Source organism: Propithecus coquereli, unplaced genomic scaffold (assembly GCF_000956105.1).
Source record: "Propithecus coquereli isolate 6110/MARCELLA unplaced genomic scaffold, Pcoq_1.0 Scaffold285, whole genome shotgun sequence".
Lineage (NCBI taxonomy): Eukaryota > Metazoa > Chordata > Mammalia > Primates > Indriidae > Propithecus > Propithecus coquereli.
In genome coordinates this window covers 2822588-2889121 of record NW_012148452.1, presented here as the reverse complement: position 1 = coordinate 2889121, position 66534 = coordinate 2822588, and the positions used below count along the sequence as shown (strand labels likewise).

The 66534-nt window shown below is 46.6% G+C and overlaps 2 protein-coding genes across 3 annotated transcripts; both read right to left on the bottom strand.

Annotated features, from left to right (window-relative positions):
• Positions 1-11138: 11138 nt before the first annotated feature.
• Positions 11139-16816, bottom strand: SUPT4H1 (suppressor of Ty 4 homolog 1 (S. cerevisiae)). Of its 2 annotated transcripts, none has more exons than XM_012648459.1 (5): positions 16647-16816; positions 15991-16097; positions 12444-12499; positions 12117-12170; positions 11139-11515 (listed from the first exon to the last, which is right to left on the bottom strand). In XM_012648459.1, exons 1-5 carry the CDS (start codon positions 16713-16715, stop codon positions 11448-11450), a joined length of 354 nt encoding a protein of 117 aa, XP_012503913.1. In that variant the 5' UTR covers positions 16716-16816; the 3' UTR covers positions 11139-11447. The 2 variants fall into 2 exon arrangements, with proteins under 2 accessions (XP_012503913.1, XP_012503914.1); XM_012648460.1 differs by having other exon boundaries at positions 11419-11515; positions 16701-16738.
• A 1980-nt stretch (positions 16817-18796) lies between these two features.
• On the bottom strand, positions 18797-34509 carry RNF43 (ring finger protein 43). The gene is made up of 8 exons (XM_012648462.1): positions 34389-34509; positions 28028-28102; positions 27788-27919; positions 27056-27160; positions 25186-25347; positions 24566-24668; positions 21863-23218; positions 18797-19674 (listed from the first exon to the last, which is right to left on the bottom strand). The coding sequence occupies exons 2-8, from the start codon at positions 28094-28096 to the stop codon at positions 19631-19633; spliced, it is 1971 nt and encodes a 656-aa protein (XP_012503916.1). The 5' UTR covers positions 28097-28102; positions 34389-34509; the 3' UTR covers positions 18797-19630.
• Positions 34510-66534: the final 32025 nt, after the last annotated feature.

Sequence of the window (66534 nt, the reverse complement as noted above, 5' to 3'; positions counted from 1 at the left end):
CTTGGGGGAGGAAAGAGGTAGGAGAGAGTGAGAACCACCAGTGGTTCTTTCCCAGAAGGCCATGGGCCTGTCCTCTGGGTGCCCCATTTAGTAAGGACAGGGCCACGCAGACTTCAGGGAACTCTCAGGAGAGCACTGGCAGGGGGGCTGCAGGGAGGGAGATTGCCCCACATCCTTCCCTTCAGGAAGGGGCCCCTTGACCTGGAAGGTTGTCCCATTCCTGGGCCCTTAAAATGGGACAGAGAAAGGGGAACAGGGCCCCTCACCCCCTCTGAAGAGAAAGTGGTGAGGAGGGCAGCTGTGTAGGGCCAGCTGGCCAGAAATGGGACAGTGCTGCTTTAAGAGACCACCGCTGCCTCAGACCCTGGGTGGAGGGGAAGTGGCTGCCCCAGGCGATAAGAGGATAAGAATATCAAAGTCCCGCAGTAACCTGGGTTCCTGGACCCCAGGGCCCCTCCTCCTCAAGCGTCTTACCCCCACCCTTGTTCATAGTGTCCCCATAGCCATCACTTCAGCGGTGTCCTGTCCCCACAGGGGGAGAGTCATAGAATGGGATCCAGGGGGCCTGGCTTCTGAGCCCAGCTGTGCCATAGACCCCCTCAGCATGTGACCTGCGGCAAGTCAGACCTGAGGTTCCCAGGGACACACATCACTCCAGCAGTCTCCAAACCAGCCCCTCTTCTGTCCTGAGCAGGGTGGGGTGTCCCTGATGCCTGCTCCCCTGTGACAACAGAGGCTGCTTTTCCCCTGTACTATCCTCAATGCCTCAAGACCATCGGGTTTTTTGTTTGTTTGTTTGTTTTGAGGAGAGGGCCTGGGGCCCATCCTCTCTACCAACAGAGCTCCTGGGGTCAGGAGGTTTCTAGAGGGACTGGGCCTTTCGCTGGTTCCCATCCTGAGGCTGGGGCTGAAGAAGGATGGAATGGAGGAGGGGTTCGGGGTCCCTGTACCCTGGACTTCTCCCCAGCCCAACGATGACTCCCAGCTCTCCTGGGCGTCAAACCAGAAGAAATGGGACAGGGCCAGAGACGAAATCCAGGACATGGAAAGGGCAGAGTCCGAGCTGAGGACACAGAGGCAGTAAGAATGGGCGTGTGGTGTGTGGGGTGGGGTGTACACCCGTGAGTGGAACAGGGGTGCTGGACTGGAAGCCCTGCCATTGGCTGTGGTCTCTGCGACTGACCGGCAGGTGCCTGAGGGGAGAGCACCTGCACAGACACACCCACGGGCTGCCCAAAGAGCCCAGAGGGTTCAGTCTCCTTTTCGGAGAGAACCAGCCCAGAGGCTGCACACACACCTAGAGGAAAGCCTGCTGTCCGCTCCTGGACACCTGCCTCCTCCCCGGAAGACACAGGAAGGATGCCTCACTTGGGAATCTGGGGCCAGTGCTTGGGAGGCGCCTGGCCGGAGCTGGAGGTGGGTTTAGAGCACGGGCACCTCTGTGCGAGGCCTGACTCCCACTCCTGCCCCCAGAGCCGCCTGTTGCCAGCATCCCCCAGGATGAGAGAGACTAAACTAAACTAAACTAAACTAAACCCTTGGTGATGGCCTGTGGCTGGGGCAGGGGGTCTTATGTCTCTCCTTGTGGAGGAGAGAGGAGTTCAAGTTGATACTTCAAACTCTGCCCCCTCGGCGGTAGGTCCGGGCTCATCCAGGCATTCACTGGGCAACCTCGGCTCACACGGACTCTGCTATAAAATGTCCTCCAAGGTCCCTTCCGGTTCTGACATTCAGATTTCTGCTCAGGGGAAGTAGGGGTGGGGGCAGCAGAAACAAGGTGGGAACAGTCCTTAGCCAGGGGAGGGGGTGAGGGGGTCTGGGCTTGGGATGGCTCCAGGCTCACCTTCCCTGCCTCCTACCCCCGCCTCACTGACCTTGGGGACAGGCATCTTTGTGTGCCAAGCTGAGGCTGTGGGCAGGTAAAGGTGAGCCCGAGGAGAAAAGGACACAACCGCCGTCCTCAGCACTCCCAGTCTCACAGGCAATGTGCGAGACCTTTGCAGTCAGTGTGAGAGAGCAGTTCGTATCTGAAGCAGGGGCACAGCCCCAGGTCTGAGGGGACATTTTACTCCTACCTCGAGTGAGCACTGAATCTGAGGGGGTGAAGTAGAAGACACATATATACCCCTCCCCCACCCCGCACACACCCCTACATCTTACAAAGTTATAGCAACACGTGCAAAGTAGTCTGGGTGGGGGCTGACAGGGCCACGGGGCGGGGTGGTTGGATGCTGTAGGGGCAACCTCAAAGTCACAGGGGGCATCAGAAAAGGCTTCCTGGAGGAAGTGAAGATGGGTACAAGAGGGTTTGGAAGAAGAGACTGGGCAAGGGGGAGAAAGGGGGAGAAAATGGTCTTTTGAAGGCCTAATGCCTGCAAGGAGAACAGGCCCAGAGGGTGGGAGAAATGGCTTGAGCTCATTGTCTGCACAGGAAGGCAGGAAAGAAAACCAAGCCTTCCCCTCCAGCTGCAAGGGCCTGGGGAGCCCTCACTCGGCAGGCAGCTGGAGATGGCAGCCCAGATAACCTGCCTGTGAAGAGACAACAAGAGAGAAGCCACAGGACCCAACCACTCACAAACAGGAAGCTGAGAAGGCGGAGCAGGCCCGCCCTCCAGGGAGCTAGGGCTGGGGGCAGTCCTGGCCACAAAGGAGGGAAACTGAGCCCTGGCATTGCAAAATGGGGCTCAAGCCAATTGGAGTCAATAGTCCCAAATGTTGGGCCCCTTCCCCATCTCCCTGGAGAGGCAGCCAAGGGAAGCAGGTGCCAAGAGAGAGAGGTGCCTCAAGAACCCAAGACAGCCTGTGTCCCCGCAGAGGTCATCTCAGCTCCGGGGAAACTCTCCTGTCTCATCTCAGAGCCTTGAGGAGTGTTGAGGGGCCTCCAGGCAACAAGAGTAGGCAAGCTGTCATCCCTTACCCCTTGGCCTGTTCACCCAGAGTCCTCTAGGTTTAATGTCATGCTCTCCTACTCTTCTCTGTCTGGCAAGGGGCAGCTCCAGGGCACAATGGCCCACCCTGGGAGGTCACGCTTCTGTGGGGCAGGATTCTGGCTCAGCTCTCCTGGGATCATAGGATCCAAGGACTTTCAAGGAGCAAGATCAGGCAGCAACTGGCCCTGAGTCAGGAAACTGAACTGCAAGCCCAGAGAGGGGCAGAAGGCAGCCTGAGGTCACAAAGCAAGTTGGGGCCAAGTTCAGGGTTCTTTCCACAACATTTGGGAAGAGGCAGGATGGGCTGGGTAGGAAGGGGGTTGTGAGTGTGAGGAAGAAGGCTACCCGGACCCTCGTTGTGGATATGGTTGTGAAACCAGAAGCATTCTCCTCTGGGATCCCCTAGGGACTCAGGCAGGGAAATAGGAGAAAGCTCTCTCCACACACGGGGCCTTGCATAGCTGCACCTGCTCCAGTTTTAACTGCTACTGTGTGTGTGTGTGTGTGTGTGTGTGTGTGTGTGTGTGTGTGTGTGTCTGAAGGCTGGTTCTCTGCCTGGAACCCTCTATCATCCCTTATCAGCCCAACTCCCTACTCCCAACATCAGAACCACTAAGCAGAGGATAAAACTCGGAGACAAGGGACTAGGGGTCTAGTCCCCGCCCTGTGACTATTTACAGTGTAACTTTGGGCCAGTCTCTGGCTCTCCCCCCACCTTTCCCAGCCTGTTTCTTCACCTATAAAATTGGAGAGGGAGTTGACCAAAGGACATGTTGTGCTCTAGGAAGTCCCCAAGAGCAAAGGGGCCCAGGGACCTTGGAGAAGGAAGCAGCAGTTCCTGTGTTCCCAAAACTGCCCAGCCACTGGGCAGCCCTGGGATCTTCCCAGCTGGCTCAAGGGTATGTATGTCTCCCACACCTCCCAGAGCAGAGAATTCTCCCCCACCTTGGCTGGGAACGAGGGCAAAGGGCTATCTAGCTATCTATTCCCTCCTGCCAGCCTCCTGCCCCCCCTCCACACCCCCTCACGTCGCAGGCATAGCCGGAAGAGCGGGTGAGGACTGCCCTCAACCACTCTGGGCATCCCATTCTCCTCCTCCTTCTACATATGGAGCTGGGGGCAAGGGCGGCAGCCCAGGCACCTAGAGGACTTGACAAGACACATTCAGTCTGAATCTCATTTAATCGTCATGCCGACCCTGTGGGGTAAATGGTGGGATCCCCATCTCAGAGATGAGGAACCGGAAACTCAGCAAGGTTGTTTCACCTTCCTGAAAATCGGCCAATCTGCATTTCGTTTCTGTTCCCCCACGGGAGCTCAATTCAAAGTCCCCCAAAGGGCCGGCGGGCGCAGTGGCTCACGCCTGTAATCCTAGCACTCTGGGAGGCCGAGGCGGGCGGATTGTTTGAGCTCAGGAGGTCGAGACCAGCCTGAGCAAGAGCGAGACCCCGTCTCTACTAAAATAGAAAGAAATTAATTGGACAACTAAAAATACATAGAAAAAATTAGCCGGGCATGGTGGCGCATGCCTGTAGTGCCAGCTACTCGGGAGGCTGAGGCGGGAGGATCGCTTGAGCCCAGGAGTTTGAGGCTGCTGTGAGCTAGGCTGACGCCACGGCACTCTAGCCCGGGCAACACAGTGAGACTCTGTCTCAAAAAAAAAAAAAAAAAAATCCCCCAAAAGGACCAGGTGTTTTTGTGAGGACCTGTCTCTCCTCACAACCCCGTCAGAGAAGGGAATTGGAAAAAGCAGTGGGAGGGATGGGGGGCAGGCCCCCTGCCCTCACGCTTGGGGGTGGGGGAGCAGAGGGATCTAAAGGGGAGCCAAGCTGTCTGTAGAGTGTCTTCTGCAGCAGCAAATGACCACTGCGGCCCCTTCCTTCGGAGCCTATTAAGCAGTCAGATGGGGGAGGGTTGGCCACCAAGGCGGGGGTGGGGGGTGACGGTCAGCAGCAGCAGCAGTAGCAGTTCACAGCACTGGAGCCGTTAAAAAGTGACTCAACCAGAAAGTGCGTTTGAAGCGACGCCCGCCGGGGCCCCAGAGCCCCAGAGCCAAACCTCAAAAAGACGAAGTGAGAAAGACAGGCCTTCGGGGGCAGGGCTGGAGGTGGAGCCCCAGCCTGGAGCCGGCCTGGCCAAATAAGGGCAAATGCTCTGGGGCGGACCAATGGGACACCAGCGGCCATGTCATGGGGCTGTGGCTGGGGTGGCGGGTGAGAAGCCTGAGCAAATGGGGGTGGGGGACAGGGGGCCCAGGCCCTTCAGGAGGGCTCCAAGGGTGGTGAGCACGGAGAGGCACTGAGGCCCTCACCCCAAAAGAGACCTTTGTACTGAGGTTAGCGGGCCCCACCTGCAGGCAAAAGGAAAACAAGGAAGACCCCCTGCCCCTGCCCTAGTTATGGGCCCTTGATCTCCATCTGCCATGGCAGAGCTGAGGGCAGGCCAAAGGACATGGTTGTGCAGGGGAAAGGCTTGGGCTGAAACACCAGTGCAGCCTCGCCTGGCCACTGCCCTCGGGCAAGTGGTGGACTGGGAACTCAGTTTTCCCGTCTGTGGAGGGGAATACTGATGCCTCCCAGGATGGCACTGAGGATCAAATGCAATAACGGAGGGGCCAGTTTTTAGCCTGGAAGTTGCCATATTGATGGCAGTCATCTGTTGATTATTATTGTAGAAATACAAGCCCAAAAGCTGCTTCTCACTCAAATTCTTGCCTCCGGTTGCTGTGAAAATCCCTTTGCAAGGCCACCATGTGGTTCTCAATTCTGGTCCCTGGCGTCTAAAACAGGATAGTGGAGGTGCAGAGGCCAGAGGGATTCTCCAAATCTAAGCTTGGTCCCTCGTGCTGCAAAGGCAGAAGAGACTGAGACCTGCCTCCTCAAGCTCATTCCCCAGGGACTCATCCTTCTCCACCTCTCCTCCACCTCTTCACCTTCCTGACTCCAAACCATGCTCCACCCCTCCTCCTGAGACTCCGCCCTCAACTCCCTGCTTCTCGGGTGCAGGGCTAAGGAAGTGAGTCTACTCAGCTGCCCAAAGAAAGTGCTGCAGCTGCCAGCACTGGGTGGGGTGGCTGCTGGCTTGTCCCAGGGCCTGTGATCCCTCCCTTGCCAGGGGCCTCCCCAGCCCCGGCTGGGACCACAGGCCCCGGGATTAAGGCTGGGCACTGGCTGCTGCCCCCTTCCTCTCAGAAGTTCCTCTCCCTCCCAAGAGTGGATTTGCATTTCCCCTTTGGCCTTCTGCTACTCAAGCCCCCAGGGATGAGGTGACAGTTAAACCCCCACTTCCGACTAGTGGCCCCAGAGCGCTCACTTCCTTCCAGGTATTTTCCGGGATGGGGGAAGGAGTTAAAAGGGTGGCAGTTGCTAGGTTTGGGGAGAAAGGATGAGGAATCCATTTTGGAGAGAAGCTAGTGTCCCCTCACCCTGGTGTCTGAGGGTGCTCCCTACCTTCCCTCAAGCTCTCTCTCTAGCACAAGAGCTAAGTTTGCAGGAAGGAGAGTACACAGGCAGGAAGCTGCACATAGGAGCTCTTGAAATGGGCCTGCCAGCTCCCTGACTTCTTACAGGCCTAGGCCTCCATCTGCCACGGATGGATCCCCAAAGAAAGCTCCTTGGGCTTCAAGTTCTCTGTCACTACCACCATAACGCCTGCCCTCTACCCTGAAGGGGATGTCAAGAATGCGGGAGTGCCAAGGCCTAGAGGAGAGATGTTTCCGTCATATTTCTCAGAGGATCTAGCATCTCGGTGCCAGCAGCCCAGGGCAGTTTCCTCTGTACTCAGTTCCTGCTTCCTGGGATTTTAGGTCAAAGAGAAACACATCTTTAGGCAAAAGGCAGAGCCAGGCAGTATAGGACATATAAAGTAGTGGTGACCCCCCTCTTGAGGTGAAGCTGACCACTGTCTCTGCGGCTCAGTCCTCTCACCCATAAAGTGAGGGGCCATCCGTTCCCAGGGCTAATGTTCTGTATCTACCTTCCCCAGGGCTTCAACACTCTGGACCTTACACACCCACTGGTGAAGGCCTCCAACCCACCAAGGCCGAGGCAGGCAGCCACGTGCCCTCCTCAATCTAAGCCTTACTGGCTCACCCTATAGCAATTTTTACCAAGCATGGCTGTCTGTTCAGGCTCAAACAAGACTGGAAGGGGGACAGTCATACATAAGCAACAGAAATGACAGCTGACACACTGATATGAATCCAAGAGGTAGAAAAATAATCAGTCCTGAATGATTTCACCAATGATAAAAAAAAAGGAGGTTTAAAACAATGACTCTGAGCCAAGTATAGGTTAAATCACATTCAGAATCTTGTATCCAAACAGCAAGGAAATATATAATACATTTAAAATATATATATATATAGTGGCACATGCCTATAGTCCCAGCTTCTCAGGAGGCTGAGGTGGGAGGATCTCTTGAGCCCAGGAGTTAAAGTCCTGCCTGGGCAACACAATGAGATCCTATCTAAAAGCAAACAAATTTATCTCGCAAAAAATGAGAACAGAAAGATTAAAAAGACTTGGTGCTTTTTAGATTTTAGCACCAATGCTTTTGTGCTAACAAGGAAAATGTTTCAGTTTTGATATATTTGTGTATGATTGATGTATTGGAACACCTATTACCCAACAACGCTAGAGGGATGAAATTCTTGCCACATTTATCCAGAACTTACCTAGAAGTAGACAACTTTGGATAATGATAATCCCTTACACACACTTAATTGTTCGTATCTCTCAAATTGCTTTTACCTAAGTTAATATATTTGATTCTCACAACTACCCTAAGACAAAGACCACCAACTGCATCTTTAAGCAAATTATTTATTTGAAGTATAACAGCAAAGTGAAAAAATCACAAGTATATGTAACAATTTTCAGAAAGTAAACTGACCCACATAACCAGCATCGAGACCAAGAAACAGAATAGAACCATCGCCGTAGGTGCATCTCATGCCTTCTTTCACCCCCACCTGTCACAGGTAACCACTATCCTGCCAACCTAACACCTAGTTTTGTCAGTTGCGTTTCAGAGAGAAGAAACTTTTTAGAGAAGTAAGGTGACTTATAAAAGTCATGGCTAGCAGCTGGGGAAGCAGCGACTCTGCTCTCAGTTAGATACATGTGTTTTTAGCACACACGAGTCTGTGTTCCAGTGGGCTGTGATGGTGCCATCATCAAGCTGCAGATGGAGGGAGGTGTGGGGCACAGGTCAGCAGGTGCCTAAGAGCTGCTAGAGTGGAACAGAAGATGCAGCCAGGGGAACTGGAGAAGGGCTGGACTGGTTTCCCAAAGCTCTGCACAGGGATCCTTGAGTAAATCCCACGATCTCTTCCCTGGGCCATTGCCCTCACTGCCTCCATCTCTTTGGCTAATTTTAGGCTTGAGGACTGGAATGGGAGGAGTAGGGTGGTTGGTAGAGCTCAAGGTGTAGGGAAAATGTGTTGTAACCTCACTCAACAGAAAGCTAATGCCTTACACTGGTTCTGTGGAACACTCAGGAAGGGAGCAAAGCTTGCTGTTTGGGGATAACTATGTCAGAGACAGCAGCCCTTAACTGGGCGTGGGCATTTTATTTCTCGAGCTAAGGCTTCACTACTTGGTCATGGCCAAGTCACTCTAACTCTCTAAGCCTGTCTCCTCATCGCTAAATACGGAAGTTAACATGTCCCAGGGGTTTTGTAAGGATCAAATGAGACAAGGGAAAGCCCTTTGTCGACTGTAAAATATTTACATGAAAGGCTTTACTGATACTAAATAAACATGAACCACATTTTGAGACAAAGTTATGATTAATCTGTTGTTAAACATTACCTATCTGCCTCTTTTATACATACAGAGATCAGATGGTGGGGTGGCTGAGGATTGAGGAGCAGGTTGTAGCCAAGCTGAGAATAACAGGGTAGTCGTAACAACAAGAGCAAGACCTCAGTCCCCAAACCTGGTGAGCCCAGCCTGCATTTAGGCCCTCACCAGCCCATGGTCATTCTTGGGGAAACTGTTCCCCTTCAAGACCAGATGTCCTGATCCTTGCTCGATCAGCTTCCAGTCCCTTCTTGGGCTGGAGGCTGCATTCATCAGTGCACTGCCACTTAGCCCTTCACTTTTTGGGAAACCCTAGCCCCACAGCACGTGGTGGGTAAGGAGAGGACAATGGGGAATAGACAGGCAAGGCGAGGACAGCCTGGCTATTACTGTTCCTAGTCTGTCTGACTTGAATCTGTCTTTGTTGAACAAGGGAGTGGCCTTGCCCTTCTGAAGAAAGCCAAACTACTGAGCAAGAGACCAAGCAAGGACAGATATTAAGACACTGGGCAGACCCAGAACATTAGCAGCCAGAAAGGGGGTGAAACTTTGACCAGACACAATGGGCAGGACAAAGCCCTCATGGCAGTGGAAAGCGGGGCAGCAGTACCAGCACCTGAGACCCCTCTTCTGCACAGCACTTCTCACTCCCGGGGCACCTTGAACCAACTCCTTATCTTAGCTTCTTTGGGCTCCCAGTGGAGGATGGGACTCTGGCACCTTCCTGCCTGTCTGGACTGCTATGTGGCACCACATGCGGGTTCAAGGCCAGAGAAGGCAAAAGAGCTAACACAGAAGCAGCTCCCAGGCAGAACTCACTTGGTCGTCGGTGGAATCCAGGCACAGCAACAGGCCACCCCGCCCCCACAACCATCATCTTTCGCTTCCTGTAAGACTGACAGTTAGAGCACAGCTCAGTGTGGGGCTAAGGCAGACTGAGTGTGGTTATTTGTGCACACCTCATCTTGCCTCCCCTCCCCACAAATGTTTCCATTCTCACAAAGCAGCCACGTCCGGGTCAGACACCCAGGACAGCAGCTGGGGCTTTCCAAGGGACTTTTTCAGAAAGCCAGTGAAAGTTGGGTGTTGGCTGCACAGCCTGGGCACTCTTGCTGAAATCTACTTCTCCTGCCCCCCCCCCCACCACCAGGATGCAAGCTCTAGCCTGGCAGAGGTGCTTTCAGATTGAAATTGAACAGAAATCACCACCCAGGGAGCTCTTTCAGTTTGCAGGGATGGGGAAATTCTTGTAAAACTCAGTTTGGAATTGGGGTTATCAGACTATTCCCTCAGAACTTTCAAGGTATCAGAGAAAAAGGTTCTGGTTTGCAGACCTGTGGGGGATATGAGCAGCGTGGCCAGTCCCAGGCTCCTTTCCATGGGCCTGCAAGAGGAAAGGAAGAGGGGACAGACACTGGAGTCAAGTCGGCATCTCTCTTCCTTCCCACACACTCCAGGCCACAGGTAACAACAGAAATTGACTCAATAGCAACACCAGGTGGCTGAGAGACACAAAGCCCTAGTACAGGCACCTCTGCTAATGAGTCAGAGCTCACCCTGCAGTGTGGTTCTGGGCATTTCCCTCCACTATTTTGGCTGACTGTACAATTATTATATATGTTGAAAAATTACCAATAAAAGGAGAGCATATGAATTTTACCTTCTATAAGACTTATGTTATAAAATTTTCATATTGCTTCATTTCTATAATCACAACAATCCTGAGGTAAACAGGCAGGGTGTAATCATTGCCATTTTACAGGTGAACAAGAAACTCAGGGAAATCAAAATGGGCACACTAACAGGATTTCTGTAGAAATTTAAGTAAATGAGAATTTACGGTGAATTGTTTTATTCTAAAACACATAACTCATCTTGGCCAATAATGTGACATTACCTAAGGCCCCCTACTAGGCTAGAGCAGAAAAGGAAGGGCCCACCTGCTATGAAGGCCCAAAGAGAGGCAGAACAAGGCTACTTCGCAGCCACCTAAGCCCTGAGGGGCTCCAGTTAGAAGAATGTGAAATGTAAGTGGCCCAAGGTATAAGAACAATAAAAAGAAAATAGAAAAAGAAGGAAAAAAAGAAACAGTAAACATGGTTAAGAGGCAAAGGGCAACAAGAAGCCTTAGGATTTCTTCAAGAGACACAGCTGTGCCAAGTCTAGAGGGCAGGAGAACACAACCACTAGACACCGGGATTTCCAGGCTGATGGGGTTACCTAGCCTGAGGACAGCAAACCTTCCAATGAACCAAGAAAGCACATTAGAAAGGGTGTACCCCTGCAGGCTCAGAGACAGATAGCAGGGAGCAAAAGGGCCACTGCTGCTCTGAGAAGGTGCCTACAAGGCAAGTAAGCTCTTATTGTGCCCAGCTAAGAGAAAGGGAAGGAGGCAAGGCATATGTCATGGCCTTAAGAATTTTCTAGAGGTTCATATTTATTGGCATTTGATGTATAGTCCTACCCACGGGCAAGGGTGTAGCCCTGGACTATGGGTAGGAAAACCAGCATCCTACTCTTCCCTCAATTCAGTCTCTGTGAATCCACCAACCCAAATCCCTCCCACCTCTACCAGTAGTCCAAAGATAAAAATGGCTCAGGGACATGATGTGCTGCTCTCTTAACAGTCTGCTAAGTCTCAGAGTTGGAGGGTGGGGAGTATCTGAAGTTCTGCCCATTTATTCAGCAAAGATGCTGGCAGCCCTGCATCTTGCTAGGTCTTTATAGCTGTGTCTCTGGATTTGTAGGCCACTCCTCGACTTTTCAGCTCCCGCACGATTCCTGTGGTAGGAAAAGAAACAGCTCCATGAGGGAAGATTCAGAAGGATAAGATAGGTCCCTCAGCTGCCACCTTGAAGGGGGCTATAAGCAAACTGGAGTTCCTAGACTGCTCATCAATAGTCCCACTTGGTTCGCTTGTTAACCACAAAGGATCCAGGCAAGTGTTTAGCAAACAATGACATGGTAAGAATGAGAAGAAAAAGAGGGACATGTGTAGTCATCAAAAGCAAAGGTTCCAGGCTGGGTGCCGTGGTGTGCCTATAGTCCCAGCTATTCAGGAGCTGAGAGGATCAGTTGAGCCCAGGAGTTCGAGTCCAGCTTGGGTAACATAGCAGACCCTGTCTCTAAAATAATAAAAAATAAAATAAAAACAAAAAGAGCAAAGATTCTGAAGCCAGAATGCCTGGGTTCTAATCCTGACTCCTCACTTACTAGCTGGGTGACCTCGGGCAAATTTTTTAACCTCTCTGTGCCTCAGTTCCCTCATCTGTAAAACGCAGAACCTCACAGAGTTGTGAGGACTGGCGTTAATTCAGATAAAGGACTTCCACAGAGATTGGTACAGTAAATGAACGCTGGCTGTTATTATGATTATTATTACCTTGGGGCAGGCGACCAGTGACTGACACCGCATACACACCTGGCTTAAAGTTACCTGAGAGAGAAGAGAGGAGATTGCAGTGGGAGTGAGTTAAGAGTAACAACCACATGGAGGCTTAAGCTAAAAATGGAAGAAGTGCTGCAACTCCAGAAGTGCCATCACTTCTTTAGGCCACAAGTGTTAAATGACAAGACACAGGACACTGCTTCTTTGCCTTTCCTACAACCCCATCTTTATCACCCTACTGATTTAAGCTCCCCCACTGGATCTGAGGGACAGTAACAACACTACAGCCAGGCCAAGGTAAGGAGAAAGGGAGACACTTACTGACTCGCTGCCACTTGGAAACCCAGCTGTCCTCTGGACTCATCATGGCAATGATTCTAGGGAGGGAAAAGAAATGGAGAGTCAGCCTGAGCATCCCCTGCTGGAGAGGAGGGAGACCAAGGGAGGTGCTCAGCCAGCACAACGGTTCTGAGAAGAAACCTAGGAAAAAGCCAAGTATTGAGTCTCCACTGGAAGGCAGGGAAAACCGAGTTCTAATGCTAGGAAGGGGTTGACTCAAAGCTACTACTGACAAAAGTCCTTCATCCTTTACTGCCAGTCATCATCTCCCCAAAATTATTTCACTAGTCTCAAAAACCTCCTTAGCTACAGACTCCCTAGGAAACGGGACAGCTTGAACACTAGAAGGCCAATACTACTGATTACAACTAACACAACCACTAGGGGGATGGGGCCTAGTGCAAAGGGGACGGTGTGTCAAAACAATGGCACCTACCAGAAGTCACTTAGACTTGGCTGAGCTGTGCAGCCCAAAGTACATATGGGGACTCCTCTCAGAATTTCATCAGTAAGATGAAACTCAAAGGTTGAGATATACATGAAAAACACTTAATACAGAGTAGGCACTAAATAAGCATTAGCTTTCCTTATTACCCTAATAGTCCTTCCCAGGTAGCTGATTCCAGAGGACCAGTAACAAGGATATTCAAGGGTTAAGCATCAGGGTCATTTCTGTCACTTACACATTCAATCAAATGCTTATTGATTGCCTATGGTGTCAAGTCTATTCTGAGCACTGATATTTATGGATTGCCTCTTTCATACCCATCTCCTCTTCTCTTGGCAACAACCTTGGATTGTTATTTGAAGAGACTCCCATCCCATCCGAACCCTACATTCTCAGCCGTGTGCTTTAAGTGGAACTGATTCTACCTCCAGAGGTGACAAGTAGGATAACAATAGCCCCTTGGCCCTGCAGACTGATGTGGAATAGGCAAGTTAGCAGGCCAATCTTCTACCCACAAGTAGATTCTTCTCTGTCTGTCACAATCTATCTTTCTAGCCTTAGAGTCCTTGTTACCCAATCTTATGATTTATCCTAAACAGAATTCCCACTGTTCTCCAAGCATACCCTATTTTTTCCCACCCCTTGCCTTGCTCCAATCACTTTCTTTATTTGGAATGTTCTTTCTACCTATCTCTCACCTCAACTTCCTTAAAAATCCCATACTCCTCTCTTAAGAAGAAAGTGCCATCTCCTCCACTTCTGGTTGAGGTCATCCAGCCCTCCTCTAACCTTTGGCTTTTTATTTGCCAACTCATTAAGACCAAATATGCACTAGAATATACAAATAATTCCTACAACTCAACAAAAAAACCAAACAACCAGATTCAAAAATGGGCAAGGAATTTGAATAAACATTTCTCCAAAGATACAAATGGCCCATAAGCCTGAGTTGTTCAACATCACTAGTAATTAGGAAAATGCAAATCAAAAACTACAAATTGTCACCCATTAGGATGGCTGTTGTGTTGGCGAGGATGGGGAAAAACCAAAACCCTTGAGCACTGTTGGTGGGAATGTAAAATAGTACAGCCACTATGGAAGACTTGACAGTTCCTCAAAAAATTAAACATTGATACTCCAGCTTGCTTTTGATAAAAAATATTAAACATCAAATTACCATATGATCTAGCAATTCCACTTTTGGATGTACAGATGATCTTCCCTTTATGATTTTTCAATTTTATAATAGTACAAAAGCAACATACATTCAGTAGAAACCGTTTTCGAATTTTGATCTTTTCCTAGGCTAACGATACGCACAGGAGTGATGCCAGGCAATGGCAGTGAACCACAGTTACCAGTCAACCACACTAACGTAAGGGTTCTGAGCACATTTAAGGTAGGCCAGGCTAAGCTATGATGTGTGGTAGGTTAGGTGTATTAAATGCATTTTATACTTACAATGTTTTCAACTTACAATGGGTTTACTGGGTCATAACTCCATTGGGGGTTGAGGAGCATCTGTATCCCCAAAAGAACTGAAGGCAAGAATTTGAACAGATACTTGTCCGTTCACATTCATAGCAGTATTATTCACAATAGCCAAAATGTGGAAGCAAGCCAAGTACCCATTGATGGATAAATGGATAAACAAAATGGGGTATATAAACATACAACGGAATATTATTCAGCTCAAAAAAGGAAGGAAATTCTGACACATGCTGCAACATGCACTCTGAAGATATCATGCTAAGTGAAAGAAGCCAAACACAAAATGCTACATTTACATGAGGTACCTGATCAAATTCAGAGACAGAAAGAATGGTGGTTGCCAGGGGATAGGGGGAGGAGGGAATGGGGAGTTAATGTTTAATGGATACAGATGAAAAAAGTTCTAGAGATGGATGGTGGTGATGGCTGTACAACAGTGTGAATGCCACTAAACTATACACTTAAAAATAGTTAAAATGTCCACTGTTATACATATTTTACCACAGTTTAAAAAAAACCCTAATATACAAAAACTTAACACTGTATCTCTCTTACTAGAAAGTATTTCATTGTGTAACTCTTGACATCTCTACGCTATTTTACCCACAGAAGGGAGCGGGAGTCCCTTCATTCATTTGCTGGCATTGAATGGTACTGTGCTAACAAATAAACAAAGGCACTAGAGTATCTGAGTGTGCACATGCATGTGTAGAAAGTAAAGGTTCCATACCAACATCTTTTTTGCCCAATCCTTTATTCTTCCCTAAAGGAAATCAAAAAAGGAATGGTGTTGGCCCACTCTGAAAGAACATAAGCAAGTACTCAGTTTGAGCCCAGTGTATATATAAACCCTTAATCGGCCTACGGGCCAAAAGAAACTTAATAGCACCTGTTTAACCTCTAAACAATACCTTCCTCTGGCACCTACCTTGGGGAAAGAGAAGTGAGACCTGACCACTTGAGTTCCTCCGGTTTCCCCTTCTCCCCACTGGACAATCTTACCAAGGAAAATTTTTCTTGTTATACCTCTTTGAGATACCTAAAAGCATTGGCTTTGGGGAAATAATCTACCACTACTGTACCTTCCCTTCCCTTCATTTTCAAAAAAGATCTTCGTGCATTCAACAAACATTTATTAAGCATCTACCACCTTCTAGGCACTGTGCCAGGTAGTGATACATAAGATAAACAGTCTCTGCCATCAATGACCTGACAGTCTAGTGAAGCAGTGTTCAATGGAAATACAATAAAAACACACATCATTTTAAATTTTCTAGCAGCCACGTTTAAAAAGAGTAAAGGCAAAAAGACGAAATTAATTTTGCTATTTCACATCAAAATTAAGATATTTTACATTGTTTCTCATGCCAAGTCTTTGAAATCTGTTGTATGTTGTACACTTAAAGTACATTCTAATTTGGACTAGCCACATTCAAGTGCTCAACAGCTACTGTACTAGATGCATAGGACTAACATGTCTCAAAATAACTGTTGAGACCAACTAGGTTATGATCTTAAAAGCCTGCCCCACATTTACTTTTTGAGGTGGGGTGATGCAGAAGTGAATGATGGACTCTGAAAGGGGCTTACCCATCAAAGGAAGAGCTGGTGCAGTCGTATACCATCTCTCGGTTACCCTTCATCTGTAAGTATGCATCGCAATTGTCACAACCGTCGTATTCAAACTGGTCTATGGTCTGGTAGGGGGGGAAATATGAAAAGGAGAAGTAAGCATGAACAAGTCCAAAAGAAAAAGTATCTCTGCAATTCTCTGACCTGGTCAACCTCTTGGTTCCCTATGTAGGCTTTGTCTCATCAGGTCCCCCACCTGCTACTCCTAAAGGTCCATTCTTAAGTTCCACGCTCATACTCCCTCCTCTCTCGTTCCCAATTCCGTTTTATCTATTCCTTTCTCTAGTCTCCTCAGGGTCAGGCACCCTCTCGGCTCCGGATCTCCCCCCTCCTCTGACTCCCCAGTGTCTTTCGGCTCCAACATCTGTTAAAGGGCCAGACATGTGCTAAAAGGTGACGATTCAAAGGCATGTTAGACCGCCCGTGCCCTCTGCTGCAAGACCTGTCCGCGTTCCTACGACACAAACAATGGCCTCCTTCGGTTTCCCACTCCCCCCACCACCTCCTGGAGTCGGGGACCTTACTTTCCCCTTCGCTGTGCCCCAGCCCCGTTCCACCCTCTTTCCCCCACCTTGGTCCCCCAGCGCCCCTACAACCAGGTCCCCGACGGACACCTTGACCAGCGAACACAATAAACAAGCCCGCAGATGCCGCAGGTCCTTCGGTACCGTCTCTAAGGCCATCTTCTCCGACAGTAAGAACAACAGCCAGGAATACTGCCACGGCTTCCTCTCTCGCCGGAAGTAAACAGCTCACTACCCAGAATGCCCGCCACTTCTGGCGCCTCAGATTTCCTCTTCCGGTGTGGGAGGGCACCGGCACCTCCCCCCGCCCGAGGAGATGGTTTCTCCCGCCGGGGAGGCGGGGCGGCCGGCAGCCACCTGGGCAGGCGGTAGGGTGCAGGGGGCGGCCGTTGGGCCCGTCAGCGGTCCCCGTGGGGGCGGGGCGGGCTGGCTGGCGCATGCGCGGGAGCGCGCCGGGCCGGAGCCGGAGCCGGAGCCGGAGCGCCGCGGCGCGGGCTGTTTGATCTAGGCTGACGCCGTCCGTTGCCAGATAGCCGAGATTCTTTTGTCTCCCCGTTTTACAAGCACTGGGGCAGTCGCTGGACTATCTCCACAGAGACATAAAGCAAACCCAGGGACACCCCTCCTTCCTAACTGCGAGACCACTGTAGGGTTTCCATTTGCCGTCCACAGGAATGCTGGCCTGTGGGCCGACAGCGGAAAAAAATGCATATTTAATTATTTTTTAAAACTCTTTAAGTATGTGTGCCCGTTCCAGCTGATAATTTATACTTTGTGCAGCTCTGAGTATTTAGACAGTTCCTTTACTAAACATCTGTAGGAGATTAGGTGTCCTTTAATTTTTTTTCTTTCATTTCACCCTGTAGAAAGCTAAATGCTTTGCTCAGTGGGTCACAGCTGGGGCCAGACAACCACTACCCCTACCAGACCTTTCCTGGAGAAGCAGAAGGGGAAATTGTGTGGTGCGAGGAGGAGAGCAAAGGCCCTTCGGGCCCTGGGGAATTCTTCGTACCGAAAAAGCACCAGCTCTCTCTGTCCTCACTCGCAATAGCCAGGTGTGTAGGCAGAACCTAGTCATTTGTGTTTGTCTGAATGGGAGCTCTAGGATATAAATAGTTTCAGGCCCTGCTGTTCTATCTTTGCATCACAGCCTCCTAATTGAAACTGAGTTTCTTCAAGGCAGGCCTACTTCTTGTTGCCGGTCCCATGCTGTGTTTAGATAGGTTCTGTGACTGGGGTTCGGATGTTTTCCACTTTAGAACATGTTTTTTATTTTCTGCTATCTCATGTAAACCCTGCAACAACTGTGGAGTAGGCCCATTTTATGGATGCAAAAAGTGAGGCACAGAGTATTTTGCCCAAAATCACAAAGTTAAGTCACTGAAGCATCGCAAAGTGAAGTGTGACGTGAATGGTACAATAACATGACTGAACCACACTGAGAATCCAGTCATACTTTCTCCTTCCCTGATCTCACTAAGCCATATTTTTAGGTACTTACAAACCAGTTCTTCTTGCCAAGCCCACTACTGTACCCTGTCCTTTCATAAATCAGAGCCTAGCCTCTGATATCAGAAATGAAGTTGTTACCATGAATGTCAGTCATGACAGAACAAAACCACGAGACCAGACCGCATTTGTGGATAAATATATTAGCAAATAAATACATTTTTCAACATAGTGCCTGATTCAAGCGTCTTTCTGTCTGCTTCAGATATAAATACCCATGTGGGTGCTTAGGTGCTATTCTCCCCCCCACCTGAGGGAAGAAGATTCCCAAGTGGGGTGCTGTGCCCACTTTGCCCCCACATTCACATTCCAAATGGGATAATGCCTGAGGGGCCAGCAGTGGTCAGCCTGCCCTGGGGTGAATGTCATCCTTTGGAGGCCCCTCAGCCCTTGCCCACTCAGTATTAGCTGCTCAGCCCAGACTTCCTGCTCCAGCTACACTCTCGCATGCACACGCTCCTGTGGGTCCCCGGCCTGTATGGCTTACACTGGGCAGCTGGGCTTCTGGGCCCTCCGGACCTAAGAGTCACACTTTATTTTTCCTTTGTTCTCTATCTCTGCTCTGAGACAAAACTTCTCCTAGAGAAGAACTCTTTGTTGTCCCCATTCAGCTGTAATCCTGCCTTTTTTACCTTCATTCCATCCTCTCTCTTCCCCGATCGAGTCCAGAAGAAATTCTCTCCTTTGGGACTTTGAGAAAGGAGACCTTCAAGGAGGAGTTTCTCCCTACCCGCTATCCCCACTCCCAAGCTCCCGAGGAACTGGGGCTGCTGGATCGCAAGGGAGTTTGAAGATCAGCAGCTTCATCCCAGGTTCTTCAAGGTGCTGGCCCCACCTCAGTGATAGAACTCCACACCTTGGCTTCCCAGAGCCTGCACTGTGACTTAATATAGTGGCTCTGACAATTTAAGAACCATTTAAGGATAAGAAGGGGGAAACATCCTCCATTATGCACCAAGGCAGATACTACCCGAAGAAGCTTCAGAGATCCCTCTGTTTAGGGCTCAGGGCTCACCTATGCTCCTGGTCCTTTTGGCAAAGAAGGAAAATGTTAGAGCTGGGGCTGCCCCTGATGTAGCAGCTTTACCATGGAGGGGCCAAAGCTGGTGTGCAAAGCTCAGCTGAGGAAGGAGGTGATAAGGGATCATGCATTCCACTGAACCCATTGGCTGGTATGAACATGAGGCCTGGAGACCTAGTAGAGCTGGGGGAAGGAGCAGCACCTCTGTAATACCTAGTTCCCATACCAAGCTTTCTGCCCTCAAAAAACTCAGCCTTCAAGGGATCCAGCCCACACATGCACACAGGCAGTAGCTGGTTGCCTGGCTGGACACAGACTTGTTGCACTGCAGATGTGTTCTGCAGACAAGGTCTAGAGCTGGGAGCAGGAAACAGCACCTCCCGCCCCCCCACCATCACCAGTCCTCTTCCAGTGCTTCCAGAAAGTGTGGCAAAAAGACAGGTGTTTGCCAAGGTCCTTTCTTTTCCCAGGAGCAGGACTCTGTGCCAGGTAGAGCCCAAAGTCATCTGGAGCACACTCTTGGTTGGAGCTAGGCCTGAGCATCTCACACAGCCTGTTCACACAGCTCCTCGAGCTCCTCCTCTGAGCCTGTATTTAGAGAGAGGAGAGGAAAGAGATCACTGAGGGTCAGGCCAAGCTCCTGCTTCTCTCACCTGTGGGAGAGTGTGGCTGGGATGGGAACACAGACAGGGAGGAGCAGGGAATATATCTGGAAAAGGTGATTAGACTGAAAGCTGAGAAGGCTTGTGTCCCAGTTGGACACAAGGGAAAGAAAAACAAACCTAGAGAAAGAGAAACGTATAGAGCAACCAGTGTGTTACTAATACTTACTATTCATTCATTCACCCAATAAATATTTATTAAGCATTCATTGTGAATTTGGCCTGTTACCATGTGCCAAATAGAAAAACTAAAAGAACAAGCCGGGACCTGATAAGCTCATAGGAGAGAAGGTGTGTATGCAGATGGCTGTGATGCCAGCAGGACAGCGGTCATAAGAGATGCAGCAAGGAAGGGGAGGGACCATGTCCAAGTGCAGCAATCAGGAAAGGCTTCCCAGAAGTCGGAAATAAATGAGCTGGCCCTGCAGGAATAGGCAATAACTGGATTTATGGGAATAGGGAAAGCAGGAGGACATTCTGGGCTTCAGGCACTACAAGAAGTATTTACCCAATGTGGCTAAAGCATGGGGCAGGGGAAGGGAAGGGAAAGAGTGGAAAATAAGGCTGGGGAGGAAAATGAGTGGAAAATGGAGGCTGGCTGGTGTTGGAGCCTTGAAGGCCAAAGCAGGTTGGAGTTTTCCTTATTGTGGACAAAACAGAACATTTGAAGATTTCTGGACAGTTTACTGTAAAGCAGACAGTTTACCTGGCAGCAGTGTGGAAGGTAGGAGGGCAAGGGAGCCGTGCCGTACAACTCCCTGGGACACAACACTGGCTGTGCGGCACCCAGCCTCCATGGCCTGTAAGAGGGAAGGGAGAGCGGGGGGCTCCAGCGGGGCCATCAGTTCTGCATTTGAGGGGGATGTGATAAAGCTAGCAGAGATACAGTTAACATAACATGACCCTGACTGGAGGTAAGCAGCAAGGAAAACAGAGGCTCTGACACTAGTTCTGAGTTTGGGAGAAAAGGGCGGTGGTGTCTGTTGCAGGCAGCACTGAAAATACACACATGACAGGTCCAAACAGAATCGTCAAACACATGGACAAGGCTCACATCACATGGCTGTATGAAAGCAACTGTCTGCCATACTGTAACTGTTTGCATGCCTGTCTCTCCACGGACAGGGGTCTCCTGGTTGGCAAGTTCCACATCCCCAGAGCCTAGCCTGGAACCTAGCACAAAGCAAGCATACAGTCAGAAAGAAAAAAGGAGGGAGGGAGGAGGGGGGAAATGAATGAAGAAATGAATGAATGAATACTAGCAGCTCTCAAGTCCTGCCTGTAGCATTCCTGGACTGTGAGGTCTTATATTTAGAACCTTTGGGTCCGCTCCTGGGATGGAAGGGGTCCTCCCAGCTATGGCTGCAGACAACGAGCTATGCTGTCCACACAATGGAAGAAGATGGGGCAGGGTGGGAGGCAGAAGGCCCTGGGAGGGGAAGAGGAGTATTTGGGCAAATAAATACCAAGTTAAAGCTAAGAATTTACATTATCGCCATGGGTTATAATACAGGGATACACTGAGTCCCCAGGAAAATGAGGTCGGTCTTATTAATAAAGGCGCTTGGAAGGGATGTCCTACTTGTTCTTTGACCACAAGGGAAGAGCAGAAAAGCTAAGGACCCACAGAGCTGCTGGAAACCACCTGTGGTTTCTGAATATTTCTCATTATTCACGTAGCTCTTCTCATATGTCCTAGTAACATGGTTATCTGTAATTATTTCTCTTATAAGAGCATGCTCTCCCCGAGCAACACTTCTTGGCCTTCTTTGTATCGGGAGCTAACACTGAGCTGTGAGCATTGGTAGAGCTGTGCATGTGGGAGCTGCAGCCCCAAACGACCCCAAGTGCCTTTCTGATGCCTCAGCCACACTAGTATGTCCCCTGGGACCTCCCTGTGATCTGCCAACTAAAGGGGTAGCACCTGGCAAAGCCAGGGTGTTCCAGTGCTCCAGCCAACATGCTATGCTGTGCTGCTGGTTCAATATTTTGAATGTCTCCTCTGCTGTATCCTTCTCAGCTTCCATCAACCCCTTGTTGGCTGACTTCACTTTCTTGCAAGGTCCAGCTCCAGTCTCCCCTCCCTACCACATCTGCTTCCCCTGAATACTTACCAGGCTGGGCTGGCAGCACCTGGCAGTGTGGGTAAGGGCATGGCCTGCCTGCTGGGTTGTCAGAACTCCATTCAGAAAGCCCCTCCCCAGGCGGGTGTGGTCCCAGGGACCCGCGTGGAGTCAGACACAGCCACACTGGCTGTGAATTTGAGTAACAGGGGCCTGGAGCTTCTGGTAACAGCCTCCTGTCCAGGCCTGGAGGTCCGAAGATCAACGGGTGGGCCTCTGGGGACCAGGAATATGCCAGGCTGGGGCTATAATGGGGAAAAATCTGGCAAGCTGGGTGCACAGTCAAGTCCTGGGGCCGAGAGGCTGGGGTGGGCTCCGAGAGACCACCCCGCCGTTTCCTCTGCGGGTGTCGGGCAGAGAGGCTGGATTTCTGTAAGTTGAAGAGACGGCTGGGACTGGGGCAGGGGCTGGAGGCTTCAGCTGGGCCAGGGGCAGGCTCAGGGAGGGCCCTGGGCCATTGTGGGTTGGGGAGCTGCCCTGAAGGGGCTGCTGGGCTGGATCTGATGACTTGTTGATCAGGAGAAGGTGGTTCTGGCTGGGGCTGTGTCCGAGGAACAGCAGGCCTGGACTGCAGGACCCCAGTTTCTGGGCCAGGCTTCCTGCCATGCCACTGGAACCGCTTTTTATAGTGGTGGTGCCGGTGGCGGTGATAGTGGACATGGCTGGAAACCTCGGTTTCCCCTGTGGGCACCACTGAGTCCAAGGAACGGGGCCGAGAGGCTATGCTAGGCTGCATCTCCTCCCTGTGCGGATCCCCTTCAGGGCTGCAGTACACCAGGGGGTCAAAGTCACTGCTCAGGGAGCTGCGGAAAGTAGAACTGCTGCCGTGGATGCCTTGCAGGCTGATGTCTGTGCAGTTGACCACTGAGTCACTGGAAGAGCCATGACAGGGCCCTGAGCTGGAGTCACTGGCTGGCCCATCTGCCAGGTATCCACTGCGTTCTGTGCAATAGCTTTCTCCAGATCCACTGCTGTCGTGAGGTCTGGCCCGGCGTGGGGGCCCTGGGCAAGGCGTGGGGTGCTGGGAGGTGCATCGGAGGCGACTCGGCCCCCAGCCCTGTGCATAGGGGTGCTGGGCCATTGCCAGGCGCTGCTGCTCGCCTGAAGCCCGGGGATGTACAGCTCTGGGGAGGCGGTGGTGCCGAGCGCCCATGCCTGGCTCCTGGGACGGTAGGTAGGGACCAGGTCTTGGGGGCCGAGCCACTGCACTCTGGGAAGGGCCCATCAGGTAGGCAGCAGGAAGGTGGTAGTGGGCATGGCCAGGATGCTGGCGAATGAGGTGCAGTCTCCGGCCTGGTTCTTGGTAAGATCGGGAGGGTCCCAGGGACTGAGGAAATGAATCTCCCTCTGGAAAAAAGAACCGAGAGCACAGGTGTTTGACTCCACAAACCTATGGAGAATGCATTCAGAAGTGTGTGGCTGTAGCTAACCTGTTTGGCTCTGTATAGCTGTGAGCCCAGAGTTTGGGGGACCAAGGACATCCTCATCTGCCTGTGCCCTGGGACTCCCTTAGTCGGGCTGTCTGCCCCGAGAGTCCCACTGTACGTGTCAATCCGCGCTCCTCCCACCAGCCATTTGGGGCTCTTTCACCCAGGGCCACTCCTCACCCACATGGCACCTCTGGGTGAATTAGAAAAAGGTTCTCTTTCCTCGAGATATTTATTTCACTTTCACCTTTTAGAAAACTGTCATAATATACTGATTTTGTTAGAATAGGATACTTTATTGCCAGAAAATTGGAATAATAAATATACGAGTCACCCAGAGTTAGAATCAACAAAGCTGTCACAAATTTTTTTTTTTTTTTTTTGCTGTTGTTGTTTGAGACAAAGTCTCACTCTGTCACCCTGGCTAGAGTGCAGTGGCGTCATCACCACTCACAGCAACTGCAAACTCCTGCAATCCTTCTTCCTCAGCCTCCCAAGTAGCTGGGACTACACAAGACAGCACCACCACGCCGGCTGATTTTTTTTTTTTTCACCTTTAATAAATTTAAGGTATCCATAAACTGGCCATCCCGACTCACCCAAACTGTACATTTGAGAGCTCAATTAACCCTCTCTTTTTGCGAACTGGAGATGTGAAGCCCAGAGAGGGTTAGCACTTTGCCCAAGGTTACACAGCACTTCAGGGACAGATCTTGACTCCAAACGCCCCGGCATGCCTACAGCCTCCCGCCACTGGCAGTCCGGGCCCCAAATCCGGACACGCGACCCTCACCTTCCCGGGGCTGATTACAAGGAGAGGAGACCAATGGCTGGGGGGAGCGGCAAGATGCCCTCAAGAAAGGCCCTCCCGCTGCGGGCGGCGAAGGGCGCTAGGGGATCCCGCGGCCGCTGCCAACACGCGAACGACCAGGCCGCCGGCTGATTTTTATATTTTTTGTAGAGACATGGTCTTGCTCTTGCTCAGGCTGGTCTTGAACTCCTGACCTCAAACAATCCTCCCACCTCGGCCTCCCAGAGTGCTAGGATTACAGGTGTGAACCAGTGCACCCGGGCACAAAATGATTTTTAAAATAATAAAGGAGTCTACACTGTGAGCAGCCCTCTCCCCCAGGAGAGGTACTCTTAAGCAGTGCACAGCTTAAATGACTATCATGGCAGTTCTGCTTTCTCTTTTCCTTTCCCAGAGGGAAGCCACGTTCTAGGCCAGCCTGCCTGCACACAGGGGAGTCCTTGGCCCACCTCCTACCTACGATGTTGAACATGCAGAGGGGGCAAGTCCGGTGCTGATGTAGCCAGGGGTCCACGCAGGTGCGATGGAACTCATGGAGGCAGGAAATGACCCGTAGCTCCTGGAGAAAAAAGGGGGTTTCTGTAGCCACAGAGTGGCCAGGAACCAGGAGACTCCCCTGATTTCTTCTGGCCTCTCCTGCTTGCTATCACCTACTTGCAGATGACCTCACAGTAGAATAGAAAAGGTATAACCTTTGGTAACAAGCTGGATTTTGCACTTAGCTGCATGACCTTGGACAAGTTTCTTAATAGATAGTTTCCTGCTGTAAAATGAGGATAAAAAACTAATCTACCCTCATCCTTCACTGCCATGGGGCTAAAATGAGATAGCGCCTCTAAAGCACCACTGCAGCCTGGCACATGGTACACTCTCAACAAACAATAGTGCTCTTTCACTGACAGGCCAGGAAAGTGACCAAACCTCAGGGCGATCCCCTGCTTTGGCCCCACGCAGGACACACAGGACACAGATGTAGCCAGGGCTCCCATACCAGCCCTAAGCCTGCCCACGCCCACCCCAGCTTCAATCTCCTTCCCTTGTGTGGTCAACGAGGTGGACCACAAGGCCAGCCTTACCTGCCCCTCAGAGAACTCCTCCAGGCAGATGGCACACACGGGGGCTGAGCTGCAGCTGCTACCTGAGTCTGGCCACTCCACCTGGGCCCTCCTGCAGCTGGCCTGGTACCTCCTGGTGGCCAGCTGGCTGATGGCCCAGGCTGTTCGCTGCTGCAGGGGATCCTGGGTGGAGGAGCGGTGCTCAGAATGGGAGAAGGGCCCCTCTTCCCTGACCCCTGGACCCCAGACTGGACTCAGTTCCCCATCACTCAGTTAGATCACACAGCCAATTGACCACCCCTGGGAGTTTGTCTTCTTGGAGCTCACACATGGTTCTGCCAAGCAGGCCAAGCCCTCCCAGCCCACCCACCTGCTCATACCGTTAGCTTTCTTCCCTGATAACCCATGAGAGGAACTTTTTATCCAACTTCTGCTTGACATCTCAACTTGGACATCTAATAGGCACATCAAACTTAACATGCCCCAAATCAAACTCATAATCCTATTATCCTGCCCCCAACTACACCCCTGTACTCTCCCAGTCTTCCCCATTTCAGCAAATGGCAATTCTCCTCTTTTAACTTCTCAGGCCAGAAATCTTGGTGCCATCCTTGACTCTTCTGTCTTCACACCCCACAATCAATCGATTAGTAAACCTGTTGGTTTACTAATCAAAATATACCCAGAAACTATTTCTCACCATTTTCACTGCTACCTCCCTGATCCAAGCTACCATTACTGTCACCCAGATACCTGTAATAGCCTCTTATCTGGTTTCTGTTTCCAGCTTCGCTTCCCTGTAGTCTATTCTTATTATAGCAGCACACGAGATCATGTCAAAATGTAAGTCAGATCATGGTGCCCCTTCTCTCAAAACACTCCAATGGCTCCCATTTCACCCAGAGTAAAAAATAAATTGCTTGAACAGTCCAACACAAGTGGGGCCCCACCTCTTACTCCACCCTCTCTCTCACTCTATTTCAGCCACATAGCCTTCCTGCTGTTCCTTGGATGTGCCAGGTATACTTCTGCCTCAGGGCCTTTGCACCTACTGTTCTGTTTTGATCACTTTCTCCCCAGACACCTGTGCATATCACCCCCCTCACCCATTTAAGGTCTTTGCTGTAATGTCATCTTTTCCATGCAGCATTCCCTGGACTTGCTGTTAAAAATTAACCCTGTCCCCTTGCATTCCCTCTCCCCTTTGCAATTTTTTTTTTTTAGAGACAGGATCTCACTCTGTTGCTCAGGCTGGAGTGCAGCAGCACAATCAGAGCTTACTATAGCCTCAAATTTCTGGGCTCAAATGATCCTTCTGCATCAGCCTACTGAGTAGCTAGGACTACAGGTGCATGCCTCCATACCCGGCTAATTTTTAAATTTTTTGTAGAGGTGGGGTCTTGTTATGTTGCCAAGGCTGGTCTCAAACTCCTGGGCTCAAGTGATCCTCCTGCCTCCGCCTCCCAAAGTGCTGGGATTACAGGCATGAGCCACCATGCCCAGACCCTTTTGAAATTTTATTTTTCTCTGTAGTACATACCACCATCTAAAATACTATACATTTTACTTATTTGTTTATTGTCTGTCTCTTCTCACTAGAATGCAATCTCCTTGAGGGTAGAGGTTGTTGTCTTTGTTCACTGTGCTTACTCCTGCAACAGTGCCTGACTCATAGTGGGAGCTCGGTATATTTACTGAATGAATGAATGACTGAATGAGCAATATGGGGAGAGGCGGCTGGAAATCAACACAAACAAATGCGGGGGTATTTAGATGTAAACTGTTTCACGGGCACAAGGGAACGCCTGCCTTCCTCATTTTCTTCTTCCTGCTCTCCACCCTCCCACTTACATACACACATCCACCCCTCCCAGAGAGCCCACACGCTCACCGGCCTGCTGTGGCAGGGGCGGCACCGGATGCGCAGCACCGAAGCCAGGATGACCACGAAGATGGTGCCCACCACCGTCAGGAGGATCCACACGTCATAATCTGGCTGGGGGAGTAGAGGGAAAGAGTCATACTTCTGGAAGGAGTGGGGCCTACTTGGGAGGAAACACAGGAGCCCAGGAGACACACACAGACAGCTGGAGGTTCCCTTGGAAACATCTACTGAGGGGATGAGGTGGGGAAGAACATGGGAGTGGGATTAGGGGGCCCTCTCTGCCCAAGGTCACTGGCAGGAGAGGATCCTCCAGGTGTCAGCTGTGAGAAGTACTATCTGAAAACCTGTGTGCTGGGGAAAAAGAGACAGGGACCCCTCTGCCAGGTGTGAGCTACCTGCCAGTGAGCAACTGGGTGAGGTTCCTCGCCAGTAGAGAAGCACCAAGCAGGGGTCAGGGGTCAAGGTGAGGGGCCAGGGTTTCATTCTGGCTCTGCCATCCCATGCCATGAAACCACAGTGCAGAAAACAGCTTTAGAACTCATCTGGCTCCATCTGTTCATTCTGCAGAGGAGGCTCAGAGAGGAGGAGAAACTTGCCCAGAGGCACACAGCTGGTGGGTGAAGTTGGACTAGAGGGTTTCGCTCCAGGAGTCTAAGGGCTTTTGATGGGAGTTGCCATGGGACAAAGTCAGGGTGAACTCAGGTGCTGGGGCAGGGTCCAGAGGTCTGATGCGCTTACCCAGGCTGGGGGCTCCTTCAGCTCAATCCTCACGTGCGCCTTTCGGTTCTTGTACACAAACTCCATCAGCTTCTCGGCGTCATTACCCCAGATCAACACCACCGGCCAAGTCAGCCCCAGGGGCTGCTGCAGCTGCAGGAGGGAATGTGTCCACAGGGCTTCTGTGACTTCCCCCTGCCCTGAAAACTTTATCTTCCTCTGTCTAGCCCCCTCCTCCAACACGCAGATGGCCCTGGGTACCTGCTCAGCAGCAGCTCGATCCTCAGTGATGTCGAAGAGGACAGCACTGGCTCCTCGCTCGCCCGCCATCCGTGCCTGCAGACACACGGCAGAGTTTCAGCCGGAGTCAGAGAAGGACACGGCCCACCCAGGGCCCACCCAGTCTTAGCTCCTCACACATCCATCCCCTTCTAGGATTTTGTACACACTGCACCTCTGTATACTCAAATATATATATGTAGTAAGGCGTCAGTGGGTCTAGGATCCCCTGTCCTGCCCCCTGAGCGCACCAAGGCCCCACTGTCTCCAAAGGGTAACATTCAGTCTTTCCTTTTGCAATGAAACAAACCCTTAGCAAGGGTTTACTGGGTGCCAGGTGGTGGACCTGGCTCTAGGGCTAAGGACAAATAAGCCACGGCCCCTGCTGCCAGGGTTCAGTCGGTCTGCCTTCACTAAGAGGCATGAGAACAAAGAGGAGGGAGTGACCAGCACCCCTGGGAGGACAAAAGAGAGGAAGAGGGGAGAGCAGAGAAGTAGAGAGCTCCTTCACAATGGACCTGGGATTTCTAGGCCCAGCCCTGCCTCACAAGAGGAGCCTGCAGGACGTCTCCCCAGCTCAGGCAAGGTTCCAAGAGCCTGGGACCCTGCTCTCACCTAAGGCCCCCATGGCAAAGCCCCAGCCTCAGCCCATCTTGTGGACTCTCTCTCTGCCACACTCCAGTTTGCCAACTCTTTCTCTGGCTCCGGTTCAAGGACTTAGAGAAGTCTCTCTCCAGTGCTTTACCCCTTCGTCCTCTCCCCTAGGGTGGCATTAGAGACTTGAGTGGGGAGGATCTTGAGGGGCTGTTCCCATAAAGACACAACCGTGTATCTGTGCCCATGCGTGTTCACCCTGTGCCCATGCGATTCTGCTTCCCCACCAGCAGACCTGGGGAAGCAGAATCGAGCCAACCAAGCAGAGGAGATAGCAGAGCCAGAAAGAGATCAGAAGGCAGGAATCTAGGGGGTATGTGTGTGGGGGCAGGAGAGGGAGATAAGAGCTGAGGGTGGGGTGGAGGCACAACGGCTAACAACCAACAGACACTGAGGGGCTGCTCCTGGCCTTGGTGGCGGGTCTCCTCGCCCAGCACAGCCACTCTCCAGCCTTCCTGCCCAGAGCACAGCTCATCTTGTAATGGCAGCAGGCTGCAACCTCACACCCCTAGGGCCCCTGCTGAGACTCTGGGGTCTTCTTGCAGGCAGTGAAGGAGTTAACTCTTCTGCAAGTGGTGGTGGCAGCGAGAAGAGTCAGTGCTGGGACTTACTCACACTCTCAGCACTTTGATCTCTGCTTGTCTTCCCAGGGAGAGCCTGTCGGGGCACGTCTCCTGCCAGGCAGGCTGGGAGCAGCTCCTTGCTCCCGGCTCCCTGCTCCCACTCCCCAGGCAGTGGCAGGGCCCAGGGGGCCCCTCAGAACCCACCGCCTGCAGGCAGGGGAGCTGGAGGAGGGCCTCACTTTGGTCAGGAGGGTAGCTTTCCTCTTCCTTTCCTTCCTCCTCCAGAAGCTGGGCTGGGCCCTCTACCTGCACCTAAGCCGGGCCTAGGACCAGGTTTATCTAACTGACCGGAAACTCACAGGACTCCAGAATGGAATTGCTGAAGAAACGGAGAGGTCATATCTTCCATCTTCCCCCACCCACTTCTGCCCAGGAAGTCCACCCCACCTAGGCTATTCCAGGCAGGTAGAAGCTCTCCAATCTTCAGAGCCCTCCATGTGAGGGTATGGGAAAAGTACCAGGGGAAAAGGAATTCGTGGTAGGGAAATCCTACTGGTAATCTCACATTCCAGGGACTTGGCCAAGGGGTAGCAGAGGTCACCCAGTAGTCACAGAATTCGGATTCCCAGGCCACAGGCTTCCCATTCCCAGAAGAAGAGCCTGGGCCCACCTGGGAGAGCATAAAGGAGGACAAAGGCTTCCTTCTTAGGAGATTTTCTTACTTCCCCACCCCTCTTGCTTTGAAGGATTGGGGTAGGAACAGTGGAAAGCAATTACCATGACATTCAAACACCCCGGCCCATTACAGCCCATAATTACAAAGTAGTAAAAGTGATCAAAGAGCCCAGAGAGTTGGCCAACGGGAAAACAAACAGGACTTTCAGGCAGTGGGTTCCTGCATCCAGAGTTCTAGGAATAAGAAGCAAGATCTGGGGACAGATGGAAGCCCAATCTGGGGCTACTCATGCCTCCTGTCCACCTGCACCCAAGAAAGTAGGAGGCAGAGAGAACAAAAAAGTGTTTCCAGACTGGAATGTGAAGGGCAGAGAGAGTGTGGGCAGGCCGTCAGGACAGGAAGACCGGGCTTTAGAAAGACAAGCCAGAGATCCTTCTGGAAGCTTCAGAGTCAGCCAGCCCTAGGGGCAGCAAGCTCTGTGGCCCCTAGCAGCAGGAGCCATTACAGAGAGTGGTGAGAGTGAGCTGAGATTCTGTCTCTTACTCGCTGGGCTCACTGGTCAGCTGCGGCACTTCTCTGGGCCTTAGATTTTCCTCTCCTGACCACAGTCTCTGTATATTTCCTGGTCATCAAAAACTGAGCACCTACTGTGCCCAGGGCACCAAGCCAGGGAAGGCCAGGCCCTCCAAAACAGCTCATAATCTAGTTGTGGAGACAAGGCACATACGTAACATTATAGTGCTGGTAACAACAGCCTGGAGCACAAATGAATGGAACAGACAGTAGTTTCCAAAGCTTTTTTCACTTCAGAATGCCCTTCCCTTCACTGTTCCCTCCACCAACACACACAGGTCTGACACAAATCTTCAATGGGCAGAGGTATCCCCTGGTGGGAGGGAGGAAGGAGGGAGAAGAGATATAACCTGTACTGAAATACACTCTGCCTAGACGGCCTAAGTTTGAATCCTGGCTCTGCTCTCAATTATTAGCTGTGAGACTTTGGGCAAGTTACTTAACTACTCTGTGCCTCAGTTTTCCTTTCTGTACAATAAAACAATAATAGGACCCACTGCATAGGGTAGTTGTGAGGACTACATAAATTAATCCATGTAAAGTACTTATAGTAGTGCCGGGCATATAGTAAGTGTTCCTTAATTATTAGTTACTATTATATCAACCATTACTATGTGCTTTGCATATATGATTTCATTTACTCCTCACAACTCTACAAGACAGTCATCAGCCCCACTCTTGAGGGGAGGAAACCGTGGCTCAGAGAGACTGCCCAGGGTCACCGGCTGGTAAGCAGTAGAGGCAGGATTCCCACCCAGGACTTTAGCCTCTGGGGTGCCTGCTCTTACCCACCAGGTAGTGGTCTCCACAGTGAGAGACTTGCACCCATCTGCTTGTCTCCAGATCTAGCTCCTTCCACCAGGCAAAAGGCCACTGTGCTAGTCCAGGCATGAGGTGATAAGGGCCTGGCTTATCACAGGGCGGCTGTGGAGCTGCTAATAAAGAAACAGAAACCAATCTGGGTGACTGCATGGGGGAGGGGCGGAGGAGGTAGTGGGACTGGTGACAAGAATGGAAGAATCCAGAATTATGATGAGGGTTTCAGAAAAGAACAAGAGATATAACAAGTGAAAGAAAAAATACCCCAACCTTGTTGGCCATAAAAGCATGGAATGAGGATTCCAGTGATGATGGCAGTTATGGTCACTGCAATCATTTATTGAGTGATTACCACGTGCTTGGCATAGAACTAAGGGCTTCCATCTGTACTGCCTCATTAAATCCCCATAACTACTTATAAGTCCCATTACTATTCTCCTTTTACAGATGAGGACACAGGCCTGGAGAGGTGGGCCAAAATGCCCACGTCACACTGAGGGGTGGTGGAGAAGCCAGGCTTCAAACCTGGGGCCATCTGGCTTGAGAGCCCCAGCACCCTCAATGGTAACAGTACCACTGACACCCATGGGAAAAGCCACAGCAGAGCTGCACGGAGTCAGTTGTCTCCAAACTTTTCCCCACCTGAGACCCCATCTTTTCCTTACACCTCCCATGAGCCTTCCATGAGCCATATTTTTTAAAAAAATATGTTCTACCAAACTAATTACATTTATTACATACGATTCATTTCCCTATGAGGTAACTTATATTAACACATTGAACTGACAGAATGACAACCAAAAGCAAAACCAAGAATTTTAGTTAAGCCTGTGAGATTTCTGGAATATTGGAGGTGGCTCAAAGACCCACATTACCATCCTCACAGCTGTCCTTTGAGCCAGGGGATTCCATACAGGAGCTGCGTGGCTGGTCAAAGGATGGGACCTGAGGGAAGACTGGGACCTGACCAAGTGGAAGCCCCCAGGGAACCAACCTAGGGCTCAGCAATTCCCACAGAGGGACGGGGAGAAGCCAGGCCAGGGGAAGCCAAGCAGTGCAGGGGAGGAAGCGAGGGCTGCGATCACAGGGCAAGCGCCAAGGCATTTCTTCCAAACCCTTAGCGGTTTTTGTTCTTGTGTTTGTTTTAGCTCAGGCACTGTTTGGCACTTGGCATACGTTATTTTCATCCTCACAGTAATCATGGGGGTAGGACGTAAAAGTCCCATTTTATGGTGATAGAAACAAAGTCCCAACCGGATTAAGTACCTCAAAGGGCACTGGCCACATGGTCCTCACCGCACAGTGTCTGTGTGTACCCATCTCCTCTCTCCTGCGGGAGTGTGGGCCTCCCGCGGGCAAGGAGAAGAGCTCTTGGGGATGCAGCCTCACAGTTTGCCACATGTTCACGGGTGTGGGAAATCATACATTGTTTTAAAAGAACAGCAGAAACTCTGGGAGGCAGAATTTTAGATATTTCTGTGAGCTTATTTATACTTTTCTGGAAAATGTCCAGAGTAATAGGTATATTTTTTAGGTATGCTTTTATAAGAGGTAAAGAGAACAGCAGAGATTCTCTGAACCCTTCTTCCTCCATCTCTCTCCCTCTCTCTCTCTCTCTCCCCCTACTCACACACTACCTAATGCAGAACAGGCACTGAGAGCTTGTTTACCAAATGAATAAATGAATGACATTTGCCCATATTTTGTTAAGGAGGGGAAATGAAATATCCAGAAGCAAGGCAGCTTCAGCCTAACAGAATTCTGCTGTCATTTGGGCCCCTCACAGCCTTGTGGAGACACCACTCTCTCCAGCTCCTCCAAGCATGTCCTGCCCCCACCCCCCATCTGCTTCCCACCACCCCTGGGGCCCCCTTCTGCACTGGCAGGGCCAGGCTAGGCGCCCGCTGGATGAGGTAAGAATCCTGCTGTTTCCTCGAGGCCCTCAGGAGGATCAGGGGATCCACTGAGATCAGGGCCTGAGTACAATGAGCCGGCAGAGGCTGGGGCTGTCGCTGTCCTCCCTTGCCACCTCCGGGAGCACACCCATCTGAGCCACACACACTCTAGCCACACGCTACACATGCGTTCAGTTTTCACAACTAGAATGGGAGGCAACAGGGAGATGAAAAGCCTAGGTTTGAGAAACAGACAGGGCTGGGTTCAAATCTCAGCTCTACCCCTTCCTAATCATGTCATCCTGGCAAGTTACCTAAGTTTTCTGATCCTCATTTGCCTCATATGTTAAATAGGGAACAATGTCTACCTTTCCTGATTATGGAAAGTAAATGCGATAATTATGCAGAGAATCTGTCCCATGTGTACCTGGCACAGCAAGCACACAGGAAACAGTCACTGTTACTAATAGTGAAAGCAGAGGTCACCCACGCAAAGGCTCACAGGGCCTGGGAGGCAGCAGGCCCAGGGGGAATGCAGCAGAGGAGGGGGGCAACCCCAGCCCAGCTCCCCTCGGTGGGCCACAGAAACGCGGGGCAAGTGCTGCCAGAGCTGCTGGGCTTTCTTTCATTCAGAGGAGTTGAAATCTGGATTTTTATCTGGATTTTTAAACATTTGAATTTTTTTAATGTGGCAACCACCACATTCAAATTTACATTTTGAAAAGTCATTGTGAGGGCTGAACACAGCCCGTCCGCAAGGCAAACCCAGTCTGCAACCTCAGAGGAAAAGCGTGAACTTCTTCAACGTGGGGACAATGGCTTCTCTTTCTGCTGTTCTTGCACGGTACTCGGGAAATGTTTCTGAAGATGGGAAGAACGCTTCAGTGGACCCCTCTTTGCTCTAGTGCTGGGCAGGGGAAGGGGCTCAGGAACTCCCAAGTTCCCCCCCCGCCAGGAGGGGGACCCATGCAGGATGAAGGTTAGGGAGTTCTGCTGGTACTGGTTGGGAGAAGGACAGAGGATGCGCTTCCACCTCCCTCAGACCGCCACGGTTAAAAACCCTGAGGGAATCAGACGCGTCACTCTCAGGAGGGCCCAGGGGCCTCTCACAGCCCAGAGCTGGGTGAAGCTCAGGGCATGTGTAGGGTCAGGTGTGAATCTACCTTGCTGGCCAGTGACAGGCAGGGGCGGGGGGCCCGTCGGGGACTCTCCAGCTTGACGATGCTGATGAATCCAGGCTCCAGATTGTCGTCATCGCTGGCATTGCACAGGTACAGAGGGTGGGACTGCAGACAGAGACAGACAGACTTGGGTTAGGGAGGCTCCGGGGAGCAGACGGAGCAAGCTGGGAGAGCCAAGCTCTTCTACATTGTTCCGGGCAGGTCTCCCGGTGCTATGAAAGAGTGAGCCTTATTACTGGATTGCCTCACAGTAAGCTAGTAAGCATTAGTTGTCATTCCAGGCATGCCGGGGCCAAGGATAAAGGTAGGTGGGGGCAGGTGTGAGGGAGGGTGTCCCAGATGGGCCTGAATGCAGAGCCTGCTGCAGGGCAGCTTTAACAACCCTAAGCCCTACTTTTCTAAACGGGCCAGGTACAGAGGGCTCCTCTCCTGGACCCAGCCTCTCTCACTTCCTGATCCTTCTACCTGTTCCCCAAACCCCACGCGTGTCTGCATCAGTGCTCTCAGGACATTGTCTTCCTCCTTGCTCCCCAGCGGGAGTGCTGGGTGCAGCTGGTGCTCCTGCCCCCTTGGGATGCGCCAGGCAGCAGCTGCCCTGCAAATTCCGCCCCTCAAGAGGCACAGCTCCTCTCGCTGGCGCTGCCTGGCTGCTCTGCCCTGTGCCCATCCTGGGATCAAGCAGGGTGCTGACGGGGAGAAGAGACTGTCTTGGGGTTGGGCTTGGCTGAGACTTAAGCTTTGAACAGCACAATTCCTAGGAGCTCATCCTGTCCCTAGAATGAAGCTGCTCAGCCGTCTGCTCTGAGGGTGTGGCAGGGCCAGTCCAAGGCCCTGTGCCTCTAAGCTCGGCTGCTGCCGAACAATGACTAAAGGGGAGGGGGCCAACGTGCGCTGGCAGAAATCCGAGGATCCCCCTCATCAAAGGGACGAGGCACTGCCTGACTGTAACTCTCTTCTCATTCAGGATGGGAACGGCCCCGTGAATCTGATTTTCCCTGCGTATACTGTCAGAGTGCTATGAGAACAGAGTCCGACTGACTTGGTTCCGGACAATCCTGTGGGGCAGGGACTCCTGTATGGTGGAAACTCAACACATGCCGGCAAGAAAGGGATTTCCTACTAGAGGGCTGCCCATGCTTCCCTCTCCCCACCGCTGTTGAAGCCGGGGGGACTTCCAGGGAGAACCAGCAAAGGAACCTGTGAGAATCTTGAATTTATAAAGATGTTTATGAGGATAATAAGGTCAATGATGGATTTAAAAGCACAACCATTTTCTGAAAGCAATTTCAGGCTATTTCTTTTCAATGTATCGCTGCAGTCCCTTGAACATAGTAGGTTCTCAATAAATACATACCACCTAGCTTTGAACTGTATCCTGTGAATAAAAATCTCTAGGCAGAGGGTGTTGAGATGGGGGGGAGTGCCACTCTTGCTCCCAGAATTTAAGGACTCCTAGTCTGGTGGTGATTAAGGTTTAGCGTGGGAGAAAGGTTATGCAGAACCTTTGTATCCAGAAAAAGGCTGGGGCATGAGGTTGGAACTGTTCTCACTTCAGTGAAGCTGTAGCCCCTATCTCAACAAGCTCCATTGGTCTGACCGTGCATCCAACCACGTATCCATTCATTTCTTTGTTCTGCCAACAATGAAGGCCCCCTGGGTACCAGACACTGTACAATGCACTGAGGAATGAATGACAGATAGGAGAGGCTCCTTGCCTTAAAGTGGCTCAGAAGACAGAAGACAAGCATGCAAACACATTGTACTGTGATGCCAGGATGCCAGTTTGTTCTCGGGCCTGTGAGAGGGCACAAGGAGAGGGGACCAACAATCCCACATGGGAGGGCAGAGATGTTTTCACAAGACGTGACTTGAGAGCTTCCTTAGAGGCCAAGTAGACACGCGTTCACCGAGTGGACCAATAAAAGGGGTGGGAGAGGGGAGGTACATTCCTGGCAGAGGAAGCAGCTGTGCCGAGGTGCGGAGGCGCAGAGGCACGGCACGAGGTGGAGACGGACCGCAGGCGGCCAGGCCTGGCGTGAAAAGGAAGACAGCAGACAAGGCTGGAAAGACCAGCGAGAGTCAGGCCATGGAGCGTTTGAGAAGGACTCCTCTGCTTACTGCAGAGGAGAGTCTGCTGTTGTGAGGAGCCAGAAGTCAGCTGCTCCGACAGAACAAAAACCGTGAGACCTTCTCTCAGGAAGAGCAAATGACAGCCACAGAAGTCTGCGGCTTTGCTTGTTCTCCCACCCTTGCCACCGTCTGGCTTTCTCATGATGACTCCAAGACACCTCTCGCTGACCACAGGGCCAACTGGGAGAGGGGAAAGTCACTCTGGAGAAGACTAGGCCACACAGAAGGGTTTGCAAATATTTAGCCAGCACTCTGCCCACAGGCCTTCACAGGGAGCCCACTCCTGTGGAGCGGTGCTGTGCTGTACTGTAGGATACCTCGGACAAGTGGAAGGAAAAAACACCTGGTGTCAGGTCACCAGACTGGCCTGGTTCTGAATGAACAACCATGGAAGAAGGAATGGGAGGAAATTAACCATAAGTGAAAGCCTCTTGTGTGCCAGGGCTTCAGATGTCATCTCCATATGACGCGGGTGTCATCACACCCATTTAGAGAAGAGAAGCTGGAGGCTTGGAGAAGTAAAGGTGACACGTTTAGAATTCAGCTCTGACTCCATCCTCTGGAGCCATGGAACTCCAAACAGACACAGAGTCAACCGTCCACTGTCCATGCTAATGAGGATGGTAATAGTTTATATTTATTGAGTAAATACTGTGGGCCAGTGGTTGTTCCAAACACTTTTGTGTATTAACTCTTTTCATCTTCATAACAGCACTAGGAGGTAGAAACTATTATTGTCCCCATTTTAAAGATGATGAAACTAAGGCACAAAAAGGTTAAGTAACATGCCCAAGATTACACAGCCAGTAAGTGGCAGAGATCAGAAGACATGAGAAGAAGTAGGATAAGTAAAAAAAAAAAAAAAAAAAAAAAAAAAAAAAAAAAAAAAAATTTAAAGAACAAGTTACATTTGATTTTGAAAACATGATACCTTACCCCAACTCATGATCAAGAAAATTCACCTTACTAATTATATGTTCCTAAAACATAAGGGCCCAAATACAAGTCCCTGAAATGTTGTGGTGACCCCCAGGATTCTTAGACCCTCTTCTCTTTTCACTCTTCATGCTCTCTGCGTGACCCCAGCCAATCCCAGGGCCTCCGTGTCCACACAGAGATTGTTGATTACATACGTGCAGCTCAGTCTTCTCTTGAGCTCCAGACTTTACACGTCCAACAGCCCCCGGGACATTGCTACCTGAAGAACCGTAACTGAGACTCCTCAAACTCAGCATGTTCAAGACTGAACTAACCCTTCTGCTCCCCAAAACTACTTCTCTAGTGTTCCCTGTCTTAGGGATTGGAACCACTATCCATCTATTCCCCAAGCCAGGTGTCCTAATCTCCTCCATCTCCCCCCCACCACCCATATTTAATCAGCCACCGAATTCTAATAATTCTACCTCCTATGTATTTCTCTTCTTTGTCCTCTTTCTTCCACTCTCACTATGGCTACTCTGATACAGGCCACCATCACTGCTATCCTGATTTACTAAAATAACTTCCTACCTAGGTCACTTCACCCCACTCAGTGCACTATATTGCAGCCAATGTGGCCTAAAATGCTAACTTGAGCATGTTACTCTTCCACTTAAAGCTCTTGCAAGACTCCACAGACCTCTTGGAATAAAGTCTTAAATAGCTTAAAAGGCCCTGCCTGGTCTGGGGCCTGCCTTCATGCTTTGCCTCCTGGCTTAACATTCCCTTCCCATATCTCTGCCCCCTTCACAAGCCATGCTCAAGAAATAATGACTTGTTTCATCTCCCTAGACACTTTTGGCACCCGCGGCTCTGGCCTGCCTTTCCTTAACCATAGACTTATCCCACTGTATTGTAACTGTCTGCCCACTTCCCACTGTCCCCCAGACTATGACAGAGTCTAGCCTGCCTCACACTGCCCCTCCAGCGCCTGCTACATAGTAGGTACTCAGTATTTGTTGATTAAATATTGGAGGCCTACAACCAGGTAACTGATAGTTAACTACAAAGACCACACAGTGCACACCCAAATCCTGATAATGGTTGCTTTGGGAGAGGAATTAGGGAGGAGGTGGTAAAGAGGGACTTTGAATACTTTGATCATAGGATAATATATTGAGATATTAATTTGAGTTTTTTGCTGTAGAAGAATAAAAAAGAATGAGACATATTTATATCTTGTTCCATGTCTTTTCCCTCCTTCTGTTCCGAGCAGGTAGCCTCACCATCTAGTTCCTTGCCTCAGGGGCATTTGCCAAAAGCAAATGTTTCTTAAAGACCTTCCTTCCTGGCCCTGGGGAGAAACGGAACTCAATGAGGAAGTGAGTGTCCCAAGGCAGAAAGGAGTGTGTGTGGTAGGGACAGGGGTCAGATCTCTAGAACGCTGAGGGATCCGAGGGAGGGGTGTGGGCATGTGCCCAGTAGTGGGAATCTGCAGAAGGGCTGGCCCCGGGAGGCTGACCCTGGCAGAGATGATGTACCCACGTGGATTTCAAGGGAACACTTGCGTTTGCCCAATGGACATATCTGTGGTGACTAGTATGGACAAGTATCAGAGGGGTCCCTCGGATGTTTTAGTTTTTATAAAACCCTGGGACTTTTGTGCTACTCTGTGAGGGGAAGCTCCCTAGAAAACAAATTTTTAGCCACCTAGTGGGATAGGGCCTTGGAGTTAAATGTGATTTTAAAAAAATAATGTGATATTTCTTGTACAGTCACATTTGTGGCATGACAACCATACTCACTACACTTTTGTATGGTTTGACTCTTTTATTAATACAACGGGGGTTTTTCAAGTATTCTCAAATTAAAAACAAAAAACAACCATTCGAACTGGGACTCTCTTGATTACCCTGGCACGGCAGTGTTGGTACGCCTTGGGTGTGACACCCAGGCTGTCTTTGCCCCCTACTCCAGGGCATTTTCAGCCAGGAAGAGGGCTCCCGAGGAGAAAACAGATCCAAATGCATCTGCCTCCTTGGGGTGCAAGATCCCCTCATAACAGATGCAAACGTGATTTCCACACTGGGCCACCTGTCTGCTCAGTGACACCAAGATAGGGCCAAAAGAAACTAGCTGGTGGGATTCAGGGAGGGTCTGGTTGGGGAGGGCTCATGGAAACTTGGTGAGTTCGGGGACTGGCAGTCTGTGTCTTCCTGAAAGGCCAGGAGTTGGGATGTCCCTGTCCCAGAGGCTGCCATGACAGGCAGATTAAGAGGAGGTTGCTTTCATGGTCCAGTCACCCTGACTCAGAATTCAGCTTTGCATGACATTTTATACCCCTACGTAAAGATGTGTGAGTTGTCCTTTGGTGGTATGTGTTGTAGTTCATGGTCTTGAGTCTGTTCTTCTTCTGTCCTCCTTCCTTTAACTTATTTGTTCTGATTTTCCCTCTCCCCACCCAAGACAGACCGAAAGTTCAAATTCTGACTCATCATTTTCCTGTGTAACCTTAGGCAAGTTACTTAGCCTGTCTGAGCCTCATATTGCTCATCTGCAGGATGGGAACAAAAATGCCTCCTGATTATGGTGAAGACTGGAGATAATGGATACCTGTGCCTAGCACAGAGCCTGACACTCAGTAAGTGCTCTTTGAATGGTAGAGGTTCTTATTATTGCATATGTAATAATAAAATCCCTTCTTATTCCTGGAAGGGACAAGGCCTTTTTTGACTCCTTCCTCCCTTGGCGATCAACAGTACCTCTAAATGCCAGCATTCTGCAAGGCGCAGTCTGGGACAGCTCATTATCCACGGTCACTTCCCTCCTGTACTCAGCTCTCCAAACCCCACTGAACAAGCTCTTCCAGTTCTCAACCTGCCTCCTTCCCATGAAGGAAGCCATGTGATCTCATTACCTCCTCACAAAGGGCATTCCAGGGCTCAACTGAGCCCCAAACTCAATGCCGCTCTTACTTTATCCTTGGCATCTCCTCCTCTTGGGGTGTGTGCTTTTGCGAGCAATTCTTTAGTCTCCTGTTTCCCAGCCACTCTCCTCCCCCCACCTCTGCTGCAATCATCTCCTAGTTCTCTGATTCCACGTACAGACCTTCACCCAGGCCTTGGACAGGCAACTTTACTACCTGCTACAATTTTGCCTTTGTAATCAGGAACATTGGCCAGACAACAAAGGCACTCTTCTCCCCATTTCCTCTTTTCAGATTTTATGATCATCTTCCATTACTTGAACTTAGAACTACCTGACTTTTATCTCAGGCAGCAGGACACACCAGCATCATAAAGCAAAGCTCCTGCAGCTGGGGGATGGGAAAGACCTGATTGGCCTGAAGTTGCTGCTTCTGGATCCCAGCACCAGAATAGCCTCCACTGAGGCCCAGTTTGGTCACCTTGCCCTGTATTTAAAGAGGTCAATGCTCATGTCTACAGGTTAGATCCTAACGGTGATTTTTTTAGGCTTGGATTTGGAAACCTCTAGACCTCTTTCCTAGCCTTACATTAACCTGTTGCTATCTCTTTGGGATGGCTGAGTTTCCTATGAATTACGTTGGGAGGCTGGGGAATTGTTGAGAGGAGTTTCTCTTTATCTATTTTGTGTGTGTGTGTGTGTGTGTGTGTGGTTTGTTTTTTTTTTTTTTTTACAAGGAAAGTGTATTCCTGCCTCATCACGTAATGTCTTAAGCTACGAAAGAAAATAATGTTGGTGGGGGGAGAGAGGCATAACCTTAGCCCATCTGATGGGACTAGCCAAGGATGGACGACAGAGGACTCCAGCACGTCTTACCTCATCCCGGAAACCTTCCTTGGGGGCAGGGGTGCTGGTGAGCGAGAGAGCAGATGATAAGAGGTGGGGTGGCAAAGTCTGAGGGGAAAAACTGAGCTCATCAAAAGGCCAGTGTGGAGCTCTGCATATCATAGGCCCTTACTATTTGGTGAAAGAATGAATAAAATTCGATTTGAATCCAGTTGCCATACAGTTTATAATACACGTGAACTGCTAACAGCTGAGCCTGGTTCATACCTGTAAAGGTTCTTCAAAACTTTTTACGTATGAGGAAAGTGAGGCTAAAGTTACAGACTGCCCATGGCCATACAACTAGTTAAAGGAGGCTGAGGTGTCCTACAGTAAATCTCAGTCCCTGTCTACTCCGCCATGTTACCTCCGGGTATATGTTGGGGAGGTATTCTGTATGCTATGACAAACATTAGCCGAGTACCATGATATATGGGATTGTGGTGGAAGGCTTCAGGACGCCCTCTTCTAGAATTTTCAAGCTTGAATGATTCTTAACAAGACAGAGGCAGGGGCTGCTGTTCCTTTTGCTCTTTCTGCCTTCCAGCCTCAGCTTCCTTCCTCTCCCCTCGGGTTTATCTCCTCTCCTCTCCTAGCCACAACAAAGGCAGCCAGACCCAGACGCTGCTCGCAGATGCCTTCCCAGTGAATAGTCCCTGTTTGTTTAGGATGAGAAAGGTGTGTCCCGAAATTAGAGGTCACAGAAGCTCAGACCCAAATAATGGTCATTCAGCCAGACTACCATCTCCCTCACTCCTTCACCCCACATTAACGACTTCATTCTCCAATTTCAAAATCCACCTATCCTCATCTCAGACTGTGTCTGAGCCCCACAATGTCACTGGGCCTCTTTACATGAAAATGCGCCCCCACCCCCCACCCCATGGGGTTTTCCTGACCGATACTATGCCTGGCATCTTTGCACGGCTGGTTCAGAGGGTCATGAGCACACTCAGAAGCAGGAAGAAGAAAGTGAGGAGAAAGAAGAGGAGCGGATTATCTGAGGTGCTTTTGAAATAAAGTGATATCAGAAAAAAAACCTTATTGGCAGTAACTGGACAGAGAGGAGGAGAAAAATCTCAGCTACCCAAGAGGTAGAGTTTATAGGATTATAATCTCATATAGAAAGAGGTTTTGTCCTGACTCAATCCAGAATGACTGCTAGCTACAGGGCCACTAGGGAGCTACTTATGAAGTTAGGAGCAAAGAAGAGGGAACTCATCAAATATCATTTTAGTCACATCCAGGATCTTTGGAAGGAAGGCAATGAAACAGAATACCAAGTTCTGAGGCCTAAAGAGAGTCAAGAATTTAGAAGACACCCCAGTAATCTGGATTGGACTCTTTCCTTCCACCAGGTGAGGAACTTAGGGCCCAGCCATCCAAGATTCCTACTAAGAGATCCCAAAAATTCAGCTGAGTTCAGACCACTATCCCAGGGCAGCTCTTGCTTCACTGACCTCCATCTCATAGGAAGCGCCACTGAGGCCCCTGGTGTCAGTAGGTCTTGTCCATAGGGGACCTCTGCAGAAAGGCTGAGGTCTTGACACAGATGGCAGTATTGCTAGGGGTAATGCCTCCTCCCCACATGTCCAGGATAAGGGTCTAAGGAGGCTTTGGCTAGGGCCTTCCTAGGCATGGACTTAACTCTCAGCACAGTGAAGTAGTAAATTGAACATTTAACCCAATGTGCTATTTGTGAACAGCCTTGACACAGTCTGCTTTATGATTTTGCCATGCTTGTTCAAGCTGAACTCGTGCCAGAGATGGCAGCAATTTAGAAACCTGCTGGAAGCAGAGAGTGCTTGTTTGTAAGTAATTATTTAGGTTAAGATTTTAATGCTTAAAAGGCCAAAGACTAAAGCCAGAAAGTCCCCATGAAAACCACCAAAGAAATGAAACTTGAGGAAACCAGATTATTTATTTAAATATGCCCATCTGGACTACCAGCAGAGCTACTTAAGCATTTCTAAATTTGGTGATTTCAGTGCAAAAGTGTGAAATAACTTAATTAACATGGTTACTTCACACATATTCCATGTTGTTTGGGCTTAGTCTCCTGCTCAGAGGCTGCAGGGATTTTAAGCAGAGTTGCAAACTCTGCCCCATACTGCTGCCTTCCACAACCGGCCTGCCGTGGGCTTATAAGCCCTTTGAGGGCAGATATTGTATCCAAACGGCCTGCTCAACCAAATCCTCCACACTCAGGTTTTAACTGGCACATTGAAAGTGGGGATGAGGTGAAGCTTAGGGAGTTTCCTTGGCTGACCCTGGTCCCCAGTGTCTGGGCAGGAACATACAATATTGCATTTATATTGCGAAGTGGAAAACACGGACGATGGGCCTATGTTTCAATACAGAAACAACAGAGAGGGCATAGCGGTAGCTGCACTTAGAAATTATACCAGTAGGAAAAGGACAAAATTACTCAAGCCACCAGCCAACTCAGATGCCCAGAGTCTCTCCTCAGAAGCCATTGGGGGGTTGACATCAGGCCAAGGAGGCTGCTGTTCAGAAGAGGCAACAGCCAGGAAAGGCTTGTGTTGGAGACAGCCCAAGGGCTCCAGCCTGACTGGTGACAGCCCTTTGACCACAGCTCTGAATCCTTGTCCATGGGGTGGCCCTGGGGAAGAGGCCTGCTTTGGGGGGACTGTTTAATGATTTGCCAGCAAAGAACAAGGCAAACAGACTGCTGGCAGCTGCCTGGATGCAACAGGAGAGTAGATTTTTATTCCCACCCACAGTGTAGCCTTCCAGGCAGAGGATAAAAGAAAAAGTGAGAGATGGCATTGGGAGAGCCTGGGAGGAGGGACTGCCATTTGGGGCTCAGCACTGCACTGGGTCTCTGTGGACGGTGCTGGATATCCTGGCATTGGTGCCAGCTGGTATTTCCATCCTCTGAATATTTTAGTAATTCCTAATAGTAGCATCTCTTGCGCTCCTAGGAACTAAAATGTGAGATATCTAAGTAGTCTTTTATGGCAGAATTCTAGGCATTAAAGGGAATGAAACCAGAAAAACACTATCTTAGCTCTTAAGTCTTTTACAGAAAATGTATGATAGGAAAGTAGTTTGGTTTTCTGCTAAATTCCTTTTCTTTCTCTTCCCCTGGGCCTTTCTCTATCTCTTTGGTTCTACAGAGAAAAACAAATGACACCTTTCTTATCCCCTGTGAGCCAAACACTCCAAGGTCTTCAGTCCTATAGCTCTTCATCCCTTTTTGCCTTAACTGTCCCTCCCAGCCCAAACTAGGTCCTTCTCTAATCCTCTGACCAGCCCTCAGTCCCCACAAGTAAACATTTTCCCCCATATAGTCCCCTAACGCCATCTATTCAAAATCCTTAAATGACACTTACCTCTTACTTTTAGTCCAATGTGCCACTGTGACCCACCCTCTTACTCATTTCCTCCAGCGGAATGCCTGGTCTCGCTTCAATAAAATTTTAGTCCTTTCCTCCTTCCTGCAAAGTAGATTCTCAGCTCCTTGAAGTCAGGGACTAGGTCTTAGTTATCACTTGCATAATACCAGGCACACAGTAGATGTTAAGAAAATGCAGGTTGAATCATATGTTTTAATAAACAGATGTGAGAGAAAATAAATTTGGTGGTTGCCTTGTCATTTGATCAAGATATGATCATGTTTAGATTTCTGCTTTCTCTTGAGAAATCTTCTGTATACTCCCTGCAAGCTTAAGTTTTAATTCAGCTTTATAGTGTTTTGACCTCATCACAAGGTAGAGTTCTCTTCCTTCCTTTTTACCACTATGTCCAAATCTCCTGTATAACCTGAACAAAACTCACTTCTTTCAGGAGAACCTTCCTGCTTAATAACTCATTCCCAGTTACTCCTGTATTGTCTCCCCTGGGTATCAATGTGCTGAGTTGAGCATAATCTGGAATGAGGAAGCAAGCAATACCCCCCTCCATCCACCTGCCGAAGGACAATTCCTGCTCTCAGGAGACTGAAAGCTGATTGTAGATCTATAGCCACGCCTAGGGTCTTAAGGCCATTTGTCGGACAACCAACAGGGGATGGAAATTCACAGAGCACAGTACAAAAGTACTGAGAGAATGTGGAATGAATGGGTAGACTAACTTGCTCTTGCTATATTGCTTTGGAAGTACTCTCCTGTCATTTTGGGCCATTCAGTATATCTCCCAGATGTGATGGGAAGCTCTCTTTTGGGAAAAGCCATCTAGAGGCTATTAAAAACAATTTTTAAAAAAATCCCTGTCGTATTGACAGAAAGAGACTCTTGCTCCCCATTGGCTTTAGGCTGCAGTGTTGGCCAAGTGTCTCCAGTGAACTTCAGTCCCTACCACGACTTTATGAGGACTTGGCCCAGTGATCCGCATGGAAAAGTTCTTAGAAGACTCAGAGTCAATTCACTCCCAATAGTATCCCATATTTTTTCTGAGTGGGTCTTTTTTCTTACCTTTGGTAGAAGGAGAGATGAATTACATTTCTTTTCTCCATCCTTTGTACCTTGAGAAGTTGATGTATCTGAAGCCCAACATTTAAAGACTTCAGCTGAGGAGACATTTGATGCCACCACCCTTCCTTTGTTTCAGCTGCCCAGTGGCTTGACCTGCTCTCCAGCCTTCCCTGCCCGAGGACATATGTAGGCCACTTCATGCCAAAGGCAGCTGTGTGCTCAAATATTCCAAATATCCCTTGACTTGCTCTTTGTGAACTATGAGCTCTTTGTTACTTCCTAATTGCTCAAATCTCTTTATTTTTCTTGCTAAGCACAGATAGCAAGAGATACGAAAAGATAATCAAAGTGCTGATAAATGGAAGAGGAATCTTCCCAGTTATCAAGTTGGCTGGCTGAACAGAGGTTCCTGTTTGCATGTGTCAGGAGATTCGGGAGGTGCCATCACCAGACTGAGTGGGTAAGGGAAGTGCTTAGAGAGTTAGGGAGGGGAGCCAAATTCCTGGGCTGAGAGTTCACAGGGCAATGAGGATCAATAGCAGCGCTTTTGATTTGTACACTGTTATCAAGGTACAAAACAACACTACCCTTTGTCCTTTTAGTTTTTACTCTGCTAATGGAGCCCTTCACCCTAAATTAAGATTATTATTCAACTTTGATGTTGCATTTTATATTAGCAAAGTGCTTTATAATCCTTCATTAGCTATTTTATTCTCCTTTTATTAGCACCACCCATTTCACAAACTAGCTGAGTCTGAAAAGACAATGCAATTTGGGCTTGTGACCTGAATTCTGGGAATGGATTTCATGTACTAAATCTAATGGCAGCCTGGGCAACACAGCGAGACCCTGTCTCTTAAAAAAAAAAAAAAAAAAAAAAAAGCTGGGCATGGTGGTATATGCCTGTAGTCCCAGGTAGTTGGGAGGCTAAGGCTGGAGGATCTCTTGAGCCCAGGAGTTTGAGGCTGCAGTGAGCTATGATTGTGGCACTGTACCCCAGCCTGGGCAATACAGCCAGACTCTGTATCTTAAAAAAAATCTAATGAAGGGAGACTTGACAGACCATAGGAAGAGGCACAGAGTAAAAGAATAGAAGCAGTGAAATTACAGAAATTACAAGCACTTTCTTGGGAACTAAACCTCCAGTGATTTAGTGAATGACTTCAAAATTTTACTTTATTTTGCTGGCAGTAAAATTGAGAGCTCTCACTAGCTTAAATTTAAAATGTGACCACCAAACACATCTTTAACAGGACAACAGTTGTCTTGATTGCCTAATTTCCTCCATAATGGAGTTGAAAACAGAGAGAAAAAGGAATGTGTCTGAACTTGATGGTGTCAGTTGTTTCCTAGGAAAGGGCTTATGCTAAAGCAAGATAATTATCCCTACATTACTTTTGACCCAATGAATACCCGTTTCTTGACTCTCTTCACTTGTTGTTCATGACAAAATGCTATGCTAGTTCTTCCACTTCTCTGACTCTCATTTGTTCTCTTCCTCTTTCTTCTTTTCCTCTCCCTTCCATTTCAATATGTGTTTCCTAAGGATATATTCCCTGATCTCTATTATCTCTCTTCTGGGGTTCTTATTTACTCCAATATCTTCAATGATGATTCTCAAGTTGGCCTCCAAAGTCAAATTCTCTTGTAATTCAAAAGGCCTGTTAGACATTATTTCTTTGCAATCCTACTGGTACCTCAAACACACCAAACCTAAATATCATCTCCTCTCTGTACTCTACTCTAAACCAATAACCCCTCTTAACTTACCTATTTTAGTTCATAGCACCACATTTTCCTAGAGACTCAGGCTGAGCACCTCAGCATCATGGTGATTCCTCCTCTCTGTATCTAATCACTAGGCTCTGAAAACCTACCTTTTCTGTCTCTGGAGTCTGCACCATTACAATAGACTCCTAACTAGACTCCAGTCTCTCACTATTCTAAAACTCTCTATATATTATTGCAAGAACAGCACTAATTATATCACTGTCCTGTTCAAATACCATCAATGGCTCTCTACTATCTTCCGAATTAAATTCAAATTCATTAGCCTACCAAATATCAAGTCTTCTCTGCTCTGTACTGGCTTTGGAATCAGACAATTTGGTTTCACATTTCAACCCTGTCACTGTTAAACTGTGGTGACCTGAGTCTTGATTAAAAAATGGAGATAACACCATCTACCCAAGACTGCTGTAGAGATGAAATGAAATAATATATTTAAAGTACCAGCAATTCCTGGACATAGCAGGTACTCAAAAGTATTCGTGCCTTTCCCTTCCCCTCTACCTTTCCAACTTTATCCCCATTTCTCCCCTCAATGTACTATACTGCTCATCCAAACCAAACTGTGTTACTATTCTCTCACGTTCTCTTGGGATGCCTATTACTCCTGCTCTGTGACTTATTCAATTCCTACTTATTCTTCAAGGGCAAGCTGAAATGCTACCTCTTTAATGAAGAATCTCTTCTTCATCCCAATGTCCCACACGTCTTGTTTGTGTCATTTCTTATAAGGCATTTTTCACCTTCTGCTTTATATTTTTACCTACTAAACTGAGGGCATGAGGGCAGGGTTTTTTTGTTTTTTCTTGTCTTTCTGGGTAGGGATTTCTTTATATCCCACATAGCATGACCCTAATATAGCAGGCAATCAATAAATGTGTGCTGTATTAATACTGAAAGCCTCAGCTTTTGGTCTCCCGAGAGTCCATTTGTTTGTGATTCATACCTCACACTGAGCACTCTTTAGAGACAATCTCTGGAGGGATATCAGAATTTCAAACAACTTTAACAGAGAAGCCGACTCAGTCTAGGATTAAGTTCAGTCCTGGTTCAGCCAACAGAAATTGTCTGGACCCTGTTCCTGCTTGAGGAGATATCATAATTTGGCAACTTGTGTGAGCCATGGGAACTCATGTGAATATATTTAAACGACATTAAATGTCTTAGGAATGGGCAAGCCAAATTTCATGGTACCTATATAAAAATTAACTATTATACTATTAGGTTGACATGACAATGGCTTCACCAGTAACAAAAGGAGATCCAAAAAGCCATTTGATTTCGTAGGTCCTGAATGTGGCTAATATATAACTATACCTCCCTCTGGGTTTCATCCACTACATCTCCTCTTGGCCCTGTTAGCAAATGGGTAATTACATGACATCAGCCGCCATGGGGTGGCGGGAACATAAGATGGCTTCATGGTGCCATATACTGTGGCACCAAGTTTCTGAATCACCAACCACAGGTGCATAGATTCTTACCCCCACCACACCCCCCTCCATAAAAATCACCTTATCTGATATTTCTGTTGACACAGTGACTACGCTGCAGGCACTTTCCTTTGCTTCTTTTTAGTGTTTGTTCGGGTGGGTACCTCTGTGTAGATGCCAATAAATGAGTTTTTAGGGTGCAAGAGTAACCACCTAGTCATCGGGCCATGCTTTTGGCTTTAGGTAGGATTGCCTCAGAAAGTAGCAGCATATCACATTACTAAGCCAACACCTACCTGAAATACTTCAGAGGCTGAACCCCCTTCCTAGCGAAATACCTGACTCCTGGAGTTACTGTCTGTCAGTAAGTTGATTCTTAGCCTGGGCATTATTAGACCTGTTTCTGGAGCCATCTTTCTCTCTAAAATAATAGCTGCTACAGTTTCCCCCAAACCCTTTATAATGGGGAAGATCAATGGTTCCTAAGTGATCCTTGTCAAGATACAGGGAATCGCTTGATGAGACCATTGAGTATGACACTGGCGGGGTAGGCATAGAGATCTTCCCTATAGGTACATCAGAATGGACCTGAAATATGGCCCTTTAGTTGGCACTTATTTGATGAGCACCTATCTTCTGCCCAGGTGTTACAATCTCATTGGGGAGATAACATATACACATATAAACAAAGTAATTAATGGTATAAAATGGTATAGTATCAACTGTCACATTGTGTGGTACAGGCTAATAGGTCCTGTGGGATTTTGGGGGGGTATGGATCTCAAGCTAGTCCTTTTAGAGGACAGGATTTGAACAGGAGAAAGACAGCCACATAAAATAAGCACAATCTAGTCCACTGGTATCTGTCAAATGGATTTTTGGAACTTCTTAACTAAATCCTGAGAAGAAACAAGAAGCCAGGGGAGAAGAAAAGTAAGGTTCTTGACCAGTTTCTCTCAAGTCTTCAAGGTACAAGACTTGTCTGACTGAAAAATATATCTGCAAAGATAGTCCGGTAGCTGAGGTAGGATCAAATTAGGAAGGCTACTGGGTGCCAAGATAAGAGTCAGAGTTTGCCCTCATATGTGGAAAAAGGAATCATCCTAAGTTCTTAAGCAAAGGGATCTCATTTGATAAAATACTATTCTGATAAAAAGTATTTTAGGAAGAACAATTTAGTAGCAGAGTAAAACTGTAATGCAATGACGAGAAAACTGGTAGTCCGAAAACCAGTGAGAGAGCTGTTGCAGTAATCTAGTACCGGCATGATGAGAGCTTGAACTCTGGTGAATAGTTAAAAGGAGAAGGAATGAATCACAGAAATTACGACGGAAGTGTTCAAAGTACCTGCTGACAAACTAGAGTACGGGGATGCAGGAAAGGGAGGAGTTAAAAGTTCTAAATCTGGAGAATTGGAAAAAAGATGTTGCATTAACAAAAGGGGGGAAATTGGAAAAAGAAGTTAGTTTTTAGCAGGGAAAATTTCAGTCTTGGTAAAACTGAATTAGAGATGAACATTTAAATCCTATAGGTAGTTTTGAAGAATTGGAGTTTGAATGACATGCCTTCTAGAAGCGATTCTGGTATATGCTAAGATTTGTGAACCATTGCTCTAGAGAGTCTGAAGGGATCAAAACAATTCCAGGCAATTTCCTTATTACATACGGAAGGAAAGCAACCCAGATGGAAGGCCAAAACTCATGACTGATCATTTCCCAAAAGACAAATTCTATACTCAGGTAGAAGAACAGGGGCTTCTTCCATTATTTCCCATCACATTAAACCTGTTTGTGGCCTCAGAACTAACCAGGGCATTGAACTAAGTGGATCAGATAGCATGCCTCAGAGCTTCCTTGTACAAGTATCTTACAAATTCTGTATTTCTCCAATTTCACTATACAAATGTGATCTAACACATCCTTTCAAATAACCAGTCTCCTGTTTACCATGAACAAATAACAATGCTGGACAAATGGTAAAGAAACTTGATTTTGTTTGCTTTAGTGCCTCTATTCTTCTAAAGGATCGAATTTCTCTTAAAGATTTTTCCAAGAAGAGGAAAGTATCAGCCGTCTTAGGTGAGAGAAAGGATACTGCTCATCCTCAGCAAGATGGAAAATCAGAAGCAGAGCACACGAGGGACTGCGAGAGCACCTGAGGACTCGCACATCCTCAAGCTCCACCTTCGCTTTCATCCACGCACCTCCAAAGCTACATTCAGAATCAGCAAAGAAAACCTGGGTGGTTGGAAAAAGACAAACCCTAAATACAAAATATGTAAAGGGAATGAAAGGGTGACCCAGGAAGCTGAGCAAAATGCAAAACAAAGAAAACAGAAGATGTGAGATCAGAGCTTTCTAACTAATAAGTTATAAGGGTCCCAGTCAAGTTAAATAAGACCTTTTTTTTTTTTAAGAATGCCTCATGGCTCTATCAGTTGAAGAAAAGTTAAGAACTGTTGTGTAGATGAAGAGTCTAGCTGCTTTATGCTCAGAGTCTAGCTGCTTTATGCCCTGGTGAAGGGGCAAAACCTGGGACATTGATGTTCACCTCAAATATTGGTGAGTATAGGATTTTATTTCACCTGTTTATTTAAAACCTATGGCATAATCTAAGTTCTGTTCCTGTGCTATCTGGAACAAACTGTTAGCAACGGTAGCCTGAAAACTAATCTGAACACCTCTAAAAATATTAATCAGAAAAGGGTCTTCTGCAATCAAGAATCTTAGAGTAAGTTGTGCTTGGTTTTCCTGCACCAACCTTTGATGTCAGAACACCCAATGGGGAGACAGGTCTCACAACTCATAACTGCATCTTGGCCAAATTCTAGCTCATCAGCTAAACTCTGAAAAAGGTTTAATGATTCCATTTACCAAGTGCCTAGAACATTCAATATTGCCTAGCAAAATTAACAATTTCATGGAAAAGGCAAAAGAAAATGGATGAGAGAGAAGCAGCTAATAAAAAAGGACTGAAAAAATTTTTTTCATGGAATGGAAAGGAGTTTCCCTTGTCACCCTGTCCACGTTGCTGTTCTCTATCCTTTATTATGAACTCCTGTATAAACTCGTTGTATGCCTTATTTGGTACTTACTATAAACTCTGCTGGTAGAGTTATCTCTAGTATACACCTACTATTATGTTAAGGCCTCAGTTAGTAAGCACCTTGAGGGCAGGAATGTTTGTGCTCCCCTCTGGGCCCTCTCCAGGGTCTATGATATTGAGTAACTGTGAAGCTAACTGGAGCCATGGAGTAGTACACTGAGGACCAAACTTAGAATCAATGTGGATGGAGTAAAGGGGCAGAATGAAAGCGTGAGGGGTGAGGTTGCAAAGCTTTCAGACATGAGTGTGGGTTGGAAAACTGAGCTGAAAAAATGAAATTTCCAATTCCAGATGCTAATTCCTTCTCCACTGCTTATTCCTGGTCAGCATCAGGAATAAACTTTTTTCCTTGCAGCATCAGCCAGGTGCAGAACAAAAGGAAATTAATGATTTAGTTATTGCTCCAATGCTGAAAGTTGGAAAGTCAGTCATTGGGAGCAGGTTCCATTGTATGTCCTTGCATGTCTTGGGCCTTGGTGGCTATGCACAGAGCGCCATGGTTCCAATCACCAGAGTGGGGGCCAATGCTGGATGCCTGTTTCTGAGCAAGAGAGATGAAAGGCTTCTTCTAATGTAATAACTGACGGCCTCTCAGTGCTGTTTGAACTGTTTACAGACTGAGTTAACGATTACAGGCAATGTGTATCTTGGCCAGGTGCCCGAAATTCTTACCCACCCGTCAGATATTATCAAAGAGCCCTTCCATGCCTGGCTGGAGTCCTTCCAAAGCACCACACAGAGATGCCGACACAAAAGGAGGAGTGTTCAGAAAGTACTAGCTCTTTCTCCTGAGGCCAGAGCAAGAAAGTCAGAGTAGCAGGCATGAATTAGGTGCCGAGGACACTGAGTTTCCAGGACTGCTCAGGACTGGGGAAAGGGTCAAGGACAACACTGGGGCCAGGAGAACTAGATTCCTTTCTAAGCGGTTTAGGAGGTGTAGGCAAGTTTCTGCAGCTGGTAGGGTAGAGAACAGGGGTAGGGAAACAAGACCCTTGAGATGAAACAGAATCTACACCACATGATATGCCAAGCAGCCCCTAAAACAGTAGATCTGAAGAATGAACTTATTATTATGGGGCAATGGACAGAGAAGGGAGGAAAGTATACTTTTTTTTCCTGAGGGCAATGCACAAGTTGTAAAACAATATCACCTTAAGGCAAGAACAGAATAGGGGACTTCAAAAATGATAGTAAACAAAGTAGGGGGAGCTGTAAAGAAAACACTTCTTCACTGAGTCCCAAGAGACTGAATGACGTCTGTTTAAGAATTATCAAAATGTTTTCACACAAATACATATTGAGTGTTGATCATGAAATATAATGGGAAACTGGCTAGTTTCTGACTGAAAAATGAACTTACCACAAATAATGCTGGAAAGCTTTCTGGGGACACGAATATTAAAGAGCACTCAAGCCAGGGTGATTTAATTATATGCTAACTTACGGACTCTGAAGAAAGATAGCTTTTACTACTTCTTTATTAAGGACTCACTGGCTTCTGAGCACATTTGAAAGTGGGATAAATGGCCACTACAATTAATAAATATAAATCTAAAGTCAGTATGTAGGACAGTTGCTCACTTACTCCAAAACTATTATCACTACAACTCTCTCAAAGGGGAATACCTGTCTAACACCTAAGGTGGGGTTATATGGCTTCTTTATTTCCATACATGGTCTGATGCTGAAGACAGCATATAACTTATCACAATATCACAAAATGTTCTCACAAGAAAATTTGGCAATGATGGATGAAATTCTCGCTCTTTTATCCACATATCAATATAGTCATCATTATAATATTATGTTTCCTGTTTAAAAATTTTTTTTTTAGAGACAGGGTCTCGCTCTATTGCCCAGGCCACAGTGCAGTGGTGTGATCATAGATCACTGCAACCTCAAACTCCTGGGCTCAAGCCACCCTTCTGCCTCAGCCTCCCAAGTAACCAGGACTACAGGCACATGCCACCATGCCTGGATACTTTTTTTTTTTTTTTTTTTTAATGTTGCCCAGCCTGGTCTTGAACTCCTGGCCTCAAATGATCCTCTTCCCTCAGCCTCCCAAAGCGTTGGGATTATAGGCATGAGCCACCACACCCAGCCTACATTGTGCTTCCCTGAAGCTTCAACTGGATATGGTTGCTTTATTCTCCTGTCCTAACTTGCTGGATAATGTTGCCATTATAGAGCAGCTGATAATCCACCCTGTGTGTAGTGAGGGATAGGCCCTCATGTTAAAATTCTCTTCTTCAAGTTATCTACACTGAGCAGGAGGTGAACTTGACATTACAGTTGACCCTTGAACAACACAAGTTTGAACTGTGCTGGTCCACTTATATGCAAATTTTCTTCTGCCTCTGCCACCCCTGAGACAGCAATATCAACCCCTCTTCTCCTTCTGAGTCTATTCAACATGAAGATCAGGAGGATGAAGACCTTTATGATGATCCACTTTCATTTAATGAATAGTAAATATATTTTCTCTTTCTCATGATTTTCTTAATAACATTTTCTTTTCTCTAGCTTACTTTATTCTAAGAATACAGTATAATACATATAACATATGAAATATGTGTTAATTGTCTTTATGTTATTGGCAAGGATTTTGGTCAACAGTAGGCTACTGATAGTAAAGCTTGCAGGGGGTCAAAAATTATATGTGGGAGATCAGCACCCCTAACCCTTGTGTTGTTCAAGGGTCAACTATACTATTTTGGTTACAGTACAGGTCAGGAAACTAATTGATTTTTGAGATTCACTGTAATGTTTCATATGTTCTACAACAAGCCATAACCCATGTGCATGTACTTGCACAATGCCCCAAACAGAAACACACTTGGATATTGTTGGGAGTGCTCCAAACATTCCCTAGACTCCTATTTACCGGGGATACTCTTTAATCTTGGGGAAGATTAGAGTTCAGTGTGATGTTTACAATACAATCAGAAATCTTGGTTGCAATGAAATTATAGAAAGAATATGAATCGACAGTAAGCTTGAGAGGTAAAACTACAAAAGGAAACCCTATCAGTTGATGGTGAATCTTAGAAGAAATTCCACAGAATCCCTTAGACTCTGGCCCCATGCTCTTCTAGAAAACAGCCTTAAAGAAGGAAGAGAACATGTCTTTAACGTATGACTTGATATCGGATAGAATGAAGAAAAGCAATGCACTGGATATTGTACAAATGGAGAGAAATAATTTAGAAAGTTTTTAGGGAAACAGAAGAAATCAAGTGAGCAACAACTTAGACTGTGTTATCATTGCAGTTTTGAAATATGCAGAAACAAGACAGTTCAACAATCTTCCTCACACAGCGGGGGTGAGAGTACACCTGGAGGACCCCCCAACCACTGCTTAGAGCCCTTACTTTGTAAGGGAGATTAATACACAAGAAATTCAAAGCAGACCAACAAAAGGATGGAAGGACTTGAGATGATTCACAGGGAAAGATAAGGGCCACCTAGATGAACACTATAGAGCAGCGGTCCCCAACCTTTTTGGCATGAGGCCTGGTGGCAGGGGGGCTGTTTCTAAGTTTCATGGAAGACAATTTTTCCATGGATGGGGGTAGGGGAAGAACTCAGGTGGTGATGCACCACCTGACCTAGTTTCAAATAGGCCGTGGCCCTGGAGCTGGGGATTGCTTGCAGCTTTAGGGAGTAACAAGAGAAATGGTGCAGTGAAACAGTTACCTCTCCAGTAACTGGGCTGCTCCAGATGCACTGGGTTCAGCTGTGTCTTGAACTTTAGGACTCTTGGAGAAAAAAAGTAGCCCCCTTTCATCCTCCCAACTCTTCTCACCTTCAGGGTTGTGAAAATCTATGGAGACGCAATGATTCAACTACTTTACAGACATTCCACCTTATCTAGAGAACTGAAACTCTACCACAGGGTTCTCTGAAGTGGGGCATGGAGCTTGGCAAGCATGTATATCAAGAGGAAAACAAAGTTCCTTATCGGTTTTCCATATAATAGGTCTGCTAGGACAGACTGACAATATATGGAAAATAGATAAGAAACACTGATTTCCTTCCTCACAAGATTACCACTATAACCTCTTTCTGCCTTCAGTACCTAGCAAAACTATCAAATATTAAACAAGATCTGAAATTCCTTTGGGGAAAAAATATAATGGTCTGTCATAGTGTACCCTACCTTTCCAAAGATTATGCAAAGAGGATTGTCAATATGAGGCAATATAATGTGATGTTAAGTTCCCTAGCTTTAAACATACACACAACTCAACTATTTCTGATCCAAGATCTGGTTCCATGGTAAGAGGCATCTAAATCTACTACCATAGCAATAGCTATGAAGCTATTCCTTCTTTATAAGGGACAGTTTTTTTAATTGTGTACACCTGAACTCTAGAGATAGTCTCAGTTCCCTGATAACTAAACCTATTATGGCAATTTAATCAGAAAGCTATAAAAGGCAAAAATCTGAAAAATATTCTTTTGGAAGAAAGATCATATAACTTAGTCCCTCACTATAAAGATCAAATGTTAAACAATTTTTTTTAAAAAAAGATTAGACTGGTTCTGTAGCTTGAGAAAAAGAAAAGAAATATGGTTTCTCCAACTCAAAGTCTTCCAGACGATGCAGGAATTGCTGCTTGGTGACTACTTTCTAAACAAACTGCAAAGGGATGACTATAAACATTTCATCAACATATTACAATAAAATCCTCTAGGAAGCTGCCTTACCATTAAGGATAGAGAAAACCACAGATGCTGTGATTTCAGTTCTTCTCTCTCATTTTCTGTATTTTGTCATTTTCTCTAAAATCTAGGCTTTCATTTGATAGGGAGGGAAAAAAAGGATTTTTTTCTGATGGGAAGACACAGCTTTCAGCAGGCTACATGTTCCCTGTTAATGCAGCCTGCAGAAAACTGTCCCAAGATGAACAATAGCAGTACTACAGCAACTTATTCAACAGAATGATTGTTGTTTTATAATATTTATTGAAATGCAGACAGTGAACCTGGGGAAGTATATGGTATAGAAGGGAACAGACCTGGTCATCAAAATCCCAACCTCAGTAAGACCGACATAATACAGAGGATACAAATGTTCATAGAGAGAAGAAGCATTTGATTCAATAGTAGGCAGATTTTTAAATGACCCAAAAATGAAAACGAGAGGCAAGAAACAGAAGGACCACCACTACATAGGTTAAAATTCATAAGGGGAGAAGATGGTGAACACAATTGAAGAAAGATGAGCAAGCAAAATTTAGCAGCATTCAGATCCCATGTGCTGAATTTAAGACAAGCTGAAACAGTGGAAAAGAAGTCAGTTTGTGAAGAGGTTAGATTTGATTGTTTTCTACTAAGTGAAATTAACTAAAATTATAAGTGAAAGCGGGGCCTTGAGGAAAAAGAACTGGAAGGTACTGTCCTAGGGTTATCCATTTTGCATGTGACCATACTCTCAATAGGCAAAATTTCAAAGGCCAGATAGTTTAATTTGGCTTCAGGGTCTCCAAAGCCAACTATTTTTAGAGACTGGTCCAAGGTTTGCTTAGAGGAAGTAGCTTCTCCTAAAGGATTGAAAATGAGCATTTGGAATATATATTCTCGCTATAAAGTATATATAATACAAAATATATATTCTCCATACATATATGTATATATTCATTCTAACCTAAACACTCTTTTACCCTTTGTCTACATACACACATACACACACACATAAACACACAGACACACACACACAAACATATTACCATAGTAGTTTCATGGTAGTTACTTTTATATAAAGTCAAATATGATGTTAATTTCAAATAATTTTCTATCAGTGGTTGGCATGATATACACCATCCTCAACTTCAAATTCCTATAGAACTTGGTTCTGATAAAAATATTTAAGTTTTTTTCCCCTAGCTTACCTTTACTTGGTGAAAGCTAAGCTTATAAATAAAAAAATCTGAGTGTAGGGGGGAGGGGAATGCAGAAATCAGGGTGGGGATTGGAAAAAACTCATTAAAAAATTAGAGAGGGCCGGACGCAGTGGCTCACGCCTGTAATCCTAGCACTCTGGGAGGCCAAGGCGGGCGGATTGTTTGAGCTCAGGAGTTCGAGACCAGCCTGAGCAAGAGCGAGACCCTGTCTCTACTAAAAATAGAAAGAAATTAATCGGACAACTAAAAATAGATAGAAAAAAATTAGCCGGGCATGGTGGCACATGCCTGTAGTCCCAGCTACTTCGGAGGCTGAGGCAGAAGGATCGCTTGAGCCCAGGAGTTTGAGGTTGCTGTGAGCTAGGCTGACGCCACGGCACTCACTCTAGCCTGGGCAAAAGAGTGAGACTCTGTCTCAAAAAAAAAAAAAAAAAAAATTAGAGAAAAAAATTAGAGAGGAACAATATATGTATCTACAAGCAAATCTTATTATAGGATAACCATTTAAAATCTAAAACACCTAAATCAACTAGGATTGTGAAGAATGTGCCTTTTTTTAAAGAAAAATATAGCAACCTACAAACTCAAAAGGAAAGATCAACAGCATTAAAAAAAAAAAAAAAAAAGATAATTCTACCTGATTCTCAAATACAACTGCCAGTCAGGGAATAGGATTAGCACAGGTCCTTAAATAATAATAAACTTTTGTGATTTATTTACCTTTCCAAGGACCAGGAAGTCCTTATAAATTCAATCTGTATTGTTGAAACCCTTTCTAAAATGTACTGGTGCACCTTCTTGCCTAAATACATTATATTGAACATAATTTAGCCTTTATTTGGATTCCTGTAACACTACATTATGCTCTGAACTTATAATAGGCTGCACTTACAATGTCCCTAGGAAGTTCTTAATTATTTGCTTTTTAGTCCTTTACATCTGCTTCTTTCTCTTAATTTATCTCTAGTTAATAAACATAGTACAGAAAAAAATCCAGTTAATTTAGAATTTATTTAATGACAAATGTCCTATAAAACTCTGGTTCTGAGGTAAGCAACGGAATGAGAAATAAAAACTCAAATGACCAGATATTAAATTGATTTTGCCACCAAGATTGCCAAACTGGAACAAGGGGGTTATCTAAAGACAAAAACACATTTTCAGAAATTCTACCCATAGAAATGAAGTCTAGCAGTTATCATTCCTAACACCGTATTGCTTAGTATCTCAAGACTTTGTCCAACAGCCTCAATAAATGTATAAAGATATCAAGAGGTAAAGGTCAAAAAAGGAACCATGAACATCAAACAAGGCCGCTGGAAGTGACCCAAAACATCACATGCTGGGCTTTCCTTTTTAATGATAATAACAGTGATACTGAATGTTTATCCCTGCCTTTATTTCAAAGAGCTTCAAGTGCTTTGCAGACGTCTCTCACTAATCTTTATTAGGCCTTGGGAAGAAAACTGTTTTCCCCAAGAAGTGCCTTCAGAGAGGAAGGAGGCTTCCCAAAGCCAATAAAAGGAAAAATATTTGCCCCTCTCTACCCCTCCCCACTTGTCTCCTAACTCCCACTGTGTTGTACTGGTGATTGAAATGAATTATAATACCATGCAAGTGTTGAAAGGATAATAATGGTAATTGAGTTTGTTTCCAAAAGAGTTATAAGCTATGTGAACAGGTAAGAAGAAAAGATGAGGAAACCCATAATTACCTTTATCCCATTATTTACCTATTTGGGGAAGAAACTTCCAAAAATTATAAATTGGTAAAGTTATAAAAAACTGAATACAGATTTTTCATACTGCAGAATATTAGTCTCTGAAATGGCACAAAGGATATCTGTACCTGAAAATTATTTCAAGGCCACAGATATTAGACAGGTGCTATGACTAAAACTGCTTATTCTCGCTTTGATCTAATTCTTTTCAAATGAGGAACTGGGAGTCACAGAGACTCGTGGGATAATTTCCAAGCAGGCTATAGAATCTTATCTGCTGAGCTTTAAAGAACATGTTGGGGCCAGCAAGCTATAATGAACCAGGTAAATTAGTCCCCTTCACAATACTAAACTCCTTCCCTTCCACCCCTTAGAAACATGGCTGCAAGCTATACATAGGAAGCTGAAGCTTCAGCACTCTGAACAGTTGTTTCAGAGGAGCAGCAATAAAAAGAAACACTCTAAAATTTCAAAAAGGGAAGATGTAAGAGTGATTCATAATGTGGTTCTAGGAGCCCTCAGATTCTGATAAGTAAAACTTTAGAAATCAGCTGCTTTGTGTCAGCATTCACCGCGTTGGTGATGGAAGGAAGTCGATGGGCTTACCGGTGTAGCACAGCCAGATGTACAAAGGTCCAGGGCAGGCAAGTGATTCACCATAGCACAGTAAGGCAGGAACAGAACTTAAGTTCCCACCCTAGAACTCATACACTATTAGTCATTCTCTAAGCCACTAAGGCTACCTGTACTACATTACGGTAACATTTAATCAGCCTTTGGCCCACAAAATTTTGAAGCTAAAACTTTGTCTTTTTAGCTATGTGAAAAAATACAAACAGTCTTGCTTAGTTATGTTAGGCTGATGCCAAATTGAATTCAAATAGGTTAACTGAACCTAAATCAATAACCCTCACGCTTAGTAATATTTCTGAAAGTAATTAGATGAAGGAGGAGCTCAAGTCTAATTACTATCAATAATAATAATACATTACATTTGCAATTTTCAAAGACAATGCTCATACATTATTTCACTTTAGGTAGTCAGGCCATTTATTACTATTATCTCCATTTACTCAGGAGGGCACAAGCTCAAAGAAGTTAAGCAATTTTCCTTTAGGTCATAAAGCAAAGAAGATCAGAGCTGAGATTAAAATACAAGTCTACTGAAAGCTCTTTTCACTGTAGGACGTTGCCACTCATTTTATGTCTTATCATCATATCGTTATATGTGGATCCTATGCAAAGAGCACCATTTGGTGGGCATATTATCTTCAATTATTTAATTGGTGATAGAAATTATGTTCTTAAGCCAGGAGGCCTCCAGTTATACATAAAGTTAGAAGATAATGAAGTGACTCTGCCCTGAGGAAACCTAAGAAACACTCTGATAATTCAAAAGGAAAAAACCATCTCATCAAGAGTGTTAGACAGCATTCAATTGGTGGCCAGTAGGGTAACCTACATTTCTGGGAAAAGGGAAAAGGAGCAGGGAGAAAGGTTAGCTTCTCACCTTGGGAACTTTGCATGGTGGTCTGACTTCAGACATATGTTCCTCCATCTATTTTGGGTAGAACATACTCTCCCTTCATGCTTGCTACATGCAGAATTGCTCAAGGAAATTTTCAAATAATAAATTACCAAATGATTCATCATCATTAGTAGATCCTTGCAAAAAGCCTTGAAAACCAGGTGAACCAGAAAGTTACATTTCCTTCATTTGATAAACAATAATCATGGAATGTCATGCCAAAGACTACCCTAGAAGTCAATGGGAGAACTAGGATTAGCCCTCCTGAAATTGGGACAACCAAGCGTTCGGGTATGCACCCAACATCTAGGTGCCAAGTACTATAGTTTCTGGGTAGAGTTTTGCTACAGGAGAAAATCAGGTCTTCTGGCAGCACTTACAAGGCAGGTGCAGTCATAAAGAACTTGACTTTTGATTCCATTGTCTCTGCCAGGACAGGTGGTATGGTAGAAGTATGGAATCCTGCCAGACAGGCTCCAACTCAAACTTCCCTTTAGAAAATAAAACAATAAAAATAGAAACAAAATGCCAAATTCTGTTCCATACCTTGAAGATTGACATTACTTGAAAAACTAGGGCATTTTATATAATAACATTAATTTGTTTCAAGTATGCATCAACTCAGGAGAAATAAGATCATGAAAATGAAAGGTCAGCTGCAGGTTGGGCTCTTCCCTTAGAGTTCAATTCCCTATTCCCCTATGTAAACTAAAGGGGCACTCTTTCATTTATTTCAGTGAATTTTTACTAGTGTAAAAAAAAAATAAGCTGAAGAAGTAACACAGGTAAGTTAGCACTGCTGAGTAGAATAAAAATCTTTGGCAAATTCTGCTTATCTCACAGATCCTGCCTTACCTTCCTAGTACAAACTAATGCATTTAAAATTTTTGAGAATGATCAGTTGACGATTCCATGAGACTTTCTCCAAAAAAAACTATAGAATGTTAGTTCAGAACAGAGTAAAAATATGAAGGTTTCCATTGGCAAAGATAGACAACTGACATTTTTACCAGGTTTGTCTTCAGGGCAAGCCTTTGTGATTGTTGATGTAGGCTCCTGACCACAAGATCACCACAAGAAGGTTCCAGGGAAGAGTGTTCAAAGAATCCTTGTGGGGGCACCATAGCTGCCACTATTGGAAATTTTGAGCATTTTTGGTGTTCCTGGAATTCTATTTCCAACCACTACTGTGTGGTTGCAATGAAGGAATAGGAAGACATTGGATATCTTCTAGAGCAAATATTCTCTTCAGTTCATAACCACAGAACCAAGACTAAAATAAAAAGAATATATTTTGCCCAGGGCGTAATTCTGCCTAAATCTGCCCTATCCATCATTTTATTTTTCCTAATTCTTTTGTTGTTAATCTGCTCCAAAAAGGAAAGCTAGGTAATCTATAAATGGGTTCCAGAAAAGCTTGGAAAATTCATAGATTCAGAGAAGGAAATTTAAGAGGGAGCCCAAATCTCTGAGAATAATGCCCTATAAAAGTCCCAAAGAGTAGGACCAAGATATTAAATGAATCATTGTTCTTACCCAGAAAATAATTTCTTAAAGTTATAGACTTAATTCTCCTTAAATGATAAATGGCATATCCAGGCCCCAGAGACGAGGCTGTGACACTAGTATGTAACTGGTGGTTGTGCCTCTTTATGCCTGACTCAGTCGTATAAATCCAAAAGTAAGTTCTTCCTCCATTCGCTTGCCAAGATCTGAGTTCAGGCCCTCAGGGTGCTGAGGTTTTCCTTTGTGGGAGAAAATGACATCATCAACACCTCAGCGACAGCAGGGAATGCAGGGAATGTGGCTCCCAACATTGGGTGATATCATCAACTGCCCCGGGAGAAACCCCAGATTCCCAAGAGTGGGAACGTTGGTTAAAAAAGGTTTACTTTGTTGTTTCAAGTTCATTAATAGTGTTTGATGTTCCCAAGTGTTAGGTTTTAAAAAGGCAGATAGGGTAGGGGGACATCTTTCAGTAAGTCTGAACCTCAAGAACCAAACATACACGAATTAAGTCCAGATAAAGCGAGTCAACTCATTTGTATCTGACTAGGGCACATCCAACCGAGGAAGAATAAAGACTTAGTTATATTAGGCTCTCTCCCAGCTCTGAGATGAGTATATTCTTTGGGAGACTTGCTAATGTTGCAAGTTTGCATTCAAAATAAATTCTAGGCACTCACATAATCCCCCAGTCTCCTCCAAACTTTCTTTGATGTCCAACAACTAAGGACAAGGATCTTTGATTATAAAACAATTTCTTTGGTTGGAAGAAAATTCTTTGCAGGGCGTGAACAGCAGGAGAAAGAAAAGGTTTTTCTGAAGTGCAAACTAGTTGGAAACCCCCTGGGGAAAGAATCTGATTCCCAGTCTTTGAGAGGAACAGGCCTGCCTGTACAAGCTGCCTCTGCTGAAGGCCTCTAAGAAGGCGCTTTTGTGTCTACTGTATGGCCCTCAGCAACAGCACGGCGGCCCTTCTCTTTTTTTTTTGCCAGCGGAAGTTTTCCAACTCTGGGAATACACAATGCAGAAAAGTCACGGTTTAATAACAAGGCGTAGTTACGAATCAGATGGCCCCATTTCCATTCCTCCCAGATGCCTCCAGATGCTCACATACTGGAGATCTATCCCCCCAGCCTGGTGCATGAACACCTACCAGCTGCTCTGCAGTCTTGTTTCTAGTGTGATTATTCAGCTTATCTCTAATAACTCACTTCACAAAATATTTTAGGATCAGAAGCACCCTACTCCTTTGACTACCATGATTCTAACTGGTTCTAGGTTATCTCTGGCTCTTCCAGGTCTTTCCAAAGGTTAGATTCACTTAGGTTTAGGTTAGTGATTGAAGTCAGTGTGCTTTGATCTCTGGGATAGCCTTGATGAAGGATTTAGAATAAGGGTCCTCAATCCACTACAGATACTTTAAAGCATAAACCTCCAGAGAAAGATTCCTTTCTGTGTGTGTTAACTGGACTGTAAAGACAGTATAGGGCAGGAAGACTGGGAGTACAACTGAGCCTGATGCTTAGTTCTGCTGCCAACTGATTATATGACTTTAAGGAATTTAGTCAGATTTTTTTTGTATCACCTACCAAACAAAGGGGAAAGAAATAAACCAGCAAAATACGTATCTCCTTATTATATTAAATCTATTTCTAGGATAAGCATAAACTCTAAAAGTTGAGACCTGGAAAGGATCTTAAAAGATTAGTTACCTGACCAACACTACACCAACAGATGAAAGGTTTAGTGACTTGCTTTTAATTTTTCAATGGTCATAAGGCACCTATGGACTTTTCACATACCCAAAGGGGGCAACTAAATAATCCCAGATAATCTCTCATGATGATACAAAATAAATGACATATACCATAGTTTACTAACTTTAGAGTAGGAAATAACCTAATGTCATAGCAGATAGGAACATTCTTCTTGAGTTGTTCTCTATCTCCCTCATACTACACCTAAACCAACACATTTTAGAGAATGGTAATAACACATATTTATGAGTAAAGTCAATAATGAAAAAAAAGTATTAGAAACAAATTTTGTTAATTAGAGGTGATATTCAAACCCTCTTCATCTTCTACCTACAGGATCTTAGTATTTATTTCCTCCTTTATGGAATGTAGTTTGTGAAGAATTAAAACCAAGCCTGTTGAGATTATCAATTCAAATAGATCTTCCAATACGTTGAATTCTGTTTAAAGCTAAATTTGCTATTTTAAGTTGACTATAATTTAACAGGAATTTCTTGGCACACTTTAGAAAGTCAGTTTGCAATTTGAAAAGAAAGCCACAGTGTCTAGTCATCTGGACTTGTAAAGAAAATGCTACAGGTGAGTATTATATTATACATACAGGAATACTATAACCTGTATTTAACTGATAACAGTGAAAATTTAGAAGGTATGACTGGGTTGTAGCTGTTCTCTAGCTTTAAGCTACTTGAAGTTGCCTAGGTTAAAATTTAATGGTTTTGTTTGTTTTTTCTTTAGTCATAGGGAACTTGAAACAGAATTACCAGTCATTTGAATGATGCCTGAGAAAATGAAAATCAGCACTCTGATGCATTTATGACTGCATCTCTCCTTTGGCATTCAGCACAGATTGCCTCCTGTTTTAGTTGTATCTCCTCAGATGGACTAGGCTAAGGTGTTCTTTAAATTCCTACAGTGCCTGCCCCAGTATCTGATATATGGTAGGAAAACATTATAAGGCATCTAGGGAATCCAGTGTTGCTTCCATTCTTGGTAAGATTCTCAGCATAGACTTTATAAAGGGCCTCTGTTGCCTTGAGGCCATGATCCAGGACTGCAGAACCACCGGGTGCACAGCGATTCTATGGCAGAATAAACAACACACGTACCATGTGAAGTAATGCTGAATTGTAGCAAGGTATTTTTTGTTTGTTCACTTGTGTTAAAGTATGCCTTCTGGCTGACTAGGGAGCAAAGAGGAAAGAGACCCAGAAGTAGTCTATAATATCTTCTTAAACAGAGTGTTCAGGTGGAATCTCTGCAAACATCTGCTTTTTGATTTCCTTGCAATTACCCAAAAATTTTAAAATAAATAAATAAACTTTGCTAAAAATGTTTGCCAGGAAAATATAGGAGCAGATTGGCGGTTCTCTGGCAAGCACTCATCTCTCTGGGTTCATTTCTTCATATGTAAAAAGAGAAGATTGGACTAGATGTTTTTTCTAGCTTGAAATTCGACAATTATTTCACAAATGGAATACCCTACTCCTCTCTCCTCCCCACCATCAAAACTGTATTTTACTCTAGGAGTGGAAAACTGAATAGGACTTAATTCCAATATAGGGCCAATTGAGTTCTTCACAAAGTTAAAGAAACTTGGCCATAAGAGTTCTAAAGTCATCTAGATAATCAATATGATTCTAAGATATAAAAACAAGAAAACATAAATCCTGGATCATATAACATGTTTTTGTTGTTAGTGTTGCTGTTGTTTTAGAGTGTATAATTCACAAGACTGTAGAAAATGGTTTGGGGGAAAAAAGAATGGAAATCTGTAATTTTTTTTTAGAAAATAGCAAGATTAGTAGACTTAAAATATAAGGCCTTCAGTCTCATCCAAATTATTCTACAGAAATAACAATACCAACAGTGTTTCTCAATTGTCATATATTTATATATGTACAACAGTACCCTTTTTATATAGTAGCATGCACAAAATTGATAGGTACATGATAATTGAATGTGCTATTTAAAATTACAGTTGTTACAATTTCCATCATAACAGAAGTATTCTAGATTAAAACAAAAGAACAACAAACAGTGGTCTTGAATATAGTTATGCTGCCATCTTGAGCACCCACCACTGATTTA

Bases quoted from the DNA above. Each gene is read 5' to 3' on its own strand.
- SUPT4H1 (XM_012648459.1), bottom strand. From the start codon at position 16,715: ATGGCCTTAGAGACGGTACCGAAGGACCTGCGGCATCTGCGGGCTTGT. The intron at 16,098-16,646 runs GTGTCCGTCGGG...CCCCCCTACCAG, and splicing joins TATTGTGTTCGCTGGTCAAG to ACCATAGACCAGTTTGAATA. The intron at 11,516-12,116 runs GTAATAATAATC...TTCCTACCACAG, and splicing joins CACTGGTCGCCTGCCCCAAG to GAATCGTGCGGGAGCTGAAA.
- RNF43 (XM_012648462.1), bottom strand. From the start codon at position 28,096: ATGGCGGGCGAGCGAGGAGCCAGTGCTGTCCTCTTCGACATCACTGAG. The intron at 24,669-25,185 runs GTAAGGCTGGCC...TTTTTTCTCCAG, and splicing joins AGGAGTTCTCTGAGGGGCAG to GAGCTACGGGTCATTTCCTG. The intron at 19,675-21,862 runs GTAAGTATTCAG...CTCTAAATACAG, and splicing joins GGTGCTGCCAGCCCAGCCTG to GCTCAGAGGAGGAGCTCGAG.